At 38.6% G+C, this 72,089-nt stretch overlaps 3 protein-coding genes and 2 pseudogenes across 3 annotated transcripts; 4 read left to right on the top strand and 1 right to left on the bottom strand.

Moving 5' to 3' along the window:
- The first annotated feature begins 4,490 nt into the window (after window positions 1-4,490).
- LOC136174644 (olfactory receptor 4C3D-like) lies at window positions 4,491-5,416 on the top strand (annotated as a pseudogene).
- A 16,479-nt stretch (window positions 5,417-21,895) lies between these two features.
- On the top strand, window positions 21,896-22,825 carry LOC136175619 (olfactory receptor 4C6-like). The gene has a single exon (XM_065945870.1). It carries the CDS (start codon window positions 21,896-21,898, stop codon window positions 22,823-22,825), a length of 930 nt encoding a protein of 309 aa, XP_065801942.1.
- A 15,703-nt stretch (window positions 22,826-38,528) lies between these two features.
- On the top strand, window positions 38,529-39,464 carry LOC136175002 (olfactory receptor 4C15-like). The gene has a single exon (XM_065945295.1). The coding sequence runs from the start codon at window positions 38,529-38,531 to the stop codon at window positions 39,462-39,464; it is 936 nt and encodes a 311-aa protein (XP_065801367.1).
- Window positions 39,465-55,675: 16,211 nt separating this feature from the next.
- Window positions 55,676-56,590, top strand: LOC136175251 (olfactory receptor 4C11-like). The gene has a single exon (XM_065945571.1). The coding sequence runs from the start codon at window positions 55,676-55,678 to the stop codon at window positions 56,588-56,590; it is 915 nt and encodes a 304-aa protein (XP_065801643.1).
- Window positions 56,591-61,566: 4,976 nt separating this feature from the next.
- On the bottom strand, window positions 61,567-62,495 carry LOC136175618 (olfactory receptor 4C6-like; annotated as a pseudogene).
- Window positions 62,496-72,089: the final 9,594 nt, after the last annotated feature.

The following is a 72,089-nucleotide window of genomic DNA, read 5'->3' as shown; positions in this document are numbered from 1 at the left end:
TACCGGTGGCCAAGTAAAAATTCATGCTCTGTTTTTAAGCTCATTTACTATCAAGTATGCAAGCTTGTAAGTGGTCATCTTGGTGCTTTTTTATTTTGTGATGATGTTTTGTTTTCATGTAGACTTAAGGATGAAGTTTAAAATTAAAGATGAATATTGTAAAAGCTCTTCTCTAATGATGCCTTGTTTAAAATAACTGGGTTATTGGCAAGACCTGCTAATGATGGAGAAATACCCCTGAGGTCAAGTAGCCACAGAGAAGATACTTCCTACTTTGCCCAAAAAGAGGATATGTGGTAGTGTTCTTAAGGCTTATCCAAAGATACCATTTATAAATCAGCAAAGACGCTTATTGCAGCTGAGCTAGTTGGCATTTTTAATCTTATAACTTAACACTTCTTTCCTTGTGAACTAGCAGCTGCCTGGGACTTGACAATGGAGCTATGTCAGACATATTCATAGGTGAGATTATTTTTTGAAATTATATAATCTTAGATTCTCATATTTAAATGCATGTTGCAGATCATATAATCACTGCTCATCCAAACTTACCTGAGATGTAAATCCTTCTTCAGTGCACAAAGCATCAAGTGAGGTATACTCAACTACAGTACTAACAATTTAGAGGTAAAAATATTTTGGGGTCTTTTATATTATAAATATATATTTAAATTCATTAGAAGAATAATATAATTAGTTACAATGAAATAACAGAGTTTCTATACAATTCAAATGTGCATCCAAAATTTCCCCACTTAATATTACAACTTCAGAAATTTTCAATGATAATGAACAATTTTAGATGCAGCTTTGTTAAAAACTACATATTATTCAAAGAAAGTGTATTTTAATTATTTTGTTCTTCACTTTTGAATATTCCACACTGTTTCTAATTTTCCATAGGTCTTAATAATTGTGTTGAACATATTTATACCTAGTGATCTTTCTCTTTTAAAAATATCTTACATTAGGGCTTATTCCTTGAAAAAGTATTGTGGAGTCAAAGAAAAGGGAAAAAGTAATTTATATTTCTTCATAGTCGTTATGTTTAATTCTTACTTTATTTGCATTCTAGTCTATTTTGATCTGTTGTGAGACCTTACCTCAGAATGGGGATTTCAATGAAGCTGCTGCACTTTGATTTAAGATTTGTATAAAATTTTCATCTTAGATAATTAAAAGTAAAGTTCTTTATTAATTTATCTTTGAAAGAGGAAGTTACTTTTTGCCAAATACATTTTATTATATTTACTTCTCTTCTCTTTGACAAATGTACATCTCCAATTCTCTCACTCTATTAGTAATGCAGTATCCTGTAACTGGATTTCCCAGGTGGCGCTAGAGGTAAAGAATCTGGCTGTCATTGTGGGAGACCCAGAGAGCATGGGTTCAGTCCCTGGGTGGGGAAGATGCCCTGGAGGAGGGCATGGCAACCCACTCCAGTATTCTTGCCTGGAGAATCCCATGGACAGAAGAGCCTGGCGGGCTACAGTCCACGGGGTCTCAAAGCGTCAGACACGACTGAAGCAACTTAGCACCCACTCCTCCTGTAACTAGGAGTGATGGATACTGGACGCTATAAAAGATGGGAGGAAGCATGAGAAGGAGTGGGAAGGTCGTTCATATCACAGATGGGTGTGCTGCTGCCGTTTGGTAATAGAATTTCAGGCACTAATAACAGTTGATAATGACACATTTATGGCATTTTGTGAACAACATACACAACAACAACAACATAATATATGTAGTAAGTATCCAATAAATAGTTATTGAATGAATGAGCTTGTAGTAGGAACTAAGTAATGGATTTTATATTATAAAGAAAGCTGAGGACCGAAGACTTGACGCTTTTTAACTATGGTGTTGGAGAAGAGTCTTGAGAGTCCTGGAGTGCCAGGAGATCCAACCAGTCCATCTTAAAGGAAATCAGTCCTGAGTGTTCATTGGAAGGACTGATGCTGAAGCTGAAGCTCCAATACTTTGGCCACCTCATGCGAAGAGTTGACTCATTGGGAAAGATCCTGATGCTGGGAAATATTGACGGCAGGAGGAGAAGGGGATGACAGAGGATGAGATGGTTGGATGGCATCACCAATGCGATGGACATGAGTTTGAGTCAATTCCAGGAGTTGGGGATGGACAGGGAGGCGTGGTGTGCTGCAGTCCATAGGGTTGCGAAGAGTTGCGCTTGACTGAGTGACTAAATTAACTAAATACTATTTGCTATCGTTGGTATATATATATGTATAGTGCATTGACGAAATTTTCTAGCCAACTCTTTCTGTTCTCCTCATTAATTTTTTTCTTATTTTTAGAACTTTGAAAATAAGTATTTTATTTACTTGATAGATCCTTATGTATTGAATACCTATGCAAGAATATTTTTTATCAAGTCTACTGAAACAGTAAATTCACAGAATATGACTATATTAAATTGTATGTAGAACAGGAAATGGTAGCCCATTCCATTATTCTTGCTTGGAAAATTCCATGGATGTAGGAGCCTGGTGGGCTACAGTCCATGGGATTGTAAAGATTTGGACATGACTGAGCATGCATGAGCACTTGTACTTGTGTGCATGCACGTGCATGCACACACACACACAGACACACACACACATGGAACATAATATTGAAGAATATAATTTTTAAATTAAGCACACTAATTATCTTGAAAGTAAAATGACTCATAAAACGAACTTTCCAAGAGGCAATTAAATATTTCCATAATTACTTTAGAGAGTGTCAGTTCAGCTCAGTTCAGTCGCTCAGTCATGTCCACCCCATGGACTGCAGCAGGCCAGGCCTCCCTGTCCATCACCAACTCCCAGAGTTTACCCAAACTCTTGTCCATTGAGTTGGTGATGCCATCCAACCATCTCATCCTCTGTCATCCCCTTCTCCTCCTGCCCTCAATCTTTCCCAACATCAGGGTCTTTTCCAATGGGTCAGCTCTTCGCATCAAGTGGCCAAAGTATTGGAACTTCAACTTCAGCATCAGTCCTTCCAGTAAATATCAGGACTGGTTTCCTTTAGGATGGACTGGTTGGATCTCCTTGCAGTCCAAGGGACACTCTAGACTCTTCTCCAACACCACAGTTCAAAAGTATCAATTTATCAGTGCTCAGCTTTCTTTATAATCCAACTCTCACATCTATACATGCCTACTGGAAAAACCATAGCTTTGACTAGACAGACCTTTGTTGTCAAAGTAATGTCTCTGCTTTTTAGTATGTTGTCTAGGTTTGTCATACATAGCTCCTTCTTCCAAGGAGCAAGCATCTTTTAATTTCATGGCTGCAGTCACCATCTGCATTGATTTTGGAGCCCCCCGAAATTAAGTCTGTCACTGTTTCCCCAACTATTTGCCATGAAGTGATGGGACCAAATGCCATAATCTTAATTTTCTGAGTGTTGAGCTTTAAATCAGCTTCTTCACTCAGAAACTATTAAACTGGTGTGCAGTTTCCTTTTAGACGTCTATTTAATTTTCTCATAAAGTAGAGAGATTATAGGTGGGCAGAGCTGGAGGAGAAGATCACTTGAATTCATCTGAGATTATGGTTTGGGGAAGGAGGCATATGCTGATCCTTGGAGAAGGGCAATTCAGTGTCAGACACTCACCACCTAATAGGTTTCAGACACTGTGGATATATTGCAGCCACTATGGTGGGGACAGTGATGAGACACACCTGAACAGCTAACGTGTTCTGGTAGGTGCTGGTGAGTTTTTGTTGCCAAGGACTTATGTACATTTCTCTAAACTCCTTGTTTATGACAGACACTTGTTGTTCATGTTTTTGCTTCCCACAAATGTGAGATTTCAAATGCAAATTTTCATGCAAGGGGAAATAGCTCTGACTGGTGTGTAGCTCTTCTCAGCTTATAAGACACATCTGGCGCACTGGGAAGACCCAGAGGGATCGGGTGGAGAGGGAGGTGGGGGGGGATCGGGATGGGGAATGCATGTAAATCCATGGCTGATTCATGCCAATGTATGACAAAAACCACTACAATATTGTAATGTAGTTAGCCTCCAACAAATAAAAATAAATGAAAAAAAAAAAAAAGACACATCTGAAAATTACAGTTGCTAGCCTCACAGACACAGAGGAATTCGCGGAAGTATGGAGCACTTAGATGACCTTGTAGAGTCACATAGAGTTGAAACCATTAGGAGAATCCAGATCTCATGGAGAGAGCCCAGAGCTTTATCAGTAGATTATAACATCAAATGTTGTCCTAGGTAAATTATAACATCAAATGCTACAGGTGACAAACTCTGAGTGTTTGAAGCAATGGAAAGCATCATGGAAAAAAGAAAGACTTGAAAGGAGAACTGGGGCAAATTACCAAGGATATGCGCCACAGTCGCCGAGATAGCACTGTTTCTATTCTGCGACAGCCGGATCACAATGCTATCATGATTAACAAGTATCATTCTTTATTCTTTGTAGGTAATACAGGCTCAGGAAGGTATTACTTGCTGAATGGATGTCCTCAGGCCTCCCAACAATGTGACTGAATTTGTTCTCTTGGGACTCACACAGAATCCACACCTGCAAAAAATACTCTTTGTTGTCTTTCTGTTCATTTTCCTGTTTACTGTGTTGGCCAACCTGCTCATCGTCATCACCATCTCCCTCAGCCCCACACTTTCGGCTCCCATGTACTTCTTTCTCACTTACTTGGCCTTATTAGATGCCTCCTTCATCTCTGTGAGCACGCCCAAAATGATCATTGACTTGCTGTTTCAGAGGAGAACCATCTCCTGGGGGTGCTGCCAGACTCAGCTCTTTTTGGAGCACTTCCTGGCAGCATCAGAGGTCATCGTCCTCACCGTCATGGCCTACGACCGCTACGTGGCCATCTGCAAGCCTCTGCACTACACGGCCGTCATGCGGCAGGGGCTCTGCCAGCTCCTGGTGGTGGCGGCCTGGGTCGGGGGGTCCTGCATGCCTCCGTGCAGATCCTTTTCACCATGAACTTGACCTTCTGTGGTCCCAACGTCATCGACCACTTCACGTGTGATTTCTTCTCGCTGTTGGAGCTTGCCTGCAGCGACACCTACAGGCTGGCAGTGGTGGTGGCGGCCAACAGCGGGAGCTTGTGCTTGCTCATTTTTGTCATCCTGGTCACCTCCTACATAGCCATCCTGAGCTCCCTGAAATCCCATGGCTCTGAAGGACGGCGCAGAGCCCTCTCTACATGTGGCGCCCACTTTACAGTAGTGGTTCTCTTTTTTGGTCCTTGTATATTCACCTACATACGTCCTGTGGCCACTTACCCTGTGGACAAGTGGGTGACTGTGTTCTTTGTAATCCTCTGTCCCATGTTAAATCCTATCATTTACACAGTGAGAAACACAGAGGTGAAAAAAGCTATGAGGAATCTGATGAAGAGAAGAATCACTTAGGATATTCAGGATGCCAAGAAAGTGATTATTTATACACATAGGAAGGGTTACACTTGTTTTAGATTGTGAAAAAGAAAGTTAATAAATTTTGCAGATCGCTGATGTAAAAGAAAGGCCTATAAAATAATGTTTGCTGAATATTTACTAACAGATTGGTATTTATTTAGCATTTTGATAACTTTTAAATTGCTTTGTCAAGGCTTCAATACTCACATTCATAGTTTCAGAATACTTAATTGAAATAACAACAATAAACTTCTAGTTCAATAATTGTAGAATATATTAGTCTCCAGTGTTTTATTGCTGCTTTTCCAAATTCTCACATATGTTACATGTATAAAATTGATTTTTCCATAGGACGTTCATGTTAGAATCCCTGTTATTTTCTTAGGCTATCATAAATCCAATAAAAGAAGATTCCTGATAGATACACGGGAAAGGGACAGATGGGGTGAGAAAAAGTCAATGTTGATTTTTTTCTGTTAATTTATGAAATTCAACAAAAGAAACACCCACAAAAGGAGGAAATGATAATTCACAATTTAATTCTTTTTTAGCACAAAAACTGTCAGAATTTTGAAATTACTCTTCATTTGCTCTTAAATATCTTTAAATATCTTTATGGCTCACAGTTTTTCTTGACTCTGAAGGAAGTATTTTCTTTTTCTGTACCAAGGATTGAGCCATGTGAAACTGTGGTGGGGTTCAGTTCAGTTCAGTTCAGTCTCTCAGTCACGTCCGACTCTTTGCGGCCCCAAGGACTGCAGCTCACCAGGCCTCCCTGCTCATCACCAACTCCTGGAGTTTACTCAGACTCATGTCCATTGAGTCAGTGATACCATCTCATCCTCTGTCGTCCCCTTCTCCTATAGCCTTCAATCTTTCCCAGCATCAGGGTCTTTTCCAATGAGTCAGCTCTTTGCATCAGGTGGCCAAAATATTGGAGTTTCAGCTTCAACATCAGTCCTTCCAATGAACACCCAGGACTGATCTCCTTTAGGATGGACTGGTTGAATCCCCTTGCAGTCCAAGGGACTCTCAAGACTCTTATCCAACACCACAGTTCAAAAGCCTTAATTGTTCGGCACTCGGTTCTTTATAGTCCACTTCTCACAAAAATCCATGCATGACTACTGAAAGAACCATGGCCTTGACTAGGGAGACCTCTGTTGGCAAAGTAATGCCTCTGCCTTTTAATATGCTATCTAGGTTGGTCATAACTTTTCTCCCAAGGAATAAGCATCTTTTAATTTCATGGCTGCAGTCACCATCTGCAGTGAATTGGGAGCCCCCAAAAATAAAGTCAGCCACTGTTTCCACTGTTTCTCCATCTATTTGCCATGAAGTGATGGGACCAGATGCCATGATCTTAGTTTTCTGAATGTTCAGTTAAGCCAACTGTTTCACTCTCCTCTTTCACTTTCATCAAGAGACTCTTTAGCCCTTCTTCACTTTCTGCCATAAGGGTGGTGTCATCTGCATATCTAACGTTATTGATATTTCTCCCGGCAATCTTGATTCCAGCTTGTGCTTCTTCCAGCCCAGTGTTTCTCATGATGTAGTCTGCATATAAATCAAATAAGCAGGGTGACAATATACAGCCATGACGTACTCCTTTTCCTATTTGGAACCAGTCTGTTGTTCCATGTCCAGTTCTAACTGTTGCTTCCTGACCTGCATACAGGTTTCTCAAGAGGCAGGTCAGGTGGTCTGGTATTCCCATCTCTTTCAGAATTTTCCACAGTTTACTGTGATCCACACAGTCAAAGGCTTTGGTATAGTCAATAAAGCAGAAATAGATGTTTTCTGGAACTCTCTTGCATTTTTGATGATCCAGCAGATGTTGGCAATTTGATCTCTGGTTCCTCTGCCTTTTCTAAACCAGCTTGAACATCTGGAAGTTCACGGTTTATGTATTGCTGAAGTCTGACTTGGAGAGTTTTGAGCATTACTTTACTAGCGTGTGAGATGAGTGGAATTGTGTGGTAGCTTGAATTCTTTGGCATTGCCTTTCTTAGGGATTGGAATGAAAACTGACTTTTCCAGTCCTGTGGCCAATGCTGAGTTTTCCAAATTTGCTGGCATATTGAGTGCAACACTTCCACAGAATCATCTTTTAGGATTTGAAATAGCTCAGCTGTAATTCCATCACCCCCACTAGCTTTGTTGGCACTGCTGCTTCCTAAGGCCCACTTGGCTTCAGTTCCAGGATGTCTGGCTCTAGTTGAGTGTTCACACCATCGTGGTTATCTGGGTTGTGAAGATCTTTTTTTTTGGGGGGGGGGTTGGTAAACACTTTTTATTAAATTTCAATAAGAGGTATATGTTTAGGTTGTAAAGATATTGCTCTGTAAATCTGATAAATGTGTTTACATCACATGATCATTTTATTTTCCATCAGACACATTCACCTCAGTTGATTCATCCATGTCCTAAGCTGGTAGTTTCATTTTTATTATCCCCATTTTACAGAGAACAAATTGAAGCCAAGAGAGATTCACTTGCCTCACATCACATGTGTTTCCCTCGTTAGTATGTCAGGAACTATTACACTGGAATCCAGTCCTTTAAAAAGTTTCAGCAATCAACTTCCAATTCAGGTCTTTCAAGCTCAGTCTTACTTTCTTTCAAATGAAACATTGCTGTCTGTAGATGAGGAAAATATCTGCAGTCTTAATGATTTACTTTGTTGCTTAGTCATGTCTGACTCTTTATGACCCCATGGATTGTCCATGGAATTCTCCAGGCCAGAATACTGGAATGGGTAGCCTTTCCCATCTACAGGGGATCTTCCCAACTCAGGGATCAAACCCAGGTCTCCTGCATTGCAGGCAGATTCTTTACCAGCTGAACCACAAGGGAAGCCCAAGAATACTAGAGTGGGTAGCCTATCCCTTCTCCAGGGGATCTTCCTGACCCAGGAATTGAACAGGCGTCTCCTGCATTGCAGACAGATTCTTTACCAACTGAGCTTTAAGGAAAGCCCATGTCCTTCAAGAAGATGTGTTAAATCTGTTGCAGTCTCTTCTCACATGTAGCAATATATTTTAGCATTACAATTTTTCTCTCTCTCTCTTTTTTCCGCTTGGCATAGTGAGCTATGCCAACTCACTTTTATAAAAGGCCAATGTTAGTATGGTAACAGATTTATTTCTTTCTTAGAAAAAAAAATTCATCTTCTATTTCTTTCCCCATTAGTGAAATTGAGTACTAATATTGGTCTTCAGTGACCCTAAGGACTGTAGCCTGTCAGGCTCCTCTGTCCTTGGGATTCACCAGGGAAGAATACTGGACTGGGTTGCCTTGCCCTCCTCAGGGAATCTATCTTCTCAACCCAGAGATCTAACTGGTCCACCCGGGAAGCCCCTTAAGCTGTTAAAATGATCAAGTTTACATTTGATAATGATAATTAAGCATTTCAAGGGTCTAGACTTAAATAATATGTGGTTCATTTTTTCTTGTGACAGTTAGAGATTAGCTGAGCATAATCCAGGGATAAGAACAGGGAAACTCTTGATTAAATATTGCTTCTACTCTAAGACTAAAGGGAGGATCTGAAGAGGAAATCTGAGGCCAGTGGTTGGGCTTTAGGGGCTATATGAAGGGCTTGCTGGAGAGGTGAGATGTTTAATGAGGTGTATATTAAAAATTGTCAACAGAAAACTTAGAAGATTCCAGAGCTGAAGATGGAAATATAAGGCCATCTGGCATTCTCACTTGGAGACTTGCTGGCTTGTGAATAAGTTTAAGGTAAATTAAGATGTCCTTTCATACTCATCATCAAGAATGTCTCTTGAAGACTAACAGCTGCCTGATTATTTCCATTTTTTAAAAAATAAAACATATAAGCATGCAAGTATGTTTCCTTAAAATTAATGACATAAATGTGTGGATTTTTATATAAGGATACATTATTTTAATCTGGACTTTAGTGAAATTATTAGGCATTAAGTTCTCTATTGTTGAAGGCCAGCTACAAGGCTTTTCTCTCCCTTCCCCTTCTTGTTTTCCCGATGAAACCAATCAAATACAGTGAAACTATCTGTCTATATACAGTCTAGCGAAAAGGCTTGAGTTAGAGCTTGAAGCTTTCATACCAACATGCTAGAATAGAAACGTGACTACTTAAGTGATTTTTTTTTTTTAATAACCAGTAACTGAAGAAAACTCTCCCTCTGTAGTGGGGTAATGAAGTACTTGCTGTATTGCATCTGAAGTCATGGCTGAGCTTTTCAAATTTGAATTAATTAGCAGTAACAATTTTAATTTATATTTAAACATATATTTAAGATTTACCTTAATAATAAGACTAACTGTTTTTGAGTAAAATTAATAAACCATGTGCATGAAGACCAGCACCACTTACACAAGAGATGCAGGTTTGATCACTAGGTCAGGAACATCCCCTGGAGAAGGGAATGGCAACACATTCCAATATTCATGCCTCGGAAATCCCATGGACATAGGAGGCTGGTGGGCCGCAGTCCATGGACTTGGACAGGACTGAGCAACTAACACAACTACAAGGCATACTTTTGCATAGGTTCTTTAAATAATTTAAGTGTAATTAAGGACTTTACTGCATTTCAAGGAAAAAGATGACTCAATGAAGGTAAGCCACACATCAAGTCTTTTAGACTTTATTTCCTTCCTCTCTTCTCACCTGACAACAGTGGTCCTTGTTGTCATAATGTGAAAATATCAAAACACAGATGTGATCACTTGCCACATTGTGGATACTGCCACTGAGACGTTGCCCCTTTTGTGGGGCGGGGACGCTGCCCTCTCTCAGCTCTCCCTTGACCCTCATTCCTCGGGTGACTGCACTTTCCTGATTCCACTTTTGTTGGAGAGAGGCCACCTGATGATCTCATCTTTGAAGATATATTACCCTCCATGGGCATCATGAAAAGCGAAACATAATGGGCTCAAGAAATGAAATTCAGTGGTTGAATTTCAAAGAAAGTGGCACTTGGGTGAAAGGCATTTGGAAGAAAAAAAACAGCTGAATCATTGAGGAGACTGATCCTGGGCTCGGGCTTGAGGGCAGCGCCTTGAGGAGCTAATCGGTGTCGTTTCTCTAGGGCCTTCCCCACTGTTATCCCACAAGGTCACCGTCTTCACTGGAGAAATGGCTTCATGGCCAAGTCAGTTTAGGAAATCAGACATTTAGTTCATTCGAAAAATATGGGTTGGTGTCTACAATGAAAAAGAAAAGCTGTGGGATTAGGTCTACGACGTTGAATAATACAAATAGGGTTGTATTTGTGTGGAACTAATTCCGGTGGTGAGTAGGTAAGTAATAAGCAAGTAAACAAAAAATAAAATGTTGTTTGTAATGGGTAACATGAAGAATATTTTATGAGAGGGTGGTGTAGGAGAGAAAAGTTGGATATAGATTTGTGTAGTTGTTTGAAACACAGCTAAAATTTCAGTTTACTCAGAGTTTAAATAACCATACTATCCTCCTTCCATTTTCAAAAATAAGCAAGTTATTTAAAAACATGCATTTGAAATGAGTGTAATATCTTTCCCAAGTAAGTAAAAATGATTTCTCGGGGGATGAACTTTTTTTACTGTTTTTGCATATAATGCACAGACATACATACATCACATAAAGAGGTAGCAAATTTGTGGCATTCCCATTTCAGAAGAGGAAGCGATTAAGGAAATGAAACATCCAACAAAATGCCCTTTGGGGCGGCAGTACTGAAAGAGAATCGTGCTAAGTTGCCCTGCGCTGGCTCTGCTTAGTGGCTCAGTCGTGTCCGACCCTCTGCGACCCCGTGGGCTGCTGCCTGCCAGGCTCCTCTGTCCGTGGGGATTCCAGACAGGAATACCGGAGTGGGTTGTCGTGCTCTCGTCCAGGGCATCTTCCCAATCCATCGGTCTCCTGCATTGTACGCAGATTCTTTACCGTCTGAGCCATCTGGGAAGTTCAAGTAGCCCTAACTCATGTCTATGTTGTTAGATGAGCGCATGGAGTAATTTTAGAATGCCAGGAAATTTAATCCAAGCAGAGGTTGGCCCATCTCCTGGCCCTCAGTAAAACTGAGACTCTTGCTTCTCTGGAGACTTCTGAGAGTGCGGTCAAGTATGTTCATTGGGCCAGTTATAGTCTGTGAAGTATGTTGCAGATGCAGGATACTGATTTTTTTATTATTAATAGTAGAAAAAGAATAATGGCCCTAGCCCCCAAATATTTTTAAATTTTAAACATGCTATTTGAGAATACCAATTTTTAAGGAATGTGAAAGAATTTAGCCTTTCCTTTTTCTTGCTGAGGAGCATTTTTAAATGCTTTATAATGGCAGTTAGATGTGTGCGGGGAGCCGGCCTGACTGCTCAGGCCCCTTCTCGGCCCTGAGAGAGATCAAAAGGGTCTCCCTCTGTCCCGCCACCCCTGATTTATTCAAGTGCAAATTGGCCTTTCTCACCTCCCTCAAGGAAATTGCTGCAGCCACCATTTGCCCATTCTCCTGACTCTGACAAGATTATCAAGCTCCTGTGAGTCTTTAACTGATTGTAAGACGCCAGTGCCATCCTCTGCTAGTCTCAAAGAGTTGAGATAAAATTCATGAGCTAAAACTAGTGTCTGCAGTTCTGCACGTATGCATGTCTTTGATCTAAAATTTGGTGAATCCTGTGAGCATATATATGTATGTTACCCCTCAATAAAGTTGTCGGAATCAGTCACGAGCTGACTCCGTCCCTCTCAACCCCATCTTTCCTAGTCTTTCATTTCTCAGGTGCTCTGGTGATTGCGTCCTCGACCTGTTCCTTAGCCGGCTGGCCAGGCAGATGTGATACTATTTTAATGACAGTCTTAAAAGATACAGAGAAAAATACCAATACAGAATACTAACACGTATAAATGGAATTTAGAAAGATGGTAATGATGACCCTGTATGTGAGGCAGCAAAAGAGACACAGATGTATAGAACAGTCTTTTGGACTCTGTGGGAGAGGGCGAGGGTGGGATGATCTGAGAGAATAGCATTGAAACATGTATATTACCACATGAGAAATAGATCACCAGTTCAGGTTCAATGCATGAGACAGGGCGCTCGGGGCTGGTGCACTGGGATGACCCTGAGGGATGGGATGAGGGGGAAGGTGGGAGGGGGGTTCAGGATGCGGAACACATGTACACCCATGGCTGATTCATGTCGATGCATGGCAAAAACCACCGCAATATTCTAAAGTAATTAGCCTCCAATTAAAATAAACAAATTAAAAAAAAAAAAAAAAAAGATACAGAGAACTCCAGATCAGGTGATGGAAAAATTCAGCCCCGGAGCTAGTGAGGTGATCAAGAATAAGTTCTACTGACTTTTCTTCATCTCTATTATCAGGCAGATGAATCATTGTGTGGTTTTTCTTCTACTGAAGAAGAGAACTTAGTTAAACAAATAGCTCAATAGTTATCACCCACCGTGATGGCTGTGTGTTTGTGGAGCATGTTTGGCCTTGCTCCAGTGAGGGTCCTCTCCTGGGAGATGTGGGTCATTGCAGGAGTGGATGCGAGTTCACTGGTATGGTGATTAGTGTCTCAGGCGGTGGAGACACAGCCTCAAAGGGATGCAGCTGAATTGATGCAAGTCTACACTTTTTGAAATCCTGCGTCATTTGAAAATAACACTCTGTCCTCTTTAACCCAAGTCTATTACCCAAAGGAAAACGTCTTAGTAATGATGTTTTTTCTAAGATATGTATTGAAAACTGTTTACCAATTAAACTCAATGTAGCTAAATGGCAGGTAGTTCCATGAATGATTTTGCAAACTGTTTATATTTGGCTGCCTTTTAAAGAAAACGTTCATGTTTGAATTTTGCTCCTATCCACAGAGGCTGTTTCCTATATAAATCCTTGGACATTTAGATATGTTTTAAATGTGTTTTTCAAAATCATTAGAAACTCTGGTCCTATCAAAATTACCTCCCATTGACTGACTGGATGATTTGCTTCCAGTGTGATCCTGAGTTACTTCATTCCATACTTGAATTTTCTAAGTTGCAACTATAATACATCATGATTTCTAGACCTTTTGTAGAGAAAAGCTCATGTAAGTATATCCTGGATGGAGCCAGACTTTTGATTACTCTGACATGATCTTAGAAAATTACTCACACACTCTCTGCCTTCTAGTTACAGAGATCATCAGGTAATTGGAGAGATGACATGAAATTGAGTTTTGGAAGTGATTTTAACAATTTTTTGAGTATTAAACATGGTCTTATTAATTTGAATTACTGTTTTGAGGTCACTGAAATTACTGAATCATATACATACACAATTTTATTTAAATGTCAGTTGTTAACCTGTTTTGTCTCTATAAGCAAATTTTAGCCTCAGGTTGAAAATTCTTGAGTTATCAACAATTTTTAGCTTAATTTACTTTAAACTCTTTCTTTGGGCAAATTACCAGAACTTAAGTGTCTACTTTTTGGCCTCTATCCAGTTCATGAGATTAGCAAATAAATTGTGTGTTTACATGTCAGCGGCTTGTCTTAGAAAAGGCAGGAATGAGGGTAGCTGGTACACAGAGGATCGTTGTAGACAGACTGAGTTTCCTTCTTTCAAGCAACATTCTGTGTGCATGTGTATCATACAAGCAACGTATGTGTGTATACACATAGATACAGCTCTGTGTTCCTCTTGTTCCAACTGCCTTTCTTTCTCTATTAGTCACCTTTGATAAAGACCTTATTTAGTAATTTTCTTTCTGTTTTAATAAATTATTGATTCTAGTTATTTCATACATAAATTAAATTTATATATATAAATAATACATATTAAATTTGCATATATATATATATATATATGTGTGTGTGTGTGTGTGTTAAAATACAGGCATTTATTTCTAGGAGCTCTGCCTATAAGGGTGGTGTCTGCATTGGTCCTGAGGGTGAAGCAAATGGTTGTTCAGGGTTGAAGGCCCCTGACTCTGGAGTCATTTCAAGAAAGCATTAATTTTTGTATCTACAATGACATACTAATTTCTATCCAAAATCATGCTGCTGTATATAATTGCATGTCTATTCCTCTTTCAAGGAAAGCAGGTGAGTCGGGAAGACTTAGGGACAGAAATAATCCTCTTAATGCCCTTCATTAGAGACAGTCTGTTGATGATGCCTGTGCTCAGGGCATGAGTCTTCTAAGAAACACAGGACATGGTTGGTCCTTAAAAACGATGACCCAGAGACTCTCCCTAAATACCTTGCTATCACTTCCTGTTATCCAAGATATTATGGAATAAATCATTAAGCTCCATGAGAAATTCACACACAAGAAACAGATATCAAGTTAGTTTTGTCTTCTTGGGTTCATATCAAGGCTTTCTTAATTACTGACTGTATACCCTTAAGCAAATTAATCATTCGACTTTATCTCAGTCATACAATGTGTCTCCTCATAGATGTGAGTACTAAGTGAGAAAACAGGTATTAAGTATTAGCAAAATGTCTGATATATAGAATATACTAAATAATTTATTATTAATTTGATTTGGATGTGTGTATAGATGGTGGCTCTGTGGTAAAAAAATCCGCCTGGAATGCAGGAGCTGCAGGAGACACAGCTTCTATCCCTGGGTCGGGAAGATCCCCTGGAGGAGGGCATGGCAACCCACCCCAGTATTCTTGCCTGGAGAATCCCACGGACTGAGGAGCCGGCTGGCTACAGTCCACAGGGTCACAAAGAGTCGGGCACGACTAAAGTGACTTAGCATGCACAGATAATGTATCTCTACACAGATATTATAATATCTCTACATAGATATTATATTGCTTTAATTTGGGCCTCCCTAGTGGCTCAGTGGTAAAGAGTTGGCTTGCCAATTCAGGAGACATGGGTTCAGTTCCTGGGTTAGGAAGATCCCCTGCAGGAGGAAATGGCAACCCACTACAGTATTCTTGCCTGGAAAATTCCATGGATAGAGGGGCCTGGTGGGTTACAGTCCGTGGGGTTGCAAAAGAGTTGAACACGACTGAGTGAATGAGCTCACAGGCACGCAGCCCAGCTTTAACTCTGGAGACTAACATTTGCTGTTTATGTCACCAATGAGATTCTAAGACTGAATGATTTAGCAAATTCAAACTAAAATAAGATGATTTTTCACTTCATTATTTTTAATATATTCAAGGTTCTTAATATTTAGTGATAGCAAAGCTGTGAGGAAAATTAGTTTTTAATATGCTATTTTGGGGAATAAAAGATACTTCAGGATTTTGAGGTCAGTGTTACAGAATCTGTCAAATATAAACATATGCATGTATTTTGTCTTGGTGATGACAGATTTCTCCAACAGAAATAAGTGAAGATGTCTGTAAATGATGTTATTTGTGTACCTATGTGTAAGTCAAAATAGTAAAACTAAAATAAATTTCAAGAAAAAATGGACTAAAGGAATTATATTGTAACAATGAAATGGAATAATAAGTACAAATTAAAATCAAGGAAAATTAATCAATATTGACAGATAATGCTCACACAAAGTGTAATTAGGATTTCAAGTGCATTATTATATTTTGTATATTTTCATATAGAGTAAAAGCATCAGTGATGGTGAGTGAATCAGTGAAAGTCGCTCAGTCGTGTCTGACTCTTTGTGACCCCATGGACTATACAGTCCATGGAATTCTCCAGGCCAGAATACAGGAGAGGGTAGCCTTTCCCTTCTCCAGGGGATCTTCCCAACCCAGGGATTGAACACAAGTCTCCTGCATTGCAGGCAGATTCTTTACCAACTGATCTCTCAGGGAAATCCCTCAATGATGATATATATGCCAAATACAAATGCATATTTTAGGAGCATTTACTAAGCTGTTAATAGAGGATCAAATGAGTGAGTGCTTATGGTTGGGAGAGGGTTTCTGACTTTAATCTTTCTATCAATCTATCGATATAGACTATTTCTCATGCGGCATGTCTTGCTTTTATAATTTATGAAAATAAATTATTTTAATTTGAAATATTCTACTTTTGGCTAGAAGAGTGTTTTAGGAAACAGTTGCTTTTGAAGATTTCCTTTAAAGTCAATTCAGAAACTTAGACCTTACTAGGTGTTCAGGAGTAATTAAGCTGATACCCTTTTAGCAAATTTAGTATATAATACACCCAGGGGTTGTTAGTTGTAAAGAATCAGCCTGCCATTGAAGGAGACCTAAGAGATGCAGTTTGGATCCCTGGGTTGGGCAGATCCCCTGGAGGAGGACATGGCAACCTCCTCCAGTATTCTTGCCTGGAGAATCCCACAGACCGTGCCGCCCAGCAGGCTGTGTTCCATGGGGTTGCAAAGAGCCGGGCACGACTGAGGCAACTCTGCACACAGAGACACATGTGTGTTGATAAACGCCTCACCCAAAGGCAGGTGGTCTGTTCTAAAACGGCTTTCCGTCTGTAGAATTCTACTCATTCTGGGGAAAGAAACAGGGGTACTTATCTAAGTTCTCTACATTTATAAAGTTATTATTAATGTATTATTATAATCATTGCAACAAGCCTTTCAGGTAGGCAACATTACTTTGCATTTTTACAGGGAATAGAACTGAGGCACAGAGAGGTTATCTGACTTATTATAGAGCTCAGAAGAAAGAACAAACTGTAATGTGAAAAATCATGAATTTGCGTAGATTTCTTTAAGATTATAGCTCTTACTTGGGCTTCTCACCTGGTGCTAGTGGTAAGAGCGTGCAGAGTCAGAGATGACTGAGGCATCTTAGCTCATAACTCATAACTTATTCCCAATGGACTCCAGTATGGCTAAATGCCTCTACTCAAAGTATGTGACTTTCATGAGACATACAACATATACCAGGACATTGCAATATTTTAAAATATTTAAGCTACCATTTAAGTTCACACTTTAATCATATTTTTTTTAATATGGAGAAGAACATGGCAATCCACTCCAGCATTCTTGCCTGGAAAGTTTCATGGACAGAGGAGCCTGGCAGGCTACAGTCCATGGGGTCACAAATACTTGGACACGACTGAGTAACTAAACCACTTTTTTATAACATTGAATGTTAAAATATAAACTGTTATACTAGAAACTTAATTTGTTTAATATAATAACTCTGAAAAAAGGAACTGAGATTTAGAGAGAATAAGTAACTTTTAGTTAATTATATCCCTGGAAGATCCATAATGAAATCCAGGTTTTCTGATGTCAAAGTCCATATATTTAGACTATATATCTCATATTTTCACTTTATTTTCTTCATATCTTGATCATGCTGTTGCTCTTCTTACTCAATCTCAAAATGACAGATTCATAAATTTAGAATTGTCTAAAATCTGACCTCAAGGTCTAGCTGATTTCATCTTTTTTGAAGTCTGAAGAGTATATCAATGTTTTACCTTTCGCACATGCATCGTTTCAGGAGTGCTAATTCTGCCTCCCTCTTATGGAGGAGCCACTGCCTTATACCTCTCACACCATCAGATGTGCTATAAATGAGAAATGTGTACAGTTTAGGTAATAATTAGGCAATTGAAGAAACAAAATTCTTCACTTCCTTGTATGGACTGTCTTTTGTGCAATGGTATTTCAAGGAACACTGGAAAGAGATAACATTGCAAAGAGGATTTGATGGCAGCAATTTAACACTGAATGGGAAGCCCAAGGTATGGTTCAGCACTTGGTTTTGATAAAGCATGAAAATGATTAAAAAAAAAAAAAGAACGGTGGTAAATTGGAAATTTGAGCCTGATTGTCAGAGGAAGAACAGCCGAGCTCTGACAATGGCCCTCTCAATCCTGGAGGCAGAGACTGTCACTGGTTTGCTTGTGCCCTAATTGAATACAGTTTTCTTAAGATAAATTCAATTTCATGAATATATCTAGCTTTAATTAAATGACTCCTTGGAAGGAAAGCTATGAAAAACTTAGGTAGTGTATAAAAAAGCAGACACCTCCCTTTGCCAACAAATATACATGTAACCAAAGGTATGGTTTTTCCAGTAGTCATGTATGGGTGTGAGATTTGGACCAGAAAGAAAGCTGAGCACCAAAGAATCGATGCTTTTAAACTGTGGTGTTGGAGAAGACTCTCTAGAGTCCCTTGGACAGCAAGGAGATCCAACCGGTCCATCCTAAAGGAAGTTAGTCCTGAATACTCATTGGAAGGACTGATGCTGAAGTTGAAGCTCCAATACTTTGGCCACCTGATGGGAAGAACTGACTCCTTAGTAAAGATTCTGATGCTGGGAAAGGTTGAGGGCAGGAAAAGAAGGGGATGACAGAGGATGAGATGGTTTTATGTCATCAATGACTTGATGGGCATGAGTTCGAGCAAGTTCTGGGAGTTGGTGAAGGACAGGGAGGCCTGGTGCGCTGCAGTCCGTGTGGTCACAAAGAAGTGGACACAACTTAGGGGCTGACAACAAACTTTCCCTGATGGCTCAGACAGCAAAGAGTCTGCCTGCAATGCAGGAGACACAGATTCGATCCCTGGGTCTCAAAGGGAATGGCTACCCACTCAGTATTCTTGCCTAGAGAATCCCATGCACAGAGGAGCAAGGTGGGCTATAGTCCGTGGAATCGCAAAGAGTCGGACACGACTGAGCGACTAACACACTCAGAGTGTACAGAGAACAGCATTCAAAATTTGATAGAAAGAGATTAAATTAGCTATCGCTAAGCATCCACGTCATTTTTAAATTTATTTCATAAACGTTAATTTTCTTAAAAAAAAAAACTAGCTAACTAAGGAGATACCTGAATTACTTCTGATATGCAAGTTTTACAGATGCATATAACATATGTCCAGAATAACAGGTGAAGGAGATTTGGGAGATGATGTGAGGCTGAAAGCTGAGAGTAATGGATTTGTTTAACAGATGACATGAGCGTAGAAAGGGGAGGCCAGGAGCTTATAGGAATGGAAGATAACCATGATGACTATTTGGACAGAGCTCTCCAAACATTCTCATGCCTGTTGCTTCCTTTGATTTTCATGACAGTCTTGTGAGACAGGGTGTAAAATTTGTGGAGGAGCTGTGGTCAGTGACCTGAGCTATCAACTTAATCACAAAGGCAAGAGGCTTTGAGCAAGTTATATACATTGTCTAAGTCTTATTCACTGCTTTAGAAAATCAGGATAATGCTAGGTCTTATTCCATATGGTTTCTGTGAGAATTAAAAAAGAAAATCATAGAGATTTTAGCACAGCACCCTCAAATAATAACCCCTTGACACTTAATGACTTCAACTGCTGTGGCACTGTTTTATTTTCACAGGATGTAAAGGCTAGGTAGTCAGTAAGTGGCCTGATTGCAGTGGGTAATTAAGTTGCTCATTCTTGACCTCATGGACTTTCCCACTGTACAAATCACACTCGGATGTGTTCTGACAGAGATGGGCTTGATGGCAGTGGGAGGGAGTCACAGAAAACTATGAGCTCGACTACTTTGGCAAGGGATGTTGAATTTCAAAATGGGAAGTTGAGATGCAGACTAGTAGTCAATAGATATTAAAATAGAAGGGGCATTGTTATCTAGTACAGTGTACTTTGTTTTAAACTATTTGAAGTCATGAGATAGTTCAGACGAAATATTACTTGCAAGTGTAAACATTTATGTAGATAAGAGCTGAGCTGCTGTGTTTGAAAGGAACAGAGTCTCTATGCTGGCTCCTTTGAACCCCAGTTCTCTAATAAGCTGCCATAGCCTCCTCATTCTCTAGACAAGAAAACTGAGGCCCAGAATAGTGAGCAATGTAGCAACACAACCTAGGAGTGAGAGGGGCAACCTGGAATAAAACCAAGTTATCCTGATTTCCAAGAACATGTCCTTTACACTTCATTTGTTCTATTAAAATTTTCTGAAGTTCTTAGGCTGGAGATGAGCAAGATTGAAGTTAATCTACACTGTATATTTGCAGAGTGTCCTGGAAGTTGTATAATTTTGTTTAGCAAGAGCAATAATCCTAAGAGTGGGTCTTAGGTGTTTACGGGAGTCTCAGAAACTGTGTAGCTTGCATCCCCATTTCCCCATTTAAAACAACCATCTCTAACAGAGGTCCACTAAGACAGCCTCTGCTTAAGTATCCCTAGGAAAGAGACCTTGGCTAATGAAGCACTTCTCTTAACATCTCATCATCCAACTGTGGTAACAAATGTGTTTAGCCAGTGGAGGCCACCATTCACTTCTTTAGTAGGATAAGGCAAAGACTAAGAACTTGTGTTTTAAAAATGAGATGACATGGATTTGTAATTTTCACTCTTTTTAACTGAGATACTCAATATGTCTAAGCCTCTGTTGCCTCATCCTCAAGATGAGATCTGTGACAGTACCCTGTCCCAAGTGATATGAAAATAAATGTAATAATGCAAATAGCAGACCGATCACCTTTCATCACATAGTGAGTGCAAAACAGATTAGTTGCTTTGTTAATGTTTTTATTATTCGTTAGAATCTATGGCTTTATCTGGGTGTACCCCTTTACAAGAAAAAAAATTGAAGAAAGGATTTATGCTGACTCAGGCTTGTCTGCTGGGATGAGGCAGGCCAAGTTGAATCTGGGTCTTCCTAGAGCAAAGAAAGAGATTTAAGCTTTTGTTTTTTTTTAATCAGCATTTTTGCAAAATAATTAGAATCTCAAGAGGTTAGTTAAAGGTTATAAATCATGGTTTCAGGATCGGATTATAGTTATAATAAAAATTTATTCTTCATTGTAGTCTCATCATTGAATTAATTATTGAATTTTACTGTAGAATTATTGAATAAGATAAGCACAGGAAGCATACATTTGCCTCTCTGGATTGTTATGATATAGAAATTATTGGGGTATAGTTCTTAATAAGTGGAGAGGCCTTGGGATATGACCTACCTGCTTTGCAGGCTTTTCAACTAGAGCATCCTAGTGATCAATAAGAATATGAAACAAATGAAATGAAATAAAATGTTCTGAGGTTACTAGGTATGCCCAGTGATACATTGAGCTCAGCTTCCTGGCTTGAGAGTCCTAAAAGGCAGCAGCTGAGAGGACTTGTGTGTAGGTAGTTCATTTTGGAAAAGAGAACAAAGGTAGTGAAGAGGGGAGAGTGAAACAGGGGAGGAGCAAAACTGAATCCTAGATTGCGCTAGGCTGGTTACCGTCTATCCACTGGCTCCTATCGACTGGCGATCTAGGCTTTCCTAAAGGTATGCTAATTCTCCATATTGCCACATAGTTTACATCCCAGGGTGATGAACCAGGATCTTCTAAGTGTCTCAAGCAGCAAGTGTCAGAAAAGCAAGAGATACACTGGTTAGAGGTTTTACAGGGGTAATGACAGGGATCAAGGTGTTATCAGGATATGATTGTTTGCAGCTAGCTGCTGTACTGATGGCTGAAGGAAAAGGTAAGTCAAGATGGTGTGAGAGAGAGTCCAAAAAATAAAAATCCCAAATTTGTAATAATTACTAACTTAGAATAATACTCTTTTGTAGATTTTCCAGCTTAGAGAGATAAGCTTACACCAGCCCGCAGTAAATGGGGAACGCCAACAATGTGACGGAATTCATTCTCTTGGGCATTGCAAAGAACCCAGAGCTGCGGAAAATACTCTCTGCTGCGTTTCTAATCATGTACGTGTCCACCGTTTTGGGGAACCTTCTCACTGCGGTAACTGTGGTCACAAGTCAGAGCCTGAGGTCACCCATGTATCTTTTCCTTGCCTCCTTGTCCGTCATGGATGTCACCTACTCTTCCGTCGTTGCCCCCAAGTTGATCGTGGACTCCATCTCTGAGAGCACCGCCATCTCGCGCAAAGCCTGCATGGCCCAGCTCTTCGCTGAGCACTTCTTTGGGGGACTGGGCATCATCCTTCTCACTGTGATGGCCTATGACCATTACGTGGCCATCTGTAAGCCTCTTCACTACAAGACCACCATGAGGCCTCCTGTGTGCTGCCTCCTACTGGGAGGGTCATGGGTGGGGGCATTTATCCATGCAACTGTGCAGCTTCTCTTCATGTATCAAATTCCCTTCTGCAGTCCCAACATCATTGATCATTTCATGTGTGATTTGTTTCCGTTGCTGAAACTGGCCTGCATGGACTCCCGCACCCCGGGCCTCTTAGTCATCCTCAACAGTGGAGTGATGTGTCTCACCATCTTCTTCATCCTCGTCACCTCTTATGTGGTCATTCTCTGCTCCCTGAAGTCCTGCAGTTCTGAAGGGCGGCGTAAAGCCCTCTCCACCTGTGGCTCCCACCTCACGGTGGTCTTCATGCTCTTCATGCCTTGTATTTTCTTGTACGTGAGGCCTGTGGTCACTTACCCCATAGACAAGGCAATGGCTGTGTCCTTCACCATCGTTGCACCCATGTTAAATCCCCTGATCTACACCTTGAGGAACATGGAGGTGAAAAACGCCATGAGGAAACTGTGGATGAAAAAAGGGGCCTTGTGTGGTCATTAGCTCTCATGCCAAGAGCAGTTCTTTCTTACAAGGACAATGTGCCTTTCAGTCCAGTTCAGTTCAGTTCAGTTGCTCAGTCGTGTCCGACTCTTTGAGACCCCATGAATCGCAGCATGCCAGGCCTCCCTGTTCATCACCAACTCCCGGAGTTTACTTAAACTCATATCCATCGAGTCGGAGATGCCGTCCAACCCTCTCATCCTCTGTTGTCCCCTTCTCCTCCTGCCCTCAATCTTTCCCAGCATCAGGGTCTTTTCAAATCAGTCAGCTCTCCGCATGAGGTGGGCAAAGTATTGGAGCTTTAGCTTCAACATCGGTCCTTCCAATGAACACCCAGGACTGATGGCCTTTAGGATGGACTGGTTGGATCTCCTTGCAGTTCAAGGAGTTCTCCAACACCACAGTTCTCCAACACCACAGTTCAAAAGCATCAATTCTTCGGCATTCAGCTTTCTTTATAGTCCAACTTTCACATCCATACATGACCACTGGAGAAACAATAGCCTTGACTAGATGGACCTTGGTGGACAAAGTAATGTCTCTGATTTTTCACATGCTGTCTAGGTTGGTCATAACTTTCCTTCCAAGGAGTAAGTGTCTTTTAATTTCATGACTGCAATCACCATCTGCAGTGATTTTGGAGCCCAGAAAAATAAAGTCAGCCATTGTTTCCACTGTTTCCCCATCTATCTGCCATGAAGTGATGGGACCGGATGCCGTGATCTTAGTTTTCTGAATGTTGAGCTTTAAGCCAAGTTTTTCACTCTCCTCTTTCACTTTCATCAAGAGGCTCTTTAGTTCTTCTTCACTTTCCGCCATAAGGGTAGTGTCATCTGCATATCTAAGGTTATTGATATTTCTCCCGGTAATCTTGATTCCAGCTTGTGCTTCATCCAGCCCAGCGTTTCTCCTGATGTACTCTGCATATAAGTTAAATAAGCAGGGTGACAATATAGAGCCTTGATGTACTCCTTTTCCTATTTGGAACCAGTCTGTTGTTCCATGTCCAGTTCTAAGTGTTGCTTCCTCACCTGCATACAGGGTGCCTTTACCTTCCCATTCATTCCAATCTATTGAGGATACAGCAGTCACTGGCATCATTTAATCATGCAAATCAGGTGAAGATTCTGTAATCCTGTTATTCCCCACCTCTCCAGTGCATTTTGGGCTCCATTCCCTTTCTCACAAGGCTCTGGCCACTTTCTCTTTCTCTCTATTTTCTTATCCTGCCTTTTGAGTAATTCAATCCTTTTCTGGTTTGGGGCTTTTGTTTTTCTTACTCTGCTTACTCCTGAAATTCTCTTTCCCAGAGTTTTTCTTCTCTGCCTCTATCTCATTTTTTTTCCCCCTCTTTTAGATGAACTCTCATTTCCTTAGACAAGTTTTCCCTGATGGCTTTCTCTAGCCTTTCTTCTAGGTTACTCTTTAACTCTTCATCTGATTATATCCTTAGTATCAAAGTCACAAACTATACTTTAAAAATTATTTCTTGGATTTTATTTTATCTTTTCCTTCGAACAAATTTGTAATCCTTGTAAGGTCAGAGATTATGTTTATTGCTTCATGCTATGTATAGAACACTGTCAGTAAGCTAGTAGGTGCTTAATAAATATCTTTGAATGAATATAAGTTTAAAACTAACTTGTTTTTTTAATATTACAAATTAATACTGAAAAATAGAGGTGAATATATATGTCTCTCTGTGTGTGTGTATGTACAGATACAATACAGGAGTTAGAATTATCTGGTTTGCAGGTTTCCAAGGGTCTTTTCTGGAAACTTTTGGAAGCAAACACAATTTCAGATTAGTACTATACTCAGTACTTTACTATTTAATAAGGAATACAGCACTGCCAAAATTCTCTGCTGCTGTTATTTCTCCTTTAGAGAAGCAGAATAAGAATCACTCACACTGAGAGTCAAGATACTTCAGAATCTAGTGTCTGTAGCTATGGCGTTTATGAAAAAAAAGTAACTTTGTAAAGGTCTAAATTTTTCTTTACCTGTGGGAAAATTTTTCTTGCTGTTACATCATAGAGCTGGATTTTAAAATCCAAATGACATTTCTTTTCCTCCAGATCTTGCTTTGTCTATCACTAGAGAGTACTCTTGCCTGGAAAGTCCCATGGACAGAGGAACCTGGTGGGCTGCAATCCATGGGGTCGCGAGTCGGACACAACTGAGTGACTTCACTTTCGCTTTTCACTTTCATGCATTGGAGAAGGCGATGGCACCCCACTCCAGTGTTCTTGCCTGGAGAATCCCAGGGACGGCGGAGCCTGGTGGGCTGCCATCTATGGGGTTGCACGGAGTCGGACACGACTGAAGTGACTTAGCAGCAGCAGCAGCAGAGAGACACTGATATCTTTTAAAAAGTCTCCCTTACCTAGCATATGGGAAATCTAATGTCTTAGACTAAATTAGCATTCTGTTATAGTTTTCTTAATTTTACCTAGAATGCCCATCAGCAGATGAATGGATAAGGAAGCTGTGGTACATATACACCATGGAATATTACTCAGCCGTTAAAAAGAATTCATTTGAATCAGTTCTAATGAGATGGATGAAACTGGAGCCCATTATACAGAGTGAGGTGAGCCAGAAAGATAAAGAACATTACAGTATACTAACACATATATACGGAATTTAGAGAGATGGTAACGATGGCCCTATATGCAGGGCAGAAGAAGAGACGCAGAAGTACAGAACAGACTTTTGAACTCTGTGGGAGAAGGGGAGGGTGGGATGTTTCGAAAGAACAGCATGTATATTATCTGTGGTGAAACAGACCACCAGCCCAGGTGGGAGGCATGAGTCAAGTGCTCGGGCCTGTTGGGCTGGGAAGACCCAGAGGAATCGGGTGGAGAGGGAGGTGGGATGGGAGACCGGGATGGGGAATTCGTGTAACTCTATGGCTGATTCATATCAATGTATGACAAAACCCACTGAAAAATAAAAAAAATAAATAAATAAAAAATACATAGTATATATGATAGAAATAGTTACAATATCAGTCATAGTATTTAAAGCAAAGACAATACTTAAGCCAGTATTTATTTTTATACACAAAACATGTGTACAGTAGATATTTCATGTTAGTTATCATCAGCTATTTTTGAAAACTTTGAGGTTCATTTATTTACTGAAGAATATTTGGTTACATTGTATGAGGTGTCCAATCAGGGACACCTGTCATGAATAAGGTGATGCTTCTCTTTTACCTTGGGGATTGCATTCTAGTGCAGGAGACAATACATAGAAATGAAAACAAAATCATGAAGTGTTAACAGATTGTCAGAAACTGTAATGGAATGGTGCCTATGGGACCAGACAACTTTAGTTAGGTGGACAGTGGGGCTTTTCTGAGAGGTTACTTCTAAACTGAGACCTAAATGATGAGATAGAATCATCCTTAAACACATCCGTGAGAAGAGCATTTCAAGGGGCTACTGAAAAGTTTGTGAAAAACTTATAAGGTAGAAGCCAGCTTGAATAGAAGAAGGTCAGGATAATCAGTGGACAGGAGGGAATGTAATGCAAGGTGAGATGTGAAAATTACACAGGTTTCTTCTGATGCAAGGCGAGATGTGAAAATTAAATTTCTTTTGATCAAGAGATCTGTTGTTTTTTGACTTTTAAGTTCAAAAATAATTATGGGCATCAGAATAATTTTTATTAGAATAATAATTAAAAATCAAATCCTCCATGTGTTTATGGATGACTCAGCAATTTGACATCAAACATCTTTGCACATAGGCTTCCCAGATGATGCTAGTGGTAAAGAACATGCCTGCCAACGCAGGAGACATAAGAAACGCTAGTTCAATCCCAGGGTCAGGAAGATCCCCCTGGTGGAAGGTGTGGGGACCTACTCCAGTATTCTTGCCTGGAAAATCCCATGAATGGAGGAGCCTGGTGGGCTCCATAGGGTTGTAAAGAGTAGGCCATGACGGAAGCAACTTGGAACGCATGCACTTGTCCTGGCAGGGAGTGTCCATTTGAGTTTTGCTACGTCATAACAGAGCGTAATGTTTACTGGCTGCCTACAGTATCTTAAAATTGAACATCTGGATTCACCTAATAATTATTTTTCTTGCCTCATGTCGAAGAAGAAGAAAAAACTGCTCAGTTTCAGTTCAGTGGCTCAGTTGTGTCCAACTCTTTGCGACCCCATGGACCGCAGCACGCCAGGCCTCCCTGTCCATCACCAGCTCCTGGAGTCCACCCAAACCCATGTCCATTGAGTTGGTGATGCCATCCAACCATTTCATCCTCTGCCATCCCCTTCTCTTCCTGCCTTCAATCTTTCTCAGCATCAAGGATTTTCAAGTGAGTCAGCTCTTCGCATCAGGTGGCCAAAGTATTGGAGTTTCAGCTTCAGCATCAGTCCTTCCAATGAACACCCAGGACTGATCTCCTTTAGATGGACTGGTTGGATCTCCTTGCAGTCCTGACAGTGTGTAAATGTTGATCTCTGTGAGAACTTTCTGATGATCACTTTTACTATTTTAATTTTGAGAATTGGAAGGTTCATAATGAGATCCCCAAAGCTAAATAATATTTTTGGCAATTCTCTAGCATCAGAGTAGGTTCAGAATTTACATTTTCTACTACAAAGGTAAGGCCATTCTGACCATTCATGCTGAAGTTATTATCTGCAATTAGATTCCACAAATCTCTTCTCTCTTCTGTAGGGCTCCCTAGTTTCTTCACATGAAGTTGCTTTATTCATTAAACATATTACTTTTCAGCTCACTGCTCACCTTTTTTGTTTGGTTCTTTAATGCTCTTATTTTGAAACATATCTTGGTCTTGCTGCTTTTTAAAAGAAACTCACTGTAGATAATTGATTGTAAATAATCTAATCTGTGTATCAGAATAGAAAATTTCAACACTATTTATGATACAAAGACATTAAAAAGTAGTAATAAGATAACATTTTAATTTGAAGGAAGAGTATTGGCCTAAAAAAACACAAAAAAACTACTGCAAACATCCAACTTATTTGGAGACATTAAATAAGCTTACTTCCTATTTCATTCTGAAAATGTAAGCTATCTGAAGGGAACTTCTTTAGATTCTTGCAACTATATCTACCAATTGTCCAGCACCCATTTAGATATTTGCTACCTTCTTACCTACTCTTAAAAATGCATTCATTATCTATGCTCCTATGCAAAGCAATCAACCTCTTTATTGTACACTAGACCTTATTTCCTTCTTGTTTGCGTGAGGGCATTGGTCTAAAAATAGCTTCTATATCTATTTTATCGACATTTCACTTTTTATTTGATCATTTTACTTCAGCAAAGAAGTAAATCTGTTATACCCTTCACCTTTAAAGTAAAATTTCCTGTTGATTCCTTTTTCTTTTTCAGCTACTCTTTCATTTCATTCTCTCTTCTTTCTTACAAAACACAAGAGATTCTTTAACACTTGTCTCCCCTTTCTCTCCTTCTGTTCTGTTTAAACTCTTTCAGCCACACTTCAGTTAAACTTCTCTTTTCTGGGTCACCAGTGCCCTCTATGTTATTCCACATAACTGTCATCACTCACTTCTCATCTTACAGAATCCATCAGCAGTGTTTCATCCCATCTTTCTTGGCACACTTTCTTTGAGAAATGATTTTTTGAGGTTGACACCTGGAAATCCAAATTCTTCCATGGTATTTCCACCTGAATGACTAATAGACTTCTTAAATTGGCCCCAACGACAAAGCATATTTTCATGGAAATTGATATAACAATTCTAAAATTATATTCATGTGTGCTTGCCTTTAAATAAGTTTGGTGACAGAAGAAAAAAAGAGAAGAATAGGAAACTAGATTTACTAGTTGTTAGAACGCACCACATTCCAGGATGTCTGGCTCTGGGTGAGTGATCACACCATCATGATTATCTGGGTTGTGAAGATCTTTTTTGTACAGTTCTTCTGTGTATTTTTGCCACCTCTTCTTAATATCTTCTGCTTCTGTTAGATCGAAACCATTTCTGTCCTTTATGAGCCCATCTTTGCATGAAATGTTCCCTTGGTATCTCTAATTTTCTTGACGAGATCTCTAGTCTTTCCCATTCTATTGTTTCTCTATATTCCTTTGCACTGATCACTGAGGAAGGCTTTCTTATCTCTCTTTGCTATTCTTTGGAACTCTGCATTCAAATGGGTATATCTTTCCTTTTCTCCTTTGCTTTTCACTTCTCTTCTTTTCACAGCTATTTGTAAGGCCTCCTCAGACAGCCACTTTGCTTTTTTGCATCTCTTTTTCTTGGGGATGGTCTTGATCCCTGTCTCCTGTACAATGTCATGAACCTCTGTCCATAGTTCATTGGGCACTCTGTCTATCAAATCTAATCCCTTAAAACTATTTCTCACTTCCACTGTATAATCATAAGGGAGTTGATTCTGGAATGTGAAGTCAAGTGGGCCTTAGGAAGTATAACTAGGAACAAAGCTATTTTAGGTGATGGAATTCCAGTTAAGTTATTTCAAATTCTAAAAGATGATGTTGTGAAAGCGCTGCACTCAATATGTCAGCAAATTTGGAAAGCTCAGCAGTGGCCACAGCACTGGAAAAGGTCAGTTTTCATTCCAATCCCAAAGAAAGGCAGTGCCAAAGAATGCTCAAACTACTGCACAATTGCTCATCTCACACACTAGCAAAGTAATGCTCAAAATTCTCCAAGCCAGGCTTCAGCAATATGTGAACCATGAACATCCAGATGGTCAAGCTGGGTGCCTTAGAAAAGGCAGAGGAACCAGAGTTCAAATTGCCAACATCTGCTGGATCATCAAAAAAAATCAAGAGAGTTCCAGAAAAACATCTATTTCTGCTTTATTGACTGACTATGCCAAAGCTTTGACTGTGTGGATCACAGTAAACTGTGGAAAATTCTGGAAGAGATGGGAATACCAGACCACCTGACCTGCCTCTTGAGAAATCTGTATGCTGGTCAGGAAGCAACAGTTAAAACTAGACATGGAACAACAGACTGGTTCCAAATAGGAAAAGGAGTACGTCAAGGCTGTATATTGTCACCCTGCTTGTTTACCTTATATGCAGAGTATATCATGAGAAACTCTGGGCTGGATGAAGCACAAGCTGGGATCAAGATTGCTGGGAGAAATATCAATAACCTCAGATATGCAGAAGCCACCACCCTTATGGCAGAAAGTGAAGAAGAACTAAAGAGCCTCTTGATGAAAGTGAAAGAGGAGAGTGAAAAAGTTGGCTTAAAGCTCAACATTCAGAAAACTAAGATCATGGCATCCAGTCCCATCACTTCATGGCAGATAGATGGGGAAACAGTGGAAACAATGGCTGACTTTATTTTTTTGGGCTCCAAAATCACTGCAGATGGTGACTGCAGTCATGAAATTAAAAGACACTTACTCCTTGGAAGGAAAGTTATGACCAACCTAGACAGCATGTGAAAAATCAGAGACATTTCTTTGTCCACAAAGGTTCATCTAGTCAAGGCTATTGTTTTTCCAGTGGTCATGTATGGATGTGAAAGTTGGACAATAAAGAAAGCTGAGTGCAAAAGAATTGATGCTTTTGAACTGTGGTGTTGGAGAAAACTCTTGAGAGTACCTTGGACTGCAAGGAGTCCATCTTAAGGGAAATCAATCCTGAGTGTTCATTGGAAGGACTGATGTTGAAGCTGAAACTCCAATATTTTGGCTACCTGGTGCGAAGAGCTGACTCATTGGAAAAGATCCTGATGCTGGGAAAGATTGAGAGCAGGCGGAGAAGGGGATGATAGAGGATGAGATGGTTTGATGGCATCACCAACTCACTGGATATGTTTTGGGTAAACTCCGGGAGTTGGAGATGGACAGGGAGGCCTGGCGTGCTGCGCTTCATGGGGTTGCAAAGAGTCAGACACGACTGAGCAACTGAACTGAACTGAACTGAGAACATACCACAAGGCTCTAGCTTGTAAATTTTTTGCTATATTCCCATGAATAAAGAATCCTAAAGAACAGAAGAAATGGTCCAGACTTGAGTCCTTTGTGTTTGTAGATTTAATATAAATGCTATAATTTAATTAATTAATTTTCAGGATGGAATTTTAATCTGTCAGGAAGCATGGACTATTGGATAAATTCTGGAAGAGTCATATTGTCACTAACTCCCCTCCACATCATCCCCTAATGTCCTTCTCTCTTTTCTGATTTGTAAGGATTTTCTCAATTTACACTATTTCTATAACATGCCTGTTACATTATCTGCCCCATCCCATTTTCACAATATTATTTCTTATCCCACTCACCTCCTCTAGCTGAAGCAAATAATAAAGGATTATGTAAATCAGGACTTGGAATAAAGTAAAAGATGCTACATGTGCTTTGAAGTAGGAACCAGGATTCCAAGATTAATTGCTGGAGTCCTGCTGTTGAGTAATAATTTTAAAATATCCCCTCTAGGAGTGTGTTTGGTCTGTGTCTGATGGCTATTCCATGTCAGGAAAAGCATCTAAAATTTCATTGAAAATATAATAGCATTTGTCCCTTAATACCATGTGCAAATGAAGTCTAGGCAATTACGAATATTTACCTTTCTGATGAATCACTTCAACAGTGCTTCATTCTGGGGAGTGTGACTAAGCATTAAAAATAGGTAGAATACAAGAATACATGAAGAGCACATCATTGGTATAGACTCTCTGCAGGGACCTCTTGAGCTAAGCCCTGGTTTTCCCTCCAGCTTCAATTGCAATGCTACAGTCCATCAGAGTAAACAGTCAATCTTGCTCTTAAAAAAAAAAAAAAAATTAAAAGAGAAAGATTTATTTAAGATCTGAAAATTGTACTTTTAATTAATTTCAAAATTATGGCATATTGAGATCAAATACTGAGAGAAGAAAAGTGGAATTTGGATTAATGTATAGATTTTTGCATGAAAAACATTCACACATAAAACTGTTACTCTTTAGTAAGCATGACTCTTGCTCTAGTCCCCACACAGCACATGCCTTTCTGGATTGATGCTGTGCCTTATCCCAGAAGTCATCTTTTGCATTTAGCAAATAAACACACATTTCATCGCACTCTACAAAGGGACTATGTTTTGTCCTAATTTATACAGTATTCTCTTTCTGAATATGAAGGGAATTGAAAGCATCTACAATAGAAGCAACCCAGGAGAAGCCACAAAAAAAAAACTAAAATAAAAAACAGGCTAACTGATTGGGGTCATAAAATTTTTACAAACACTTGAGCAAGTCAAACCATAAATAACTGTGTCCTGGAAAACTGTAATGATGGGAAATTTCCATACCCTGAGGGGAGTTGAGATCCAATTCTAAGGTTCATGACCTCTCAGGGAAACCTCTTTAAATTCCACTTACAGGTCAAGGAGGAAACTTTTGCTTCTTTATGTTTTCATTGAGACCATGAAAACAGTGTTTGAGAATCAGTAGGGAAAATTCTTTACCTCATTTACCAGAATTGCAATATCTCTCTTTCTTAGATGTAGAAGTAAGACTTAGAAATTTTATATTCACATTTTGACCAGCTATTGAATGGGTTTTTCGCCATAGAGAGAAGCATATTACCATTACAAGAATTTTCAACAGACTGACACATGGTGAGATTTATAATTCACATTTTACATATTCACAGGTGATTTTAGATTGTGATGTAGTATGTAAAAGTATGGGTATTGTGGGGCAGGCTCCCAAGTTCAAGGCAAGCTGTGGTCTATCACTTAGTTGTGTACATTTGGGCCAGTTCTATTTTTGCTCTCAGAATGTTTATTTTTAATGGAGATTATATGTTCACAAGGCCAAAGGATTTGGAAACAAATAAAATCATACATGTGGAATTAATTAGATAGGACGACATAATTTAAGTGTTGAATATATAGCAGCTGTTTGAATACAAACATTTTTGGAGGGTTGCAAGTTCCTGTTCAAGTCTAATGAAATTAGAGATATCATCAGTTTTTTATCTTCAAGTTAAATCCAAATAGCTACAAAATGAAACATCTGAGTATTTTTGTTAGAGCTAGTTGATAGCATTTTATTTACTGTTTGTTGATATGTTATCATTTATCATTATTGCTTCTTAATTTGTTATCATTTAATTATTGTTTCTTAATATGTTTTATTTATCATTCATTGACCCCTCATCCTAGTGTTTTAGATTTGAAAAAGTGGACTACATAATATCAATGTAGAAGGAAGGTGATTTATTTAGAGAGCTATTCATATGTAATGCAGCAGTTAATTTCCCACAAAAAGCACTAAAGAATGGCCCAGGAAAGGACATGAAGGGCAATAGTGTGTAACTCAACTGACAGAGCAGTCTTCTGGTTTTAAATTTGCTCATTTAATTTTCTCTACGTACACTTGATGTCATAAATAGCATTAAATTTCTGCTGCAGAGTTGTTCAAGAATATCTAAATGACTGAAGTTTCTAACTGCTTTAATGCTAGTTGTTGTGGCTTTTTCTCTCTCTTAATATGAACTAAATCACTAGGATAACAGAAGGAAAAAAGGCTCAGGCATCCATCAGGAAGGACACTGAAAGGTTATTTTTCTAAATTCCCCAAATAGCAAGAGTATAGAAGCTGAGACTTTCAGGGCAATCAGCAGAGCAATGTTGAGGGGAGAGGAAAAGATCTGAAATCTGAAGAGAACACATTTCTCAGGCTGTAAGGGAAAAGAATATATTTAGATAGATGAAAAATTAAACTATTATTGTTGAAGCAAACAGCAGTGTTGGATAAAAATTCAGTGGATTCAAGGAATTTAACTTGGAAGGTAATTAGAATGGGTTTTTAATCTATTAACTTAATAGTAAAATAGAAAACACTGCATATAATGATATCCTTATTCCTAATTTCTCACTTAATTTTGAATAGTATATTTATTTTATAACACTATTATGTAAACTATTGTATAATAACTATGTCAGCTTTAAATTAGACACAGGGATTTCTATATTATTTTCAGAATGATCAATGCTAGAATAATGTTGCTGTCAAAATGAATGAGAAAAAACAGTAAGAGGCAGGAGGCAAAATTTCCAGGGCCCCAGATCCGAGAGACGGCTCAGAGCCCACAGTTCACGGTGTGAAGGGCCCTCAGCAATCTGCTGAGCATCTCCAGCATCTGAAGAATACAGCTGTCAGGAAAGGGAAGTCCGTGAGACATTCTCTCAGACATGTGAACAGAGCAAGCTGTTTCCAAGAGAAATATATGTAGTTAAAACTGATAGGGAGGGCTAGGCCTATGATTTGGCTATCCGTGGATTCTTTACAGCAGGTAAATACTTTTAGTACAAGATTCTATGTTATGTTAGCATGTTTGTTCCACCAGTACAAATTAATTACACGAGATAAGTAATAAAATTATCTTCAAACATCATCTTTTCCTGAACAAATACTTAGGTGATGAATAATATGATGTTGTGGGCTTTAAAATTTATTTTTAATGTTAATTTTTCTTGTAATTATATCAAAATGCATCTTGAAAATAAAGTCTCTACTATCTTCATACATTCTCTTCTTGATTTTAAAAATTAAATTAGGATGTCTGTATAGATGAGTAGGGTTGCTATAATTTTTCATATAACATGCTGCAAAACTTCTTCACTAAGTATGTCTTTATATTATTAGTTAGTGTTTCATTCATAGCATATTTTGTTATAAATTTATATTAGACTGAATTACATAAACATCTTCTTCAACATTTTAGATATTTCTGATTTTTTTATAAATGAAATATCATCTTCCATAAAACTTATATCACTTCATTTCAGTTTTAGAATAATTTTTAGGGTTGGGGTTACTTATATGAGAAATATAGTGATTTTTATGCCTCTAAAAATATTTGCTAAAACATTTCCCAATTAGATAATATGAATGAAGCTGTTTCGTTGCAATTTAGAAGACGTCATTATTTAAAAACCTGACTTAGAAACCTGTTTTGTTTTTATGATGGATTCAATTCTTCAGTGCACTTTGTACATCTAAATACTATTTAAAATTAAAGTTTATATCAACATTACACATCTCCCTGTTGAATTATACATTGAAAAGCAGTTCATAGTAACTGTCTTATTTGACACTCACAGGTCAGCAGCGTGAACAAATGTCACTCGATTTTATGGGAAAGGACTCAGAAGCTTCGTGGTTTCTTCAGGGACACATGACTATAAATCTGTAGCTTCTAGATTTTTTTATATTGGAAAGTGAGCAATTGTTATATTATTTTAATTAACTTTTCATTTTGGAATAATTTTAGATTAATAAAAAAGTTGCCAAGATACTATAGAGTTTCTGTCTACTCCTCGGTTATTTTCCCCTAATAATTATCATCTAACATTACTAGTAGCACATTTGTCAAAACTGTGGAATGAATGTTGCTGTATTACTCTTAAAGAAGCACAAGATTTTATTCATGTTTCACTAACTTTTCCCCTTCTATCACTTTTCTGTTCTAGGGGTCAATCCAGGACAGCACAGCATATTTAAGTACCTTTTAAATGATTTCTGATCATAAAGCTCATGATCATAAGCTCTGAGGACGCTGTCCTCTCCATTGCCTAAGTATTAACAGTAATTTTGGAAATTCCTTTTATATTGAAAAAAGAGCCGTTTGATTTGTTCATGTTTAATGAGCATTTTGACTCTAAAATAGTATTTCTCTTAGAAACCTCACAGATTAGGGACATACAGAGCCTAAGATCTCCTTGTTAGATTAATAGAGAGCCTTGCTCTTTCTCTCCACTGTTTGCATTATCTGATGTTCTTTGTTCAATGACACTGCCTGAAAAAGAAGTGGGCTCCTGAGGATCTGGGCTTCCTAGGTGATGCTAAAGGTGAGGAACCTGCCTGGCCAGTCCAGGAGACAGAAGAGACGCAGGCTTGATCCCTGGGTCGGGAAGATCTCCGGAGAAGGGCACAGCAATCCATTCCGACATTCTTGCCTGGAGAATCCCATGGACAAGAGGGGCCTGGCGGGCTCCAGTCCATAAGGTCACAAAGAGCTGGGCACAGCTGAAGCAACTTGGCACCCACAGACGCACACATGAGGGTCTGAAGACTATAAAGCTATATTCAGGAGCTATTAAAGACTTAAAAGTGCTGCACATTTAAATGATACCATATCTTCACTGTGGCAACCAATAAAGATATTTTATATTTGTGAACATGTAAAAGGATGAGTGAAGACATTTGTAAGTCTAGATCATGGGAAAGCAGAAATTAGGAGTAAAAGCTCTGTCATTTCTGCTCTGTGTCAAAGGCTCTGGGAGTTTTCTCACTGACGGCAACTCTCCAGTGCATCCTACTGCATTCATGGTTTTATCAATATCAGTATTGCCTTATCTGTTTCTTCCAAGAACCTTATCAATAGGTGTTGCTAAAATACCCAGTTACAGAGAATCTGAACTCTAGAGAATTTTGAGTAACTTTTCTTATCACATAATATAACTTAGCACAAGAGCTTGAATTTGAACCTAGGTCTCTGTGACTCCGGAACTGATGTCTCTATTTCATTTCATTGGCTCCACATATATTAACAGCCTCTACTTTCTAATATACAGTCATTCACGGATCCAGTGATCTTACAAGGTTTGTTTCGTGTTCTTGTTCACTTGATGGCACGGCTGAATATGGAGTTCAGGGCACAGGTGCTGCTTATGAATGTCTGGCATCCTGGAAACAATTTGTTTTAAATTAAGTAAAAAGACATATTGCATGTATGTCTGTATACGTGCTAGTTTTATTCATATTTTCAATCATTTTTGTTAGCTGTCAGTGTCATTCATAAAAATCAACTCATTTTTAATTCTTTCAGAGAGCCCAATTATTCTTTTACTTCCCTATTTAGCAAGCATAGGCCGTATGTATATGTTCACACACACACATACTCACTGGCCCCCTGACTGATGAACCTCTCAGATGCACAAGGAAGGACAATCAGGCTTCCCTGGTGGTTTAGTGGTAAAGAATCCGCCTGCCAATGCAGGAGACGTGGGTTTGATCCCTGCATCAGGAAGGTCCACTGGAGAAGGAAATGACAACCCACTCCAGGGTTCTTGTCTGGGAAATCACACGGACAAAAGAGCCAGGCAGGCTACAGTCCTGGGGTCACAGAGTCAGACACGGCCGAGCGACTAAACAACAGCGAAGGACACAGTCATTCTTCAAACGTGTCCTGATATAAGAAATGAAGCCAAAAGTTGGCCTTTCTGTGGGTAAGCTGTCTGGCTTTTTAAGAGGGAGAAGAGTCACTAAAATCAGTAAGGGTATTTTATCATAAGCAGCAATTTCACATTTTCCAATTTGACCCTCATTATAATTGTATGAAATGAGTAGGGAGGTTATATGTGAATCTCCCTACATTACAGTAAGTCATATACATTTGAAACAGATACACACTGGTGAGTATTACTTGATCTGATTGGGCCACATTGAATAAATACTTAGCAATCAATTAATAAAGCTTCAGGCTCTGGCTATAGCCAGCGTACTGTTTCTAATCCTTACCTATGTGGTTATTGTCAATTTGCATCTATAAATAATTGGACCATTACCTTCTGATTCTAAATCATTGGCTCTGTGTCCTTCATCAAGAAGCATCAGTCAAACTTTGACACAGAAATCAGAAGGTTATAACCTCTACAGTGAATGGAGACTCTAGAGAAGCCCGTCCTTCTCTGAAGCTCTTGATAGGAAAAAAACAGAAACAAAAACAAAACACTTCTTCTTTCCCTGTAGTCAGTCACTTCCATGCTGGAGTCAGAGGTTCTGGCTTAAGATACAGAGCCAGCATCTGTTATTTCTTTAATTCTATCTCTTTAAGCATGGACTTCCTACCAGTAAAATTGGGTAATAAGATCTAACGTGGAATGTTTCTTAGCCACTTAACTCTGAACTGCTCCCTTGCATTATTTAGCTTAGTCATCGTAACAGTACACATTAGTAGGTATTACTTATTTTTGTCAGCTTCTATTCTTGTTTTTAAATAATGAGTGAAGAGAAAACCAACTTAACACATGGAAATTTATTATGTCTTAGTCTTCAGCAAGGTGTGTTCCCAATGATCATTCTCTTTTTAAAAGAATGAATTAGTTGATTTTAAACTCTCAATTCTGTTTAGAATTTTAAAGAAATAACTAAGGGAATAGCCATGATCCAAGCATCTCTTCAGTTTTGTCTTATTTCTCCTTCTAACTGTAGATAAGGAAGTCACCTAATCATGGACAGCTTGCAACACCCCCCTGCCCCCCGCTTCTCACATCCATGCACATGGCAGGCATGACCAATAAACTGCAATTTTCCTTTCCTCAGATCATGGATGTGGCTTCAGCACTCTTCTCACAATTCACTCCAGGAAACCACTACTATTAACATATGACTAGAGCTGGCAGTTGAGATAACAACTATTTCTTATCCCCACAGGTGGATCCCTATCCTTCTCCTACATTGAAGCTCTGTCTTAAAATATTTAATAATTTATCTGTACTTCAATTCTTCCTGGTATCCCCCTAGCACCTTCAACAAATTTCTAGCTTTGTGTTCTCAATGATAAAACAAGCACAAGAACATAAGTTAATTTTTCACATGGAAGCACCAATTTGTTGATGACTGATGACCCCTCAAACTGGTCTGAGACACATTTGTCTTGTTTCTTTCTGTAGATTCTACATGCTCACTGTGGTAGCTTTCACCTTTTCACTGGAAATTATGCAAAACCAAAGCTTTGTGATGGAATTTGTCCTCCTGGGGCTCTCACAGAATCCAACCGTGCAGAAAATAATATTTGTTGTATTTTTGTTCATTTACATTGCAACTGTCGGGGGCAACTTGCTGATGGTGGTGACCATCAGTAGCAGCCCAGCACTCCGGGGCTCCCCCATGTACTTCTTCCTGACTTTTCTGTCCTTCCTGGATGCGTGCTTCTCCTCCGCCATTGCCCCAAAGATGATTGTGGACTCTCTCCTTTGGAGGAAAACCATTTCTTTCAAAGGCTGCATGATCCAGATCTTTGCTGAGCACTTCTTTGCTGGGGTGGAGGTGGTCGTCCTCAGCGCCATGGCCTATGACCGCTATGTGGCCATCTGCAAGCCCTTGCACTACTCTTCCATCATGAACCACAGACTCTGCGCCCTCCTGATGGCGGTAGCCTGGACAGGCGGCCTCCTGCATGCCATGATACAGGTTCTTTTCACTTCCCAGCTGCCCTTCTGCGGCCCCAGTGTCATCAATCACTTCATGTGTGACTTGCACCCGCTGCTGGAGCTTGCCTGCACTGACACTCACATCTTTGGGCTCTTGGTAGTTACCAACAGTGGGCTTTTCTGCATCTTAATCTTCTCCTTGTTGCTTGTCTCCTATGTGGTCATCCTGCTGTCTCTGAGAACCCATAGCTCTGACGGGCAGCAGAAAGCCCTCTCCACCTGTGGATCTCACGTTGCTGTTGTTGTTTTGTTCTTTATCCCATGCATATTTATGTACGTACGACCTCCATATTCTTTCTCCTTTGACAAAATGGTAGCCATATTTTATACTGTCCTAACTCCCTTGTTCAATCCTTTGATTTACACTTTCAGGAACAAAGAAGTGAAAAGTGCCATGAGGAAAGTGTGGAATAGGGTAATGATGGTTTCTAATGAAAAATAAAACATTTAAAGTTGAATAGAAAATTCAAAGTTTCTAATCAAATCAGACAAAAATTTTATATGGATGAGGATTGCTTGACAGGGGATAAAGTAATGTAATATTATAAAAAATAGCATAAGTTCCAGGAAATAATTTAGTTTTTGTTCTTAGATCACTTATGGACTCTGATTTGACAATTCAATATCCTCAAATGAAAATTAAGAAGACTTGAATTTTATGCTTACTTAAAATCTAAAAGTCAAAAAAGAATGAAAAAAATTACTCTCACTTCTTGCTACTAATTTGATATCTTGGGAAATATTTCTGGAGGGAAGACAGAATTGTCCTAGAGATTAGGTTTATACATATATAACTATATTTGTATACCAATGAACTTTTTGCCCAGATTAATGTATGCAGATCACTGCTGTACAACTGAAAATAACTAAATATTACAAATCAACTCTATTTAAAAAAAATAAACAATAGAAAGAAAAACATAGACATATTAATATCTCAAATTTGACAAAGAACTGTAATTATTGCTGATATTAGCCCTTTGATATTGATGATAACTATGATTAACACTTTGAAAGTGAAAGTGAAGTCGCTCAGTTGTGTCTAACTTTTTTGTGACCCCATGGACTGTAGCCTACCAGGCTCTCCTGTCCATGTGATTTTCCAGGTAAGGGTACTGGAATGGGTTGCCATTCCCTTCTCCAGGGGATCTTCCCAACCCAGGGATCAAACCCAGCTCTCCCCCATTGCAGGCAGATGCTTTACCGTCTGAGCCACCAGAGAAACCAATTAAAACTTTCATGTAACGTGAATAAGAGTAGTTAACCACACATATTTCAGAGTGTAGGAAGAGCTTACTCCAATTAAGTTTCCAAGAACCGAAGTAAGAAATTCACTCCATTTTCAGGGCACCCTCTCTGCTCCACTACAGACCTTGCTGTTCTGTCTGACCCAGTGTTTCCAGGAAGGAGCTGTGTGAATTATGGCTACATGAAGTGTTCCCTTCTCCATAAACTCTTTACATCCCATCATCACTTGTGATAGAAGGCAATGATAAATCTCAATGAAGTATAGTTTATGTGTTTTATTCAAGTGTCACGTAATTCACCTTCTAAGTCAATGAGAGTTGAAGATATGAAAAATACACTCTGTTGGAAGTCATCTGTTTGGTTGTAAGAAAAGAGATAAGTTTCTCAATCTGTCTGAAATATTTTCTTCTGTGCTGTGCTTAGCCTCTCAGTCGTGTCTGACTCTGTGACCCCATGGACTGTGGACCACCAGGATCCTCTGACCATGGGATTCTCCAGGCAAGAGTATTGGAGTGGGTTGCCATGCCCTCCTCCAGGAGATCTTCCCAACCCAGGTACTGAACCCAGGTCTCCTGCACTGCAGGCGAATTCTTTACCATCTGAGCCCTAAACACTGATGTCTTGGAATCTGTACTCAGTGTATCTTCTAACAAATGCTAGAGCTCCTGGGGAGTGTTTCTCCCAATGAAGAATATGGTGGTTCGGGCTTCCTGGGCGTTCCTGGTCTCAGCACACAACTGAACTGCCTCTCAAAGGCATCTCTGCCCACAGAGGATGCAACACACTGAGTCAAGGCCAGCTTGGCAGAACTTTCTACCTTGGGGAGCACCTGGCTCAAAGTTTATGGCCAGGGCTGATGTTTCTGGGACAGAGTACGAAATTGGGCTTCACTTTCTACACACCTGGGTTTTCAAGATCCTTGACAATCCTTGCTATGACACACAGCAACAATCTCTCTTTAATTGGGGTAAGTGAAGGCGTGGTTGTTCAGGAAGAAAGAAGCTGAACTGTGGGATGAGCGTTCGGATTAAACGACTTTCTCTAAGATGTTTCTCTCCTCCCCGCTCTATGTCTTTCTATGTCCCATCCCCGACTCTTCTTTCCCTGGTACCTGCTCACTCCTCTCTCCTGTTCTGACTACATGAGCCTGCTTCTTTCCTCCTCTTCACTGTTATCCAGTTAGATCTTTATTTTCTTTTGCTTTGATATCAGCCTCAGCATGCAGTTTAATGAACTTGGTTTTGGAGGCAGGAAAGAAATTTAAGATATTAATTGCCATCCTTCTCTCATTACTCATGATTTCTCTTTTCTAAGATGCAATCTACATGATGATTAGGAGTTGATATTTTATATGACATGTAGGGTGAATGCTGAGAGAGAGGCTACGTAGTAACATCCCTTTCTAGTTCTAGCCTAACTGCCTTAATTAAAACACTGTATCACAGGTCATGCTTTGTAAATAGAAATGGATGAATCACATGGCCAGTTACCTCGCAAAAAAAAAAAAAGTGTAGGTCAAATGAAATAACACAAGCAAAAACTTGTTTGAAAGACAAAATTATGGAACAAGAATATTTTATCCTGAATTATCTTATTCAATCATATATATATATGGAACATAGGAGATAGAGGCAGATGTTTATTTAATATAGGAAGAATGGAAGAATTTTGGTACCCAATATTTTTGAATTAGTAAACATTTGAGTAGGTAAAAGGAACATTTAAGGATCAAGGAAGTAAAAAGGCCTTCTGTCACCATGACGCCCTCCCAAGTCAAAGAGGCAGGGCAATCCAGAGAAGCTTGGAGGTAATGGCTGAATTCAGTAATGAAGTCCTCAGGGAGTATTGGTTTGGCCTGATGCACACACCTTCTCAATGATGCTTCCTGTTTTTATGTCTCCAAATCTTCTCTTCGCTTACTTAAAATAAAATAGAATTGCTTGAACTGGATTTCATGGTTGTCTGTTACCTACCCAAAACTTATCTCTTAAAACGTTTGGATTTAGGGAGAGTGTAGTTTTTAATGAAGGGGACATCTATTTATCCTGACGTAATGCATGCTCCCATTCTAAAAGTGTTTAGTCACTCCTCTATCCTAACTGCCCCTCTTTTCACAGCAAAGGGCTCCCTCTTTTTTGTTTTTATCCCCTGCTGGAAACCTAATGTATTAGAATTAAATGATCATTGATTTACTTTCTTTTTTTAATAATCATCAGAGAAAATTGAAACACCCAATCAGAGTTTGCAATTATTGTGATATTTCTAATTTCTCACAGTGAACTAATATTATTTTAGCTCAACTGCAAGGAAAACCTAATTGTATTTAGATGTGTAACTTTACTAGAGTTAAACAGTTTGACTTACTGATATTAGTATATTTATCTTACTTAGGGAAACACTTTATAAACTTTTTGAATATTTAATTTTCAGAGAACCTTGTTGGAAATTGCAGTTTAATTCAGTTAAATCCATAATTTCACTTACTTCCCATGTTTAAACCTTTAACAATCAATCAATTTATTTTCCAGGATCTTTCTGATATGGAAAGATCATATCACTGAGTTGTGTGTGGTTTTCAATGATTAAGAATCTTACATAGAGAAATGGCATCCCTCCAACGTTGTTGTGAGGAGGAGGAGGACATCTTTTCATGCCCTATAAGTTGACACCAGATATGAGTAGGTTCTCAGTACACATTTGATGACTGAGTTGATGGTGTTATTGAGTCACTAGAGAACTGATGATTAATCATAAAGAGGAAGTGTACATCAAAATTCATGTTACAATTTGTTTCATTTGGCATTAAATTTTAAAGGCATGATTCACTAAAATGGAAACAGGAGTGTAAAACTGATAGAGTTTATTGCATAATGCTGAAAAAAGAGCTCAAAACTTAAAGATATAAAAGATTAGACAAAGCATACAAAATTCAAAACAAATGAAATAGAAGAAATTAAAATATACAAATATGTTATACTGTATTGCTAATTAAAATATATATTTCATAATGTTAATTATGTTAACTAAGCAAATATAGTAGTGCTGAAGTTAAATTTTTATTTATAATTTGTGTCATACAGTTATAGTTTTAGAAACAATGGAAAATGATCTAATTTGTATATAAAATATTTCACATATACATTTGTGTGTATATACATACATATATATCTATAATACACTGAAAGCTCCAGAAACCTTGTTATGCAGATGTATCCATACACTAATTAAATTTCTAATAAATATTGAATCAACCAAATTGAAAGATTATTTGAGAATAGTGCCAATAATTACGGGCTTCCCTGGTGGCTCAGTGGTAGAATATGCTTGCAATGCAGGAGATGTGGGCTCGATTCCTGGGTCAGAAAGATCCCCTGGAGAAGGAAATGGCCACCCATTCCAGTATTCTTACCTGGAAAATCCCATGGACAAAGGTGCCTGGTGGGCTATAGTCCATGTGATCATACGAGTTGGACGTTGACTTAAAATAGTGATATTTATATTATGAATCTCCTGGGCATATATTTGATGAAACTATTAAAATAAGCACAAGCTATATGAGAAGAGCTTATTAAAAATATTTTAATTAGATGAAAATTTGGAAAAATAAAGAATAAATGGTAGAATTTATATTTCAAGATTTTTAAAATTTTGATGTGTTAATTCTGGGCCCCCCTGGTGGCTCAGCTGGTAAAGAATCTGCCTGCAATGAAGGAGGCCTGGGCTGATATCTGGGTTGGGAAGATCCCCTGGAGGAAGGAATGGCAACACACGCCAGTATTCTTGCCTGGAGAACACTATGGACAGAGGAGCCTGGTGGAGTCCACGGTGTCACAAAGAGTCAAGCATGACTGAGTGACTGACATCATGTTTATTTATAACTGCTAAGTAGATAATTACACTACAAATACAGTTTAACTACACAGCAAAGGCTTTTAAATTAAAACAGAAAATCAGAAAATATAATAACATGATTGAAATTATATAGATATATGCATATAAGGAAAAGTAAAGGAGAGCAAGGAGGTGTATTTTTATGTTGAATTTCTGAAATACATTTTTAAACTTACATTAAAGTGATAAAAATGGAAAGAATGCAATCTTCTAGATGACATTGGTAGGAGAATCAGATATGAAGGAGGATAGTACACAGGTTACAGAAAAATAGGAAGTGAAATAACAGGTTGGAGCCACAGAATTTGAAATTTACTAGCATGCATCTAATGAATGTAATGGTTTATATCAAATGTATAGCAATTTCAAAATTATTGCTAGCCTAAATGATTTGTTCAAATATCTCATGTACCCTAACCGGCAATGAAGGTAAAGTTATAGCTGCAATGAACCTAAAGATGGAAAAATAAGTTTTTTTCTTTAGTATAATCCAAGAAAGATACTGAAGAGATCAGGAACAATGGGTGCAAGCTGTTGTTCAAATAAACAAATGTATTCACTCAGGAGAGAATCTCCAAATGTATTATTTATAAATTATGTAAGGATATTATTATCAGTAATTGATGTACATACATGTTATATGCATATATATGTATCATATGTGTATTCATATGCTTAATAATGTATCTGTTAGATTCTCTATCATATAAAGAAAGAGCCTTAAGACATTAAAATGATCTTATCAAGATCATAAAGCAAATTCACTAGTTCTCAGACCATGGCAGAGTGCCCTCAACCACTTGAGGGCTTTTTTCCCCTACAAAAAAATCTTGGCAACCCGTAAGAAGACCTTGAATCAATGCCAATGTTTAAAGCATGTCAACATTAAAAAAAAAAATCCTGAGTGAGTATAGTCTATGAAAACTTTGAGAAACACTAAATTATATGTTTGATGAAATTAGAACTCTAAAAGTTGCAATTCTGGATGCAAATAAACTGCTATTGCCAAGTCATCATTTCTCCAACTCTTTTTTTGCAGATGAACCACTTTTCAGCTGTGTCTGTTCTATATTCACCATAACCATGGAGGAGAAGAGCAGTGTGAACGAGTTCATTCTGCTTGGGTTAACACAGGATCTACTAAAGGAGAAAGTAGTATCTGTTACCTTCTTATTTCTATACCTTGGGACTCTGTTGGCAAACTTCCTAATTGTGATGACCGTACGATATGGCCAGACACTTCAGAGCCTTTCTTCCTTTTCTACTTATCCTTTGCTGATGCCTGTCTTTCAACAACCACTGCCCCTAGGCTAATTGTAGATTCTGTATCTGAGAAGAAAGCCATCTCCTACAATGAGCGCATGACCCAGATGTTTGCATTTCACTTCTTTGGGTGCATGGGAATCTTGGTACTTGTCCTCATGTCCTTTGATCGCTATGTGGCCATTTGCAAGCCCCTGCGGTTCACAACCATCATGAGTCAGCCTGTCTGTGGCCACTGGTGAGACTGGTCTGGATGGGGTCTTGTACCCATTCTTCAGTACAGTTTCTCTTGGTTTTGAGATTACCCTTCTGTGGCCCCAATACCACTGATCACTATTTCTGTGATATGCAACCTTTGTTGAAACTTGCCTGTGTGGATAATTAAGTCATCAACCTACTCATAGTGTTTAACAGTGGGGCCATGTGCATGGTGAGTTTCATATGCTGCTAATCTCCTATGTTTTCATTCTACATTCTCTGAGTAACTGTAGCACAGAAGGAAGGAGGAGAGCATTTTCCACATGTGCCTCCCACGTTATTGTTATTGCCTTATTCTTTGTACCATGTATATACATATATGCTCACCCTCTAACTGTATGTCCAGTGGACAAGATGGTGGCTGCATTTTACACTATTTTGATACCTTTACTCAACCCTCTGATTTGCACTCAACCCTCTGATTTACACTCTGAGGAATGCAGAAGTCAAACAGGCCATGAGAAAGTTATGGTGCAACAAAGTCTGACTCAAGATGACAAAGAGCAGAAGATGCCAACTGCTAATTCTGTCAGAGTTTAAGTATAATTGGACTGATGGAAAAGAGAAAATGTTCATTCTATTGTGGACAGTATAAATGTGTTCCAGTGGGACATTTAGGGGAATAGGCAGAATGAGCACCCGGCAAAATCTGTATTATTTTAACCAATCTCTCAGAGAGACAACATCAGGTTCCGTCATCTTTGTGGGGGTACAAGCCCATTCCTCATGTCTGCTGTCTGCTTTGATGTTTCTGCTTGTGAACCACATCCTGTTCTCTCTGTAGGTTTAACTTCTGGTTTTGTATACTATTAATTTTTTTTTCTTATCCAAGTTTAATATTTTGCCCCTGATCTCTATCATCCATTTTGTTGGTAAATCAGGTCTGGGAGTACTATGTCTGTATCATATACTTTCTGGCTTAAGAGTCAATAGTATAACATCACTCCTGGAAACCTATGCCCCCCAAGGAGCATAAATATCAGCCAGTCAATCCTCTCTATTTGGGGCTTGTCTCCCCTTTGTAATACTCTGAAAAATTAGCTTTTTCTTTGCCTGTGTATGTATAGGGAAATAATGCATCACTTCCTATTCAAATCAGGTAATTCTATTTATAACAAAGATATTCACTGCATTGATACATAATTTCTCTGTATATACATTAAAATGTTTTGTTCATCATGTTGATTATTATTTACATATTTCTTAGCTTTTTATACATATCTGTTTTTGTAGTTTCACTTCATGGGCACTTTCCTAATCTTTGGTTACTTCTGAATGGATGACCATTTTATAAAGCTGTTAGAGTTATATTATAAAAACTAAGATCTCACAGATGAGATCATACATATGAAAAAGGCAATAATTGACAAGTAAAATAGAAATAATGTCATAATGTGTGTGTGTGTTCTCAGTCGCTCAGTTGTATCTGACTGTTTTGAGACCCCACAGACTGTACCCTGCCAGGGTCTTCTGTCCTTGTGATTTTCCAGGCAAGAATATTGGAATGAGTTGCCATTTCCTTATTTAGGAGATGCTCTTGACCCAGTGATGAAACCTGCATTTCTTGCGTCTCCTGCATTGGCAGGCAGATTCTGTGCCACCTGGGAAGCTCATATTTTTCATGTATCTCACTAAATTTGCATTCTTGTTTGAGTACTGTTAACTAATGAGTATCAACAGTAGGAGCCAGCCCACAAGGAAAAAGACATTGAGTCTATCTCTGAGAATAAATATAATCAAGACTATTTTGCTATAGTTGAAACTCCAATACTTGCGACACCTGATGTGAAGAACTGACTCATTGGAAAAGACCCTGATGCTGGGAAAGATTGAAGGCAGGAGATGAAGGGGACAACAAAGGATGAGATGGTTGGATGGCATCACTGACTCAATGGACATGAGTTTGAGCAAGCTCTGGGAGTTGGTGATGGACAGGAAGACTGGCGTGCTGCAATCCATGGGGTCACAAAGAGTCGGATATGACTGAGTGACTGCACTAACTGATTTCTCTATAGATCTGAAAATTGGACTGTAAACTGTGGTAGATGAACTCATATGATGCCACTTTGAGATGTTTTGCATTAGCGTGTCTCTTTGGGAATCTCAGCACTCATGGACCTTCAGACTCTAACAATCAAAGTGTGGAAGATCTGATTATATTCTCTTCTGTTAACAACTTTTTATGGTTAAAGATAGTAACTGATCTTCTTGCTGTGATCATTTCTAAGGATCTTTGCAAGCCTGTTTTCTGTCTCTCAATTATTCTTCCTCTGGATATATTCATAGCTTATCCCCTCAGTACTTTTGATTTATTATTAAAATGTATCCTCTCAATAATGACTTTTCAGACTACTTCATAAAATTGCAACACCCACCCAGTAACCTTCTGTATCTCCTATCCCTCCATCTCTGCTTTGTTTTTCTCCTTAGCACTTATCATTCTCTAACCTGTCATACAGTTTATTCATTTTATTTGCTGGTTATTATGGTAGGAATTTGTGTCTTAAAAATAATATTACATCTTCAGTGCCTAGAATAGCACCTGGCATAGTGGAAATGGTCAAGTACCTGTTGAGCTAATAAATAAATAATTGTAGAAACATATATAAACCACCAGAGGCTAGAGAGTGGCATGGAATGGACTGTCTATCTTACTTCAGAAGGAGCCATATTATAATACCAAATAATAAAGAACAGAAGGATAAATAAAGAATATAATTATGAAGAGAAGACACACAGAAAGCCATAATCTGGTCCTTTGACTAGAAGAACAAAATTAATATTCTCCTGTCATGTGGTGGCATTTACATGAGTGTATATATTTGTCATAAGTTATTTACTGTATGTTTAAAATGGTGCAGTCTATTATATGTAAATCATACTTTAAGAAGTTCATTTAAATATAAAATTATGTAAAAACATTTTTCTTTCCATTTGTCTCTTCTCCCTTCCTTTATCTGGTGACTGATTTCAAAATGCTATAGGGGTTATAGAAATTTAAAGTAGTAGTTTTCATCGTCATTAGTTATGTTTCACTGGTATCATCAGGATTTATATAATAATTAATATATTTAACAGTTACAGTTTCTAAAATATGAAACTAGGAGAAGTTAAGAAACTTGCTTAAAGCCACAGAAATATAAGTCATGAAGCTAGAATTCTATTAGATCAGATCTATCTGAACCTTTATCTACACTCAGAGCTGCTTTTGTCATTGGGAAAGATTTGACTTAAAGGACAGTCTTTGGTAACTTTTTGCAGTCTCTACCTCCATGTGACTTTGAAAGTGTGTTTTTCCCTTGGAGTAGGTACATGAGTGGAGCTCTTGGCAACTGAAATGGAAGGTGTCCCCTTCATTAGGACAGAGTGGGAGGAGAGGAGGGCTCTCTGGGCAGAATCTCTCATTTGACAATCTTGTCTGGAATTAATTAGCCTCATGGTTTGCTGTGATTCTGGATTAACTGAACTAAATAGCTCATTTAGCAAGTCTTTCAGGGTTGGGTGGGAAGGGTGAAGACATTTTACCTTCAAAGCCTCGGCAAAGAACTTTTCATTAAGTCCTTATAAATATCTGTTGGAGGAAGAGGACATGTTTAATTTACATGCTCTGCCAGGGAATGATTTGGGGTTATTGGATCTGGCTATTTAGAGATAGTTTTATTATAGACTGGTGGGAATATTTCCTATTTATTCTATAAATTTATAAGAACAGAGTAAGCAACTTTCTGCCAGTATTACAGACCCTTCTGAAGAGTCTAACTCAGGCCTTCGAGGAAGGGTTGGTATCTATGGATTATCTTCTCTCCCCATAGGTCCTGGGATGGAAAGCAGAGTGGATCTATTTGGAGTACAATGTATGTGTTGCAAATACTGAGCATGATTCATCTTCATAGCAAATCAGAATTGAAGGAGCAAGAGCTCATAGCTCTATCCTTTTTTTTATTTCCACAAAGGAAAAAGGTAAGTTTTCAAGCCTAACTGAACAATTTCCTTCTTCTTGCCTCCCGTTCAAGACTGGCTTTTAGGTCAGCTGCCTCTACCCAGTTCTGTCTCCTGAGAAACCTCAAGTTCAGGAAGCACATTTCTCTTGGAGATGACAGGACTCTGATATTTGGGGGAGCCTCTTCTCTCATTGGTCTCTGCTAATGCAACACTGGCTCAGGCCCAATTCTGATCCAAAAAGGGGGGATACTGAAGGGAGCAGAGGCACAGCATTCTATGCCTACACATTTCTCATTTACAAAGCATAGGGGTAGGAGAAGGGCAAGGGCGCGGATGAATGATGTGCAGTGGGCATGCACTGATACAGGTGATGTTGTGATACTTGCTGTCCTAATTATTACACTAACATTTTCTACCCAGGACACACCATCACCCCTCCTTACAGCCCCAAACTGCATTCTTCTTCTGGGATTGGAGTAAGGGATAATATGAGGACTGGAGAAGAGAAAGATCAACTCTCTAGTGAAACCCTGGGATAAACTACTTTTTACCCCTAACATGGGTCTTTGCTCACCCTTGTCTAGTGAGGTTTGCCCTGTTTCATCCCCTGATTCTTCTTCTTTTTCTGGCTCTTTCCCACAATCAAATTTTCCCCTTTTGCTCTGATTTCTCCCACCATTCTCTGATCTCTCTATCCCTTACTCCTTACTACTATTTTTCAGATAAACATCTAAAATGCTGATCTCTTTGCTTGACCCATCTGGAAGTTTGCACTCATTTACTAGTCAGAACATGCACTGAACATGTCAGAGGTTTACTTCTTTACCTGCTTAGGATTTTCTGGCTTTATGCTGGCTCCTCCTGGATGGCTGGAGACTGATATTTTATGTAACTGTGTGGAGCAGAGTGTTAGCAAGAATTGCCATGGAGCACAAATGCTTCAGTTCCAGTCCAGGTTTCTCTCTGACTATTCTCTGCTAAATCCTGCCTCCCAGCTTAACCTGACGTAAACAAAATAGAATAGTGCCTCTGTGTGACCGTCTCTAGGTCCATCCACATCTCTGCAAATGGCACAGTTTTGATCCTTTTATGGCTGAGTAATATTCTACTGTGTATATGTGCCACATCTTATTTATCCATTCCTCTGTCGATGAAGGTTGCTTCCGTGTCCTGACTACGGTAAAAAGTGCCGTAATACACATTGGGGTGCATATATCTTTTGGAACTATGGTCTTCTCATATAGCAGAAAATAATGCAACTTTGTAAACCAAATCTGCTCCAATAAAAATTTTAAAAAATCAACACATGAACTTGCCTTATGAGATGGCAAAATCAAATGAACAAAAAATATTAAAGCAAATCTGAAAGGATTGCATAATTCAGTAAATATGCACACACACACACACATACACGCACACGCAAACATGCCCTTTAAAATGAATAGCCATTAGCAAGCACATGATTTGACAGAGCCAGGCTGGGCTGCTGCATGTAGAAGCAGAAGCACTGAGTTAGAGGACTCTGAGAGCCACAGTGAGTATCTAGTCATTGTTCTTGAAAACCACAGTAATCACTTTACTGCATTTATGAGGTGTCATGTCTTTAAAATGTTCATGTTTCCTTTTCTTTCTTTTTTCTTTGGCCTTGTCTAATGGCATGCAGGATCTTAGTTCCCTGACCAGGGACTGAACCTGTGCCTCCTGCACCGGGAGCATGGAGTCTTAACCACTAGACGACCATTTGTTAAACTGATGTTTATGAAATATCAGCCTGACTTAATGGTATGTAGGAGCTAATAATTCTTACAATCAAAACACACAGAGAGATCTCACTCAAAGTGTTCCTTTTCATCCACTAAATTTTTGTGTGAGACATTTTATTTAGAATTGAATGAAAATTAAGTACTCTGTGAAAAGACTTAATATGTTCCATGTTTTAGAAATATAAAAATGATCACGTTTTAGGGCAGTGAACATATTCTCTACAATATTATAGTAATAGATACACATCATCGCACATTTATTCAAATCCACAGAATGTCCGCCACCAAGAGTGAGCCCCGTGGTAAACCATGGACTTCAGGAGACTCCAGTGTGTCCATGTAGCTTCGGCAGTATAACAAACGCACCGCTCTGGTGGGATAGTCGATAATGGGGTGGAGGTTATATATGTGTTGGGGCAGGGACTCTATGGGAAATCTCTGACCCTTTCTCTTAATTTTATTGTGAACCTAAAACTGCTATAAAAAATAAAGCCTTAAAATGATAGCAATGACAGCACATGATCCTGTTAAATACAAAAAGATATATTTAATTTTGTTGTTTTGCATGAGACTAATCAAAAAGGAGCATTTAAGATCCCTCTCTAAGAAGTGAAAGGCGCTAGTCATGTCCGACTCTGTGCAACCCATGGGCTACACAGTCCATGGAATTTTCCAGGCCAGAATACTGGACTGGGTAGCTATTCCCTTCTCCAGGGAAGGAAGTAAGAAATTCAAAGTCACCAACGAATCATATCTGGGGTCACTGAGGGTCCAGACTTTATTTCGTTGGGACCACAGAAGATCAACTTGTATGCCTCCCACTCAGTTTCTTAGTGTAGGGAATAGAAAGACATATCTCCCCTGGAAGCTGCATATCTTCAAGAAGGTAGACATTTCATTGCAGATGAGCTTAAACTCCAATTGGATTTTTTTTTTAATGACAATTTTGTTAAACAACTTAGTTATTTCTGTTCTTAGGTAATGAATAAATCATAATAAAAGCTGTTCACATCTTTTTAGGCCTCTACATTTTATATATTCCTAAAAAAACATATTCAAACAATACACTCTTGTTTTCATGACCTTTGGCAAGATAGAAAACCTAGTTTTCGAAGCTTTTCTACTATGACTTTGTTGTTGTTCAGGCGCTATATCATGTCTGACTCTTTGCCACTCCATGGACTTCAGCATATCAGGCCTCTCTTCCCTCCATGATCTCCTGGACTTTGTTCAAATTCATGTCCATTAAGTCAGTGATGCTATCTAACCATCTCGATCTCTGCCACCCTCTTCTCTTTTTGCCTTCAGTATTTCCCAGAATCAGAGTAATCCAACTAAACTAGAAGTTTTGGTTTGATTTTCTTTTTATTTGCTTGATAAAGCATTTGCCTTATCATGTCCATTTGGAGAAGGCAATGGCAACCCACTCCAGTACTCTTACCTGGAAAATCCCATGGACAGAGGAACCTGGTAGGCTACAGTTCATGGGGTCATGAAGAGTTGGACACAACTGAGCGACTTCACTTTCACTTTTCACTTTCAAGTATTGGAGAAGGGAACAGCAGCCCACTCCAGTGTTCTTGCCTGGAGAATCCCAGGGACAGGGGAGCCTGGTGGGCTGCCGTCTATGGGGTCGCACAGAGTCGGACACGACTGAAGCGACTTGGCAGCAGCAGAATCATGTCCACTAAAATATTGCTTTCCTCCCTCCGTCCAAAGCCCTCACTCCTCTGAATTTTATCTCTGGATTCTAGACTTTTTCACATCCAAGGGCCTATGTTCCTTCTACTTTTCTCTTATCAGGGGCCCATATTACTGAATGTGTTGGGTACTTTTGTTTATTTATATTTAAGTACATATTAAAATTTCTGAAAGCATCATTCCTAACTTCTGGTCACCATGAGAAAACTGGTGTGATACACAGTGCTGATATGATTTCAGCTACTTAGAAAGGGAACTTAATATTTAAAACAGTTGTGCAGTTGTTTTATAGGTAAATAAAAATTTGGAGTTGGTATCTTTGAAAAATGAAAAATCCCTCTTGGAAAGCTAACACTCATAATCATAGAAGTAACCACTGCACCTGAAGGTACCACATACCTGCATCTTCCATATGTTTTGCACATACTGAATTATTCAACCTTCATAGCAATCTTGAAAGGTAGATTGCTTTATCACATATTTTCACAACTGGAGAAAATGAAATGCATAGAATCAAGGAATTTGTTAAATATTACACCCTCATAGGCAGCAGGTGGAGTGTGTATCTAGGCAGTGTGACCTCAGATTCTATGCTAACTCAACTCTCAGACCTGATTTAAAACCTGACTTTCTTCAGTTAAAGTTCATCTCTAAAAAATCTTGAATTTTTCACTGACCAATGTACTCTTTAGTAATTTGTACTTTTCACTCTGCACATGGTTTCTACTCTTAAAACACCAATCATATGATGACTTACATAATTAGTGATCTTATCTCCAAGTACCTTAAAACTCATATTAAACTTTTAGGAACAGGGAGGATGTTTTCCACATTCCTCACAATAACTCCAAACAATTGCAATTCAGTATTTAAAGTGAAAGATCATTATGCAATTGTGGAAGGTGAGTGGATACTGCATTACTATTTTAAAGTTTTTTCAAAATATAGACTACATTAAAATGGGAAAATTGACAGCTTATATTTTATAAAAAGTACAAGGTCTCAGAAGAAGAAAAGAAGCAAAGTCACAAAAGGGCAAGTAGTAGAGACTGAGCCTTACATAGTTCTTGCTTAACATGAGCCACGTGCTTCTTCATTTTAACTGAGTAGCAGCCATGACTACCTCTAGTAAGCTAGTGACTAGTTTACTAGCAAATAGTAGATAGTGAATCTGGGATTTGAACCCAGACAAACTGACTCCATCAACCGTATTCTTTTCTAAGAAATATCATTTTGCTAGATTAATGTTGATTGTGAATAAAATACCAAAATTACAAAATATAAGACAACAAAAGATAAAAGATACTCAGGACCATATGTTTTCATAAAGATGTGGTAAAAAATAAAATGTGGCTTGTAATATAATTTAATATACATGTAATAAAAATACATTTTTGCTAACCAAGTGAGATAATACAATAAGCTTTATTTACTTTGCTTGTATGTGCATTAATTTTTCTGCAATATTCTAAATCTTTATATATCATTATATCATTAAGTCAATAATTAAACTATGGAAATTATTGTGAAATTTCACATATTAATGTGAAAATTGTTATAATAATTCTAAGTGAAAGTCAGAAACTACAATGATGATTTCATTCAAACTATATATGATATTAACAAATATCTGAAATAGAAAAATTGTATTACTGTATATTGGAATTGCAGGATTTTTTTCAAACAATATTTTTAGCAAAATACTCTGGAAAATTTAGAGTAAAGAGAGACATGTGTAAGTAAGATCATATATTAGATTATACACATATTGGAAATTAACAAGTCAAATCCATAGGCAGAAAGGCTTAGTACTTTAATGGGGTAAGCTCAGGAGTATAGTCAAGAGGGTAAATAATAGTTTCCCAAATTATAGAAACCTTAGTGTATTATCCACGCATTTGTTATATTATGACCATCAGTGAAGCTGACATCTTGAACACAAGAAGCAGAGGTAAAAATTGTCAAAGCATACTTCAACCAAGACTCCAGTGGAGTCAGGTATAATAGACACAAAAATGAACCAAACTAAGAATGGCTTCTTCAGCAGGGCATTAATAGTATTAGCATTAATATTGAAATAGTGCTATTTAGATTTTAAAGAACATAGAAAAGATATATAATGCCTGGAATATACCTGTGTATATTGATGTCTATGTGGGTACAAAATCAGCTTTAAATTTTCAGGAAAACTCAGAATAAGATATGGCAAGCATTTGCACCCCATTTCTTGTCAGAAGGCTAAATTTCAAAGTGTTGAAGTCATTTGTCCAAGGAAAGTACTAGTTCTGGAGTTTGTGATCTTGGTTGGAATAAAAAATTTTAAAGGTCATTCATTCTGTATTCTCAAAATGCAAAAACTTTGATCCAAGGCTACTAACTTCTGAATCATAGATAGATCTGGGTGAGAATAGGACATGTGTAGATTTCCAGAGATTCATATGGGATTAAAGGCATGTGGAACAAACAGAGCATGCAGCAGAAACTAGGACTTCAGAAATCAGTCCACTTATCTTCCTGAGATGTCTGTTCTTTTCTTCTTTCTCCAGATTAAACCTTTGTCACCTAGATCTTGTATAAAGTCATGACCATGTCAGTGAATAAGAGTGTGACTGAATTCATTCTCTTTGGCTTGACACAGGATGCGGAAAAGCAGAAAGTGATATTTGGAGTCTTCTTGATCCTATACCTTGCAACACTGTTGGGGAACTTTCTTATTGTAGTGACTATTAAGACAAGCAGGACACTTGGGAGTCCCATGTATTTCTTTGTGTTCTATCTGTGCTTTGCTGATGCCTGCTTCTCCACAACCACAGCCCCCAGGTTAATTGTGGATGTCCTTTCTCAGGAGAAAACCATTTCCTACAGTGAGTGCATGACCCAGGTCTTTGCCGCTCATTTCTTTGGATGCATGGAGATCTTTGTGCTCATCCTCATGGCCTTTTATCGCTACATAGCAATCTGCAAACCCTTGCGATATACAACCATCATGAGCCGGCACCTCTGTGGTGGACTGGTGATTCTAGCCTGGGTGGGGTCTTGTATTCACTCGTCAGCACAGATTTTCCTGGTTTTGAGGTTGCCCTTCTGTGGCCCTAATGTGATTGACCACTATTTCTGTGATTTGCAGCCCTTGTTGAAACTTGCCTGCATGGACACTTCTGTGATAAATTTGCTTGCTGTTTTTAACAGTGGGGCCATATGTATGGTGAGTTTCATAATCCTGTTTATTTCTTATGTTGTCATATTACACTCCCTGAGAAACCACAGCGCAGAAGGAAGGCGAAAAGCCCTTTCTACATGCACCTCCCACTTCACTGTGGTTGTCATATTTTTTGGCCCATGTATATTCATATACACACGCCCACCAACAACATTTCCAATAGACAAGATGGTGGCTGTGTTTTATACAATTGGGACACCCTTACTTAACCCGCTGATCTATACACTACGGAATGAAGAAGTGAAAAATGCCATGAAAATGTTATGGTGTAGCAAAGCATGACTTCACTTGATAAGTGTATATAGAGGAATCCTTGTGTATATTTCCTTAAAGATTTAGTTCTGCTTTATGGACAGAAGAGATAGCATATTTTTGTCCAGAAGCAAGAGTAGAGAAATACAAGGATATAAGGACAGAGATACACAGTATCCTCATTTTGAGAGGCTTGCATTAGAAAATAAAACCCATAACAATTTTGAACAACCTCTGATGACTCTTACTTTAATTCTATCAACATCAGACAATATTCACATGATAATTTAGTTTCTTGCACAAATATTTCTTCAGAGAGAAGTGGACTGACTGTGTGTGTGTGTGTATGTGTGCACATTGATTCTTTTTCTAGATTTTATTTTAGTTCTTATGAAGGTGGTCATAAGAGCTTATCCACAGGGGACTGGTACTCTACAGAATCATAGTTTCTGTCTTGACAACCTAACGGTTAGAGAAGATTCTCTGAGAAAATGTTACTCTGGAAATCAGTGCCTGAATCCACCTCACTAGTGTATCTACACTGATGACCCTCAAACTCCTATAAAAGCTGGAACTATCAGTGAAAACTGAGACCATCCCTGAAAAACCTCTTAAAATATCGTGAATAGTTAAGAAGATGAAGGGTCTTATATTTGGCTCAATAGGAAACAACAGCCAGTCAATCAATTGCCCTTCACAGTCTTCCACATTGCTCTTCATAAAGGAGAGGGAAGAGGAAGTAAGAGTTTGGCAGCAAGAATGTGCAGAAGGGAGGGTGAAGGGCAGGAGGGAGGACAGAAAGGTAGGACAGGTGAAAGGAAGTGGTCGTTTTACCCAAGTAGGAGAGAAGGGGCTCCATCTTCCTTATGCTTTGAGAATCACTTTTGGGAATATGAACATTTGCAGGAAATAATGAAGTTTCAGGCTCTTCCCATACCATTAACTTTTCTTTTGTGTACAGGAAAGAAGAATTTTTGTTCTTTTGCTTCACCATAATATCTGAAAACTCAAGTTTCAGGATTCTGGGAAGAACCTGAAATTGAAAGCTTAGCACTTCTCAAAATTGGATCTTTTATTTTATATAAGGTTATTAAAAAATGTGTATTTGAAGATAGCTTAATATATAAATAATGTTCACTCACCACTCCCACTACCACAACCACTATATAATCTCATGATTAAATACTGTCATGCTATTTTCGAACCTGAGCTTATAATTCCAATTCAAATTGGCACCAAGAGTATTATTTTGTGATATTTAAGTATCATTTAATACTCAAGTACTTAAGTATGGCTTTACGGGAAGCATTTCTGTCAAGTGAAGACAAAATGTTAGTATGTTGCACCTAAGATCCCCAAAGCTCTAATATAAAAAGTAGTGACAGGAAAAAAAATATTTAAGAACAAAAATGACATCTATCAGATCCTTTAATACCATATTAACAAGTTGTAAACTTGCTATACGCTCCCTCCAAATAAACCCCCCCATTTTTCTACTTCTATGTCTGGAGTTCTGCTTCTAAAGCATTTCTGTTTGATCCTATGCTGTGCTATGCTTAGTTGCCCAGTCACGTCTGACTCTCTGCCTGAACTCCAGGCTCCTCGGTCCATGGGGATTTTCTAAGCAAGGATACTGGAGAGGGTGGCCATGCCTCCTCCAGGGGACCTCCCCAAGGATTGAAGCCAGGACCCCTGCACTGCAGGCTGACTCTTTGCCAGCTGAGCCCCTAGGGAAGCCCAAGAAGACTGGAGTGGGTAGCCTATTCCTTCTCCAGGGGATTTTCCCAACCCAGGAATTGAACTGGAGTCTCCTGCATTGCAGGCAGTTTCCTTACCAGCTGAGCTACCAGGGACACCCCTGGTCTTAAAAGGTTTACATTAAGTGTGACTGGTTCTTTGTTGTTGTTGTTGTTGTTACTGGTTCTTAAGTTGTTATTGTCCAATCGCTCAGTCCTGTCTGACTCTTTGTAACCCCATGTCAGGCTCCCTCATCCTTTACTATCTTCCAGAGTTCTCTCTAACTCATGTCCATTGAGTTGATGACATTCAACCATGTCATCTTCTGTCACCCCCTTCTCCTCCTGCCCTCAAATTTTCCCAGCATCAGGGTCTTTTCCGATGAGTCAGCTTCTTGCATCAGGTGGTCAAAGTATTGGAGCTTCAGCTTCAGCATCAGTCCTTCCAATGAATATTCAAAACTGATTTCCTTTAGGATTGATCGGTTTGATCTCTTTGCCATCTCAGGAATGCTCAAGAGTTTTTCCAACACCACAGTTCAAAAGTATCACGTTTTCGGCACTCAACCTTTAAGGTACAGCTCTCATATCCATACATGACTACAAGATAAACCCTAGCTTTGACTACACAGACCTTTGTCATCAGAGTGACATATCTGATTTTTAATATGCTCTCTAGATTTGTCATAGCTTTCTTTCCAAGGAACAAGCATCTTTTAATTTCATGGCTGCAGTCACCATCTGCAGCGATTTTGGAGCCTAAGAAAATAAAGTCTGTCACTGTTTCCATTTTTTCTCCATCTATTTTCCGTGAAGTGATGGGATCAGATGCCATGATCTTCTTTTTCTCAACGTTGAGTTTTAAGAGAGCTTTTTCACGCTTCTCTTTCACTTTCAACAAGAGGCTCTTTAGTTCCTCTTTACTTCTCCCATTAGGGTGGTGCCATCTTAAGTAAACAAGACATAATCCAAATATAACTTTCATTCTTTTTTCTTGTTGTTTATTCAAATTTTATATACTGGGAAAATTATTTACCCATGGTTGAATAAAAACTCAGAGGTATCAGCATTGCATACAAGATCTGAGTCTCTCATACATTTTTGATCCTGCTTCTGGCCTCTCTCTGCCTGGATCGCTATGTTTCATTCACTCTGTTATTTTACATTTCCTCAGAAACACCATGACATTTCTTGAATTAGAGTGTTCTCACTCTAGAATCTTCATGTCATTAATCCTTACACGACTGTTTCCTTCTGGCCATTTCTGTAACTACTCAGCTCATTGGTATTAAAATATTAATATAGCTCATATCTTTTTTCTAATGTAATATCAATATAATTCCAGTCAGTTTAAAAGATGCATGCTAATAGAATCCTTTTCTGACTGCCCAACATGAAGTACTTTCCATGAAATAATCACATCCTGCCATTTCCTTTAACTCTATTATAATGTTCACTTTCTGCCTTTTTGTTTCAGTTACTTTTAATTTTAGTGTTTGCTTCTTTTTATGACTCAACCATCTGAATCGGGCTATTTGAAAAATATAGGCTCTTGTGTTTTATATTCATCCAACAGATATTTATTGAAAAATGAATCCATGGGAAGGATAAATAAAACCCCCTTCTGGGCTTCCTTAGTATCTCAGTGGTAAAGAATCCACCTACCAATGCAGGAGGCATGGGTTCCATCTCTGATCTGCAAAGGTCACAGGTGCCACAGAGCAACCAAGCCCGGGTACCACAACTATTGAACCTGTGCTCTAGAGCCTATGAACTGAATCTGCTGAAGCCCACAAGCTCTAGACCTCATGCTCTGCAACAAAAGAAGTCCCCACAGTGAGAAGCCCACACATAGGAACTAGACAGTAGCTGCTACTAGAGAGAAACCCATGAGACAATGAAGACCCAGCACAAAAAAAAAAAAAAAAAATCCCTTCCTGGAGACGTGTCCAGTCTAGACCGGCATGGAATGTAATAAAAGTCAGAGGATAGTTATACAAAATAAACTTGCTTTTGGTCATTGTTACTAAGAAAATGAAAACATCGACATAGAGGTTAATGGTGAGCGTATAAGAACCACTGAATAGAGTCACAGAGGAAGGCTCTCTAAGGTAACGACCCTTCATCTAGTACCAGAAGTTGGAGAGAAGTCATCACCTAAGTGGGATGAAGGCTTGTTTTGAGAGAGAAGCAAAATCTTTCACGAATCGTGAAGAGAAGTGAAGTGAAATCCCTCAGTTGTGTTGGACTCTTTGTAACCCCATGGACTGTAGCCTACCGGGCTCCTCTGTCCATGGGATTTTCCAGGCAAGAGTACTGGAGTGGGTTGCCATTTTCTTCTCCAGGGGATCTTACCGACCCAGGGATCGAACCCAGGTCTCCCGCATTGTAGGCAGACGCTTTACTGACTGAGCCGCCAGGGAAGTCCTGAGGGCAAATGACAAATCTCAGGGTGTCTGATGCACACCAAGGGGCTGGGTGAGGCACTCAGGATGCGATTAGAGATTCAGAGGGAAGATTAACCAGGAAATTCTAGTAGAAGGCAAGGAGATTCCAAGTAACCAATAAACAATAAATAAAATGGTTCATTGAGATTTTAAAATGTGTACACTGCACTTCCAAAAGTCACTAAGAATGAGTCCTAGAAAAACATCTAAATTTTATGCCAGATTGGGGTTTTAAAAAGTTCATTTTTTCCACAAAAAAATAAGCCATCAGAAAACGTTCCAATCTAGAAGTGGTTCTGCTGAGATAGGGCTGCGTTTCCTCATCACTGATAAAGAAGTGCTTGATGATTTGTTATCCAGCTTTGTGATAGAACTATCTAACTCCAATTGGAATTATGTTAATGAAAATGAATTAAAAATAAAAATAATAAAAATAGGAATAATAGCAAGAAATTTTATAATTTTGCGTGGAATGAACTTTTCCATCAATTCTGCTGTCTCATGTTATTTCTTTTAAAATAATTGCATTTATTTGCATTTTGATTTAACCTGTTGAGATATTTTCTGGGACATTATGTAATTATAATTTAAAAATAAGTAGGAAAAATGAAAAAAGCTATGAAGGCAATAGGAAGCTAAAGAAGAACAGAAAGCAGAAAGGTATCATAATCCTTAAACTGCAAACACTATCAATCAAAATCAGATTTATATTTTTAAGAAATCTCTCTGATTGTTAGTGGAGAATGGATAGTTTTGCTTCCCCACATTTCTGAAAGAACTGAGTTCTCTTTAATGGAAACACATGATATTCTGAGCATGACAGTCACTTGCCAACCAAATTCCCCAGTTTCATCCACAGTTTTCTCATGGCACTTTTCACCTCCATAATCCTCGGGGTGTAGATCAAGGGATTTAACATGGGTGTGATGATGGAATCAGACTTGGCCATCACCTTGTCTATGGGATAGGTGGCCAGAGGCCTGACATACAAAAACATACAAGGCACAAAGAACGTGATGACCACAGTGAGGTGGGAGCCATAGGTGGAGAGGGCTTTATGCCACCCTTCAGAGCTGCAGGACTTCAGGGGGCAGAGGGTGACCACATAGGAAGTGATGAGGATGAGGAAGATGGCCACACACATCACCCGGCTGTTGAGGATGACTAAGAGGCCCAGGGTGGGGGTGTCTATGCAGGCCAGTTTCAACAGTGGGAAGAAATCACATATAAAGTGGTCTGTTGTATTGGGATCACAGAAGGGTATTTGACACATGAAGAGAAGCTGCACTGCGGCACAGAAAAATCCCCTACCCAGGCCCCTCCCAGCAACAGGCAGCACATCCGAGGCCTCATGATGGTCACATGGTGAAGAGGCTTACAGATGGCTACGGAGCGGTCACAGGCCATCTCGGTGAGGAGGAGGATGCCCACTCCACCGAAGAAGTGCTCAGCGAAGAGCTGGGCCATGCGGCCTTCCAGGGAGATGGCAGTGCTCTCAGAGAGGGAGTCCAGAGTCAACTTGGGGGCAATGACGGAAGAGTAGGTGACATCCAAAAGGGACAAGGAGGTAAGGAAAAGATACATGGGTGACCTCAGACGCTGACTCGTAACCATGGTTACCACAATGAGGAGGTTTCCCAAAACGGTGGAGACAGACATGATTAGAAACACGACAGAAGGTATTTTCCGCAGCTCTGGATACCGCGTAATGCCCAGAAGAATGAACTCTCTGACACTGTTTTGATTTCCCATGTGTCAGCTGCTGATACGAGCTACAGCTAAGAGTTAGAAGACCTGAAAAAGCAGCACCTGATTTATAACCAGTGATTATTTGACTTCAAGTATTTCCAGGATCTCAGGGAACTTATGGGTTTTTTGTTTGTCTGTTGTGTTTTTTGTGTCTTTTTTTTTCCCATTTATTCATCATCCAGCATTTGGCTCTTAATAACCTGCTAAATAAAGAGCTTAAAAGAGAGCTGCTTCATTAATGCTATGTTCCTCTTAGGCTTTTTATTTTTCCTTCTCTTTTTAAACAGTGTTTCCATGTGAAATACATTTCTCCCTTTTACTCTCATTATTCATTGTCAACATCTACCTTCTCCAGGCACTAGAATAATGCCGTACTGACTCTATTTTACAAATGAGAGAACTGATTCTCACAGACTTGAGGCAACATAGCCAAGGTTGTACAGCAAGTGAGCGGTGAAGCCAGAATGTGGACCATATTTTCTGACTCCATAATCAGTGCTCTCAAACATCAATATTTCTCCTCTGGTCATTGCATTGTGATTTTATAATTTACCAATTATGGTACTAAGTATATTACAATATACCATACAACCCTGCTTTATCTTCAAATAAATATGAAGTAGCTTCTTCTTTCTATGCTCTTCTCAAATGTTATGATGATTCTTCAGTAATTCAGTGCCTTACTTATATATATTAAGTTAATGAAATACATCTAAAACTATAATTTCTGAATAATATATTGCTCATTAATGAAGATCACAAAGCATGATGATCTAGCAAAGACCCAGGTCACAATATAATCCACTCAAACCTGAGTCAGTCCTAGTCATTCCTTTCAGTTTTCTCTGTTCCCTAAGTGGAGTTAAAGATTCTAGAATATAATAGTGACATTCAATAATTAGTTTTTACGCTAATTTTTAGAAATGCCAAAATATATTGAACTTGCAGGCCATGAGGTTGGAGTTTCCCTGGGATAACATCAAAATGACCAAAAGTCAACTCCAGAAGACTTCAAATCTAATCAAAAGCCATTGGAATCTGAGGGCACACTTCTCTATGGATTTTTATGACCCAGTTGGGGGAAGGAGTTCTCATCACACGTTCCCATAAGGCTGAGTCACCACAAAATGTTTCTCAGTTCTGGTTCAGATGATCACCCATGTTGAGTTAACTTTACCGCACACCGCTGATATTACAGTGGTCTCCCTACATACTCAAATGGGCCAGCATCCCTCTCCAACACCCCACAGCAAGAATGGAAAATTTGGCAACTGTCAGTTCTTCAGTCACATTTCAGTAGCTGGGAACACCAGGCTAATTTCTGTTACAGAATGCCCTGGTGAGAAACAATGCAGAAAGATCATTCTCAAAATATTTGTAGGCACCAGATGTTGTACCGAGAGCATCTGCCACACTCAGTTTGTTCCAAGAAGAACTTATTATCCTTCCCTGTTAAAGGCCATGCATTTTTAACCTGATCTAGCCTTATATCCTAAGTTTTCTTTCTCCTCTTCCTGCCCAATTCTGGTAGTTATTTGCCAATATCTCATTAGAAGAATTCACAGACACCCCTTCCAATGATCATCATTATACAAAAATCTCCAAACCAAACAAAAAGCAAATTTTTAGAGATAAATGTCATATATTTTAAAGGATTTTCTGTGTGTGTGTGCATGTTTATGAAGAACCCGGAGATATTGAATAAGGAGATATTGTCTCCGAGTCACACCTAAAATATTCACCAATATTGAGAGTAAATGTTCTCTTAGGGCTTCCTGGGAGCACAGTGATAAAGAATCTGCCTGCTTATGAAGGAGACAAGAGGCATGGCTGTGATACCTGGGTCAGGAGAACCCCTGAGGTAGGACATGGCAGCTCACTCTAGGATTTTTGCCTGAAGACTTCCATGGACAGAGGAGTCTGGAGGACTGGAGTCCATGGGGGCAAAGAGTCAGACATGCCTGACAGACTGAGTGCACATACGTGTGTATTAACATAAATCTGAATCCTGTGACGGGGTTGTGGACGCATCATTATGGAGATTGTACGTGGCAGTAAATTATGCTGTCATGTCCCAGAGAGGCAGAGAGGTCACAAATGACACTAATGTAGGCATTTAGCTCTTCTACCTTTCAAATGCTGAATTCTAAGGTGATCAATAGTTTTGGCTGAAGACCAAGCACGAAACCTAACTTCACAAAGTCCCTATTTAACAATCTTTTGAAAGATACTCAAATATGAGAAATAATTGGCTACACATTGAAGAGGCACCCTTAGGTGCCTTGTATGTAGACAAAGAACACTTCACAAAGGACACCATGTCTTGAATGTGAAGATGGCTCTGTGCCCATGCCCTGAGGGACAGGAAGTGGGAGAAGAGTGATCTTAGGAAGATGCACTGCATGAAAGCAGAGAGTCGGCATGAACTTACAGATGGGGAGAAAGGAAAGGGGCCTTGATCTCCATCCCTGACTGTGCAGGGTGCTAGAGACAGAAGCACCATTCAAGGTGGCTGATGTAATGTCTTCAGAGAACCTTTTATTATGTTGGGGGAATTGCAGCCTGCTACGGGAGCCATTTTCAGTAGCTTGATAGTAGGATTCAGCTCCAAAGCTTTTTTCCAAGAAACCACTGTTGCTAAAAGAAGCTGTCATTGGAGAGTTGATAAACCAAAGTGTCCATTAGTGTGAATAAAGTTTTGGCACCCAGTGTTCTGGATAAATAAAGCACTGCATCATCCATGGACACCGAGGGACTGCATTGGAAGGGGGCAGTGACCACGGTTTGCCGTAACCTCAGAGAATGCACTTTTCCTGACCTGCTTCATGAGCCAAAGGCAGGAGCTGGAGCCCCAGGGCATCTCTAAGTAAGGTGGATCTAAAGAATTCGTCATAGTCCTTGCCTCAGTGTAGCTCATGACTCCAAGCAATTACACTCTAGAGAAACACCTGGCATTTTCATGTAGAAGTCTCTACATCCGGGAGTAAATACATTGGATTAAATTTAATAATGGCTTTTTTTTTTTAGAGCAGTTTTAGGTTCACAGTTTAGTTGAAAGGATCATACAGGTTTCTCATGTACCCCTACCCCTACACATATGTAGTATCTCCCATTATCAACTTCTCCTAGATTTCATTTGTTCCAAATTTATTACAAATGATGAACTTACATTGACACATATTAACCCAAAGTCCATAGTTTACCTTAGGGTTCTCTCCTGTTGTTGTATGTTTCATGAATTTGGAGAAAAGTATAATGATATGCATCCATCATTATATCAATAGTGTCATAAAGAGTGTTTGCACTGCCTTAAAGATCCTGTACACTTCACCTATTCACCTCCCGCCTACCGACTCATGTTGAATTTCTGATTCTTGTGATAGAATAAAGGTAATCTATCTTTCTGAGTTCTTCACTCAGTGTAAGGAATCTGTCATAGGTTAAAGTCCTTGCAGACAGTGCCTGCCATTATATGGTACCAGGTACTGGGTTTACTTAGGACTCAACGTCCTGGAAGTTAATCTATTTATAGAGTTCTTTAACAAATCGATGGGAAAGTAAATATGATACATCTCATCATTTAAACAACAGAATATATTATTCTACTTGGTTAGGGTTTTGAACCCAGGCCATATTCAGTTGAACAAAGAACTATGATATCATGCAACACTCTAATAAAGATCTTCATTATAATGCCTCTTCTCCTAAATTCTAAATGTGGTCTTTAACCGAGTTATGTATGCAGGAGTATGGAAATGCTTTATTAATATTTTCCATATTGATAGAAACATCATAAACCTCTAATCTAATTGTATAGATCACATAGTTTAATAATATTTAATAAATAAGAATAAGTCTTTCTGCCTCAAAGAAATTTTCTTTCCTTCACAGGACTCTGGTCCACGTTAGTGTTGAAAAAATTGTCTTACAAATGACAAGGAAAAAGAGGTTAAGAATTGACATTTGTAAACTTTCATTAAAAGCTATGAACTCAGGTTGTTTTGAGGATTATAATTTTATCCATGTTCTTAATTGAAGCAACGACAACAAAAGAGAACATACTTTTGTTTAATTCTTTGCTAATCTTGTGAAAGTCTTCGTCTCTGTTCACAAATACTCTATTTGTCTTCTTTTTTGGCACATAACTAGATTACATCTCCTTACTCCTTATTGAAATTTATGATATTATTTTGTAAATCTGAATACTGGCACATCCTGAAACCTATCAATTACACTCCTCGGAAACATATTTTTATGTTCATAATTACTGTTCATAGTAGTCAAATATCTATTGACTGGATATTGAATAAACACATTCTGAAATAGTCTCATAATGGAATGTGATATAGCCATGGAAATGAATTTACAGCTAAATTCAACAACCAAAATGAAATACAGTAGTGTGGATGAAAAAATAAAAGCAATTCCAAGAATTCTGCATATAGGATGTTAAGTTCTATAAAATTCAAAGCCAGGGAAAATATATATAGATAAAAATATTTTATTTTTAGGACAAAATTAAAATATTTGTTACTTTTAAGAAGAGGTGAACAGCAGATAGGGAAGTGTTTAAAATGTTTAATTATGGGTAATATTTTAGTTCTTGAGATGGTAGCAAGTTTACTAGAATTCATTTTATTATTTACATAAATTCCAAAAAGCAGTATGGAGTAAGAAATGCCAACCCACTCTAGTATTCTTGCTTGGAAAATTCTGTGGACAGAAGAGTCTGGCAGGCTACAGTCCACAGAGGTTGCAAAGAATCAGACATGTCTGAGTAGACACACCTGAGCAAGTGTGCATGCACACAAAGGCAATAATATAAAATGAATAAATGAAAGATGGTAAAATTTTTTGGAAATGGGTGAATTCTACAGCTGAAAATTTATTATAAAAATGGGTATCTTCTATTGGTTGGATCTGCTTCCTTTTTTGTTGACTTCATTTTTAATTAGGCTGTCTCCATTATGGTAAAATTAGGCAGGAGTTCCCAGTCTCCATTTTTGGCAATTCTATTAGGAAAAAAAAGTGACTTTTCTCAATAGTGAAGAAAAATTATTTTAATAAGATGTTTTCCTTAATAAGTGTCTCTTTATTAGTTATCAAAACAAATGGAAATGAATTAGAAAAAGATAAGATTTCTGCTCAGTGTTCATATACATTTTAATCCTCAGACTACTTGTTGCAAATCTGTGGTTTCTTGGTGAAGGAAAGCTCTAGCACACAAAATAAAATCTTGTTTCAAGCACCCTGGTGCCTTCCCTAGATTGTAATTACAGGTAGTTTACAAGGGATAGCGAATAAGAACAAAGGGGCCCCCTAGAGCACTGGGTGGAGCAGAGTAGCTCCTTTGTGAGTCGCTGTTTTTGTTTTGTTTTGTTTTAACTAAAGTCAGTGTTGTTTCCTTCCTCTCCTCTATCCCTGCCATCCATTTGAATTTTCTTCTTTTTCTCTGGTAACTTCGGTCAGCCCGAGGCACCTAATGCCTTCAAACCCTTTTCCATACTTGGTTCCTGAGTATAAGGAGGGTAATTTCTATTGGCTAAGGGGACAAACCAAAAGTTAAACCTATTACAACATTGGGGATGTTTGTCATGAACAAAGGAAGGGAAACTTTAGGGAATACTACTCTCTGTGATGCTAATACCTAACGTCATTATGTCTTAATATATTCCCTTTAGAATGCAGAAGGGTTTATTTTTTCTCAGCATTCCATGAGAAAGCTGTTTTGAAAAAAAGGATGAAAAGCTTTGACACTAATTTAGAGGGTTCTAACAGGTAAGAGATTACTTACTTGATTGCACTGAGAAAGGCATCATGCAGAATAATTTAACAAATTTAAACAATGTATTTCCATATGGCTTTTTCCCTTGAAGAAGGAAATAGAAACTAATACAGGTAATAACTGTGACATAAGCTTCTTGGAGAATGCCAGCCACTCCACATCCAAGAGACAGCTTTAAATAGAATGCTGTATATCACAGATTAAAAGTATTACTCTTTGCATGTTTCTAAAATGATATTTTAAGAATATAACTTGTAGTTGATATACATCTGGATTTATTTTGAAACAGCGAATAACTATACCTGATGGAAGATTCAGAGGAAACATAACAAAATGAAAGTTAATAATTGCATAATGAAGGTGAAGGGTAATGTGCCATATATGTGGGGGGAAATTTCCATCTTTCTCTAATTTAGGCTTTTGAGGGATAAAGAACCTTGGGTAGATCTGTTCACCTTCCCACACAGAAAGGTACATTTTTCATAGAAATTAAATGAATATAGAGATTTTCCTAAAGATAGAGGTGAAAGAGAAACAAATCAGAGAGGGTGGTATAGTTTAGGAGAGTCCTAAGGAAACCAAAGTTTTCACTGTGGCTTCTGTAATAAAACAGATTTGTCAGGTAGAAGGGCTTCTCTGGGGGCTCAGACGGTAAAGAATCTGCCTGCAATGTGGGAGACGGAGGTTCGATTCCTGGTTTGGGAAGACCCGTCGGAGAAAGCATGGCAATTTACTCCAATTTCCTGTCTGGAGAATCCCGTGGACAGAGGAGGCTGGCGGGCTGCAGTCCACGGGGTCGCAAAGAGTCGGACACAACTGAACGATTAAGCACACACAACCCCATCAGGTAGAAGGATCAACATGACACCTCGTGTTTCACTCTCTTTTGTTCATCACCTTTACTGTGTGATTTTCTTTCAGCTCATCTCTTTTAGCGCCCAGCTCAAAATGCTATCTCTTTATTAATGTTTTGGGAAATTTAGCTGTTCTAAAATTGGCCAAACTTGTTTGAAGAGTTAAAGTACAGTAGTTAGTAGAAGATAATGCTGTTTTATCAGTGCAGTTTTGTCACTCGATTATTACAATTCATTTTTGTGTCAGATACTTTTGAGGATCTGATTTAAGCTGTCAACACTCCTGGGAAAAGTCAACATATGGTCATACAGAAAAACATATAGAAAAATACTCATTGATGCAAGAAGGATAGGAAATATATCAAGGCTGTCCTTGCATTCTTGAAGGGTCAAGGATTCATGTAAAAAGTGTAGAAAACTCACAATGATCATCTCAGGCATGCCAAAGTCCTAAAATCTTACATGGCCAAGTGGTGCTGTTCTGAGTGTAATATGTTTTACTCCGGGTTGTGGAGCTGATTAAATTATTTAAAATTTATGCCATTTTGTTTTTTCAAATATATAAGTTGGAAGCACATTTATCTGTTTACCATACCATACATACTATACAGATGGCAACAGTAAATTAATAATATGGATGTGTTTTTAATCAGAATAGTACTAAAACAATCAGATGATTATTACAAGAAGTAACTAAGAAGGTTCACTTAAAAACACTTATTAAGCATGTACAACAGCATCGAAATATGTATATTATCTATAGTGAAACATATCACCAGACCAGGTTGGATGCATGAGACAAGTGCTCGGGCCTAGTGCACTGGGAAGACTCAGAAGGATTGGGTAGAGAGGGAAGTGGGAGGGGGATCGGGATGGGGAATACATGTAAATCGATGGCTGATCCACGTCAGTGTATGACAAAACCCACTACAATATTGTAAAGCAATTAGCCTCCAACTAATAAAAATAAATAAAAAAATTAAAAAAAAAAACTTATTAAGCATGTACATTGTGCAAGGCATCAGGTTTGGATTTGGGGACAGCAAAATCCTAAAGGCTTCAAAAACTCTACATCTATGAAAGAAGCTAAAGGAAGCTCAGACAATTTTGATTTTAAGTATAATATGTGATAGTATAAGATAAGCTGTAAAAGAAACTCTTAGAGAACTGGAGAATTTCCTTCATCTCAAAGCGATTGCTGATGGCTTTCAGAAGAGATTATTTTTCTTTTTTTAATTAGTTTATTTTTTTAATTGAAGGATATTTGCTTTACAAAATTGTGTTGTTTTCTGTCAAACCTCAACATGAATCAGCCATAGGTGCTCTTGGGAGTTGGGTCCTGAGTTTCGAGACAGCATAACTAGAAATAAAATTACAATTAAGGAAGGAAGGAGACTACTGAATACACTATTGAGTGAATATTTGATAAAAACTCACAATTATTTGCAAGTTAATGATTAATCATGTGTATTTATGGGCTTCCCTGGTGGCTCAGATGGTAAAGAATCTGCCTGCAAGGCAGGAGACCCGGGTTTGATCATTAGGTTGGGAAGATCCTCCAGAGAAGGGTATGACAACCCACTGCAGTATTCTTGACTGGAAAATTCCATGGACAGAGGTGCCCGTCCATGGACTTGCAAAGCGTCAGCCATGACTGAGTGACTAACACACACACACATGTATTTATAATGCTAAAAAGCACATGTATTTATGATTCTTAATTTATCTTACAAGTGTATGTCCTAATGTATAAATAAAATTGTTCTAGAAATAGACAATTTAAAGAGATTGATAAGATACAAAACAAAAGCCATATACTCAAAAGAGTGGCCACAATCACAGGCCATATTTTCAAGTACAAATCCTTCATGATGGATCACTCATCCAGATGCATAAGGAAAGGATGAGTTTATTGCACTGACCGAAATCCCAAGACACAGTTCCTTGACCATTTAAGATCTTTGTCAAAGATTGCACGGTCTAAAGAGACTATTTTCTAAAATACCAGAAATATTAAATAGCATTGACATTTTACAGCAGGGGTTTTTATTTGCAGGAAGATAATACGTGATTCAACTACTTTGAGGAGAAGAAAATCTATTGAGGGGGAGAAAAGCAATAAACAGGAATCATTGTCTGTTTGGTTCGTAAGTTTGTGTTTTGCTGGCTCACAGCTTTCACGATGATGCGCTGAAGATACGGGTGGGACTGAGGAAGGATACAGTGGGGGACGTTTTCCAAATTATATTTAAATCTGTCACACTCAGTTTATATATTTGCCTGCAAATGGTGTTCTTTTCAGCATCATATTAACAATAAAAACCTAGAGGAAAGATTCTGTTCTATGAAGTGAAGTCAGTGATAATATTTCTTTCCACACATGAAAAAATACTAACTTTTCATTGAAGGAAATGACGTTTCAAAGTTGAATAATCATTGATTTTGCAAAGACAGAAAGCAATTTGAATACAGGCAGTTACTGACTATCTGCTGCTCCTCTTGACTAAAATTATATGTTCCTCTCTCTCTTCTGAATATTTGTTCTGTTACAATAATGTGGAGATTTCGGGTACCCAGATAAACCAAATTATACTGGGGATTACAACCATGATTAGACCCGAAGAGAACTACCTGCTGACATCTCTTCAAAGGACCTCAGTTCTAAAATGCTTAAGCAAAGCTCTTAAAGCTTAAACATATAAACTATTGAGTGAACACCCCTTGTAATTTACAAGTAAGTTCTGGAACTTTGCATGTTTTGAAGGGTGTTTCCAGAAATGAGAAAAAAGAAAAGAGGGATTGCAAATATTTGTGATATTATCAACCATTGAAGAACATTCACTTCTCTCCATTAGTGTATGTCAAGTAGTGAATATCATAAAGTTGTTTCAAAATAAGGACGTTATAATTGAAAGTGCTTTATCTTTCTCTTTTCAGGCTGCCACATATGGAAGGGAA

Source organism: Muntiacus reevesi, chromosome 9 (genome assembly GCF_963930625.1).
Source record: "Muntiacus reevesi chromosome 9, mMunRee1.1, whole genome shotgun sequence".
In the NCBI taxonomy this organism is placed as follows: domain Eukaryota; kingdom Metazoa; phylum Chordata; class Mammalia; order Artiodactyla; family Cervidae; genus Muntiacus; species Muntiacus reevesi.
Note: the sequence above shows the minus strand (reverse complement) of the source record. Positions and strands in the feature narration are given on the sequence as shown.

Excerpts from the sequence above, each read along its gene's own strand:
- LOC136175619 (XM_065945870.1), top strand. The coding sequence starts at position 21,896 with ATGGGGAACGCCAACAATGTGACGGAATTCATTCTCTTGGGCATTGCA.
- LOC136175002 (XM_065945295.1), top strand. The coding sequence starts at position 38,529 with ATGCAAAACCAAAGCTTTGTGATGGAATTTGTCCTCCTGGGGCTCTCA.
- LOC136175251 (XM_065945571.1), top strand. The coding sequence starts at position 55,676 with ATGTCAGTGAATAAGAGTGTGACTGAATTCATTCTCTTTGGCTTGACA.